The sequence below is a fragment of the Antedon mediterranea genome, chromosome 2 (assembly GCF_964355755.1).
Source record: "Antedon mediterranea chromosome 2, ecAntMedi1.1, whole genome shotgun sequence".
Lineage (NCBI taxonomy): Eukaryota > Metazoa > Echinodermata > Crinoidea > Comatulida > Antedonidae > Antedon > Antedon mediterranea.
The window spans coordinates 33871834-33943922 of record NC_092671.1 but is presented as its reverse complement, the minus strand read 5'-3'; the positions used below and the strand labels follow the sequence as shown (position 1 = coordinate 33943922).

At 32.5% G+C, this 72089-nt stretch overlaps 1 protein-coding gene and 1 non-coding gene across 2 annotated transcripts; one reads left to right on the top strand and one right to left on the bottom strand.

The window, feature by feature from the left end:
* The first annotated feature begins 22999 nt into the window (after positions 1-22999).
* On the top strand, positions 23000-60729 carry LOC140039399 (uncharacterized). Its single transcript, XM_072085001.1, has 36 exons — positions 23000-23077; positions 32107-32137; positions 32393-32626; positions 32943-33185; positions 33636-34040; positions 35889-36146; positions 37996-38256; positions 38494-38736; positions 38872-39117; positions 39339-39584; positions 39689-39934; positions 40092-40340; positions 45438-45683; positions 45981-46226; positions 46479-46721; positions 47158-47403; positions 47594-47865; positions 48069-48242; positions 48625-48666; positions 49055-49166; positions 49494-49649; positions 50224-50320; positions 50772-50886; positions 53002-53069; positions 53789-53906; positions 54420-54523; positions 54865-54973; positions 55526-55749; positions 56717-56783; positions 56910-56992; positions 57228-57387; positions 57859-57924; positions 58092-58128; positions 58441-58503; positions 59316-59360; positions 59805-60729. Exons 1-36 carry the CDS (start codon positions 23060-23062, stop codon positions 59996-59998), a joined length of 5967 nt encoding a protein of 1988 aa, XP_071941102.1. The 5' UTR covers positions 23000-23059; the 3' UTR covers positions 59999-60729.
* Positions 44487-44558, bottom strand: Trnat-ugu (transfer RNA threonine (anticodon UGU)). Its single transcript has one exon. It is a non-coding gene; the product is annotated as a tRNA-Thr (tRNA).
* Positions 60730-72089: the final 11360 nt, after the last annotated feature.

Below are 72089 nucleotides of genomic sequence, written 5' to 3'. Positions count from 1 at the left end.
CTGCGGTACGTGCATTTGAAATCGCCAGATTTTTTACCCTGAAATTACTGTGTATTCGATAACCATCTGTGGGCACGACCTAGATGGTACGCGAGCGAAGCGAGCGTACCATCTAGTAATATATAATTATAATAAATGCAATGGCAATTACTAATATTATGTATACAATATTACATTTAAATTCATATATTATTTTATTATGATAAGGAAATCTGTTTTAGAATGAGAAAAAGCCGCCCCAACCCAGCTATCAATAAAGCTACAGTATAAACAGAATGAATAGACCATTATTGTAACCGGTCTGGGTATAGCATAGACCTACTCTACTCTAGGGGGTGTCACGAAAGCTCAGACCACGAAAGCTCAGACCCCCTAAGACCTAAGATCACGAAAGCTAAGACCCAACACCTAAGATTACAAATATTTATCTTTCGCACCTGCCTTGTATTTTAACTCCCAACATTTATTCTGAATACCACACCTTAGAATTGGCACTTTCATGAAAAAGAATCACATAAAAAGTAACAAATACATTTTTAAATTGATGATTTTACAGACGTTTTTCTCGCACACAAAATGACTAGCCTACAGAACAGTACAGTAGGCCATGGGCCATGTTCAATGTTTTTGTTTCTATGGAACGTCAAAAGAGCAAAAATTATATAGAGGGCTGAAAACTCTGTGGAGTCCATCTACAGTGTGGATGGAACAATGTAAAATTAAAATTGTAATGATAATAGTATAATCATGCAAGTACGAAGAAATCAATACTGGCAAATAAATTTTAATTAAAAAATCATGATAAGTTTTTTTGTTTCGTTTTCTTTCTGTTTTTATACTTGTACTATTATTGTTGCTCTTTTGGCGCTCCATAGAAACAAAAACATTGAGCATGGTGAGCTCGAGGAGTTACATTGTCATTACAGTATACAGTACAAAGAAACACATCTGTAAAATCATCAATTTAAAGGATTTATTTATTTGTTATTATGTGTTTCTCCTTCTGAAAGTACTTATAAGTCCTAATTTTAAAGTGTGGTGTTCAGGATAAAGTTAGTCAACAAATTTGGAGTCAAAATACAAGAAAGGCAGGTGCGTAAGAAAAACATCCTCTGAACCAACACAATGGAGTAAATATATACCAACAAACAACCCGTCAAGTTTGTTTGTTGTAAAGAAAAAATTTACATTTACTCAACGGGCGAAAATAATGTGAGTTTATCTATGTTTTGCGGTAGTATTAAATTATATTTATGGTAATAAATGAAACCTACTGTGTTTAAAATTATGTATGGATAAACAAGTATTGTTTTTAAGCTGTAGTATATCTTAGTATTTGTAATCTTAGGTGTTGGGTCTTAGCTTTCGTGATCTTAGGTCTTAGGGGGTCTGAGCTTTCGTGGTCTGAGGTTTCGTGACACCCCTACTCTAGGCCTAGTAAGATTAGCTAGAAGGATACAGGTCAACACGTACCCATGCCAACAACGTACCCAAATTTTGGTTTACTCATACCCAAAATGTTGGCCCACTCCTGCACATCATGGGCTGGCTCGTACTCATCATGGGCTGGCGCGCCTGTACCCATGTTTAATGCTATTAAAAGTATATTTATATTACATATACGGGTTGGTTTGGGTACGGGTTGACCAGGACACCCTAGCTAGAATACGGGTCAACTCGTACCAATGGCTGCCAACTCGTACCCATCAAGCATCATGGATGGGCTAGAATACTACTTACAGGTTAGGTTAGCCTAGCTGGGCTAACCTACCTCACCTCTCACATGTCCTGAAAAGTAGGCCGAAAATGCGACCGAAATTACTGAAGCCCAGCAACCAAGCAACCAGGCCTAGGCTAGGCCTACTTAATTTAAAATTAACTCTATAGGCCTAGGCTAGCTAGCCCTAGATATATTATTTAGTGATCCGTAGTAGTGGGCTAACACCTTTGGCTCTACTACGAGGCCTTTTTATGCTCATAGGATAGCTTTTTTGCGGCGTACCTAATCTAGGCCTATGCCTATCTAGGCCAGATTTCCCATTCTCACAGGACTATAGCCTATGCTCTAGTAGTAGGACTAGTGGGTGTACCCTGGTCGACTCGTACCCATGCCAACTCGTACCTAACTTCCTACCCACCCCCTCATACCACCCAAATAATTGGTTGATTTCACGCTAGTAGGCCTAGCCTAGCTACGATATTCATTATGCCCTGCTAAAAAGGTAGATGAGCTACTAAACTAATTACGTAATTCGTACAATAATTGACTAGGCCTAGGCCTTTCTTGCATGGCAATACCATAACCTGTGCTACTATTCTGGTTGCCGAGTGGATTTTATATTGAATATAGCCTATAACGTTACAAATTGTCTCCAGATAGGCCCCTAATGAAAGCGATATCGTGTATTAAAAGTACTTAATACAGTCAGATAGGTCTCTGGTAGACTGTCGACAGTCTTCCACGTTGAGTGTATAGCAGGGTAACTTAGCACTTTTTTTGTGCACTTTGTGACAAAAGCACCAAATTTGGCACAAACCTTCTTTAGGGTATATCTAACAATCCTAGAAGGGGTGCCCAAAAATCGGAACAATTTAAAGACGTCATTTGGACCACGCCCTTTTTTTAGTATTACGTAATTAGGTGAAAACTTAAATCTTCGTATATACATACCAAGTTTGGTATCAAATTAAAACTCATGACATGTACATTGCAATACACACATAAAAAATATATGATTTCTCTTCAGACGGAATATATAGGTCAAATAATGTAATTTTCTGTCATATCGAAGGGTATTTCAATCAAAACGTGCCAATATTGTGCTATGTTATGAACATTGTAATTATAAGAACAACAACATTTATTTTTGTAATAGTACTAATATATATTTATCCTGTACCAGTTACTTTTCTTTAGCATAATATTAGGAACCACTGAAAAAAAAGTATATAAAACATATACTGTATCAAACTTGGCTCAATAACCACTGGACTAAGTAAACAGACAAAAGACCATTTGACAGACAATTATGGCGTTAGCATCCATAACAATACATGGAGGTGATAATCAACTTTACTTTTATGAAATTATTTATCTGGAAACAAACACTTATAATGGTACAGAGTTGCTAGATGACGAACAAATTCCACGGCATGGGTAACAAGACCAGTGCACTGCTGAATGGCACTAATTGCAGTTCCCTGAGCAAAAAGGCAACTTTTTGCAGCCACACTTTAGCAATTCCCTTGGATGCTTCAGGTAGTATTGTCCAGACTGGTGTCCATGTACTGCCGGTTTTAGTCCAACCAAAGTCTTCTGGTGATGGAGCATTCTGCTGTGGCTGTAGACTGGTGGTCCAAATGCTTGCTTGGTATAAGGATCTGTTGGAATGCTGTAAAAGTGCATCCTGCAATAAACAATTTAAAGATTGGTGTTACCTTTTAATGAAAGAAAAACATGAACCTGATAATAAATTATTAAACGACAATTGACAATTATATGGAAGCTCCCCTTACCTGTGTAGGAGGAATGTTGTCCATTGTCCGTGCCTTTCTTGAAAAAAGATCTTGTCTTAGCTTAGTAACACTTCTTAAAGTACTTGTCTTGTCGTATAGATGACATGTAAACCCCTCTAGCAACTGGAATTGAGATGAGTTGACTCCTAGAGATTTGAAAGGGTGATGTGCCATGAAAAGAAAGGCTTCTGTGACTGCTGGAAATGAGTTTCACGTCTCCCATGCGGAGTGTTTTGCTTTTCCGAAGAACTGGGATGTAGTATCGGACCCAGTAAATGCATGAAAAACTGGCAGCCCTCTTGACTTATCCTCTCCTAGGTTATTGCAGATTGTATTTATATTAAAATATTGGAAGTGTTTACCCATGCCAAATGCGACCCAGATACACGTACCAGGATAACAGGCTATTAGATTGCAGAAAATACCAACCAGGATAACAATGACATCAGTATCAACTGTACGCACCAAAATAACCCTGCTACCTTTCTTTAAGGCATCATCAATGTGAATGCACATCTTGGAGTCGGCCTCTTCATGGTCGCAGATTGACATAGGTTGAGTAGATGTCAACATACAACAGACTCGCCTACAGGACATTATATCAAGAATTACTTACTAATTTAATATGCCTTTTTAATTAACTATTGGTATGAAACTGTATAAGTAAATTAATCGTTTGGTTACAAACAAAATAAATTAGTATGTATCACAATAAAACTTACCTGATGCAGTCAGAGTAATCATGGGTAGACACCTTTGTAGTTAAAAAGTTAAATAACTCCTCTTTATTTACTGGATCTTTCAGAAAGTCTGAAAAATTCCCTGGAATCTTTGTTTGTCCCCCAACTTTCCTCCTGACCCCTTTTCCTCTTTTTTCTCCTGTAGACTGCTTAAGACTATCTGTTCTGTAAGTGTCCCACACTATATCAATTCTGTTACTATTCTGCAGCTGCTGTCTGGTCCACGGTAGAAAGACCTGCCATACAAATGATACAAGAATAACGATCCGCATATAGAAGTGACTAATTATGTGGTGGTTAAACAATAGATACAATCCTGAATGCAAAGAAATGTACTCACCTTATCACCGTAGTCATCAAATGTAAATGCATGGTTGCTGGAAAGAGCATGGACAATAGCAGCTCCATCAAACACCTTTACGTCAAAATATGTAGGAGGTTCAGGCTGGCCTTCAGTCTCCAAATGCTGTAGCAACTCAGAATTCTTAGTTGGTAGTCGAAGCTTTCCATTTACTGCCAAAGAGGGTGGCCATGGCTGGTTTTCATGCATGAAGAAGTCTTCCAAATCTCCATCACGAGATTGACTTGCAATATACAGTCGACTGAATAGGCTGCAGTCACTTTTTAAACTCTTAACTTGTTGCTTTGTTTTGGACACTGATTTTGATCATGGTGTGTTGAACAACGGCAGCTTATTCTGTTGGATGGCTTGTTGAATTGCAACACTTCTGTCGAGAATAACTTCCTTGAAATATTTTTGGTACTGGGTAGAGTACCTACATCCTGAATTGTACGAACTGTCACTACTGCACTTTCATTGGCACAATCTCGAGCATCCAAGGCCAGACGTTTTGAACAATTATCGAGGAATGGGTTGCCTGCATTGCTCAGGGAACTGCAAGTGCCGTTCAGCAGGTCTTTATTGCACTGGTCTTTGTTACCCATGCCGTGGAACTTGTTCGTCATCTAGCAACTCTGTACCATTTTAAGTGTTTGTTTCCAGATAAATAATTTCATAAAGTAAAGTTGATAATCACCTCCATGTATTGTTATGGATGCTAACGCCATAATTGTCAGTCTGTTTACTTAGTCCAGTGATTATTGAGCCAAGTTTGATACAGTATATGTTTTATATACTTTTTTTCAGTGGTTCCTAATATTATGTTAAAGGAAAGTAACTGATACAGGATAAATATATATTAGTAGTTCTATTACAAAAATGAATGTTGTTGTTCTTATAACTACAATGTTCATAACATAGCTCAATATTTGATTGAAATCCCCTTCAATATGACAGAAAATGACATTATTTGACCTATATATTCCGTCTGAAGAGAAATCATATATTTTTTTATGCGTGTATTGTAATGTACATGTCATGAGTTTTAATTTGATACCAAACTTGGTATGTATATACGAAGAATTAAGTTTTCACCTAATTACGTAATACTAAAAAAAGGGCGTGGTCCAAATGACGTCGTTAAATTGTTCCGATTTGTGGGCACCCCTTCTAGGATTGTTAGATATACCCTAAAGAAGGTTTGTGCCAAATTTGGTGCTTTTGTTACAAAATGCACAATCTTCATAAAAAATGGAAGTTAGCAACCCTGCTAGTACTAACAGCTACAGAATCGGGTGTATTTGTTAACCTGTACTTACCCTATGAATGCGACGACAACTTTGGTGAATATTTACAATATTTAGGTAAAATTGAAAGTATTGTTGAAGAGTTTGACTGAGTATAACTTGGTTATTATCTGATTTGGAATACTTTGGTCAATACTCAGATACGTTTACTTATTTTAGTGATGCTTACAGTACCACAATTTGGTTAGACCATGTTGTGAGCACTCATAGTTCCCATTCTCTGCTGTGTAATTTTATAGTTAATTATGATTGTACTAGATGGTACGCTCGCTTCGCTCGCGTACCATCTAGGTCGTGCCCACAGATGGTTCTCGAATACATAATAATTTCAGCGTTAAAAAACTGACAATTTCAAATGTACGTACAATAATACATGTCGTTTACAGAAACAAATAAATAGACACTGATTTATGTACTCAACTAAAATTAGCACCCTGGGAATTACTTCCGAAAGAGAAACTTGTCACAAAATGAGACCAATTGTTGGTTTTCAATTGTTTCTTAGAGCCAATTCATACTTAAGTTGGTTCCTACCCTACCCACCAAAGTTGTTTTGCGTTTAGGGCATATGATGCACCGTAGGCCTATCAGGCTCTACTATGGCTTTACAACGCTACTCATGCCAGTGAGGGAAGGGTGATGATATGGGTGGTTTAACTGCAATAATAAAGATTTGTACATAATATACGGCGACTGAAAACGCTAGCACCAGCTCATTATCCGTAAAAAAAAAAATTATATCCAACCTCTGCAGCACAGATTGAAAAAAAAATGGATCGAATTTCTGTTATGAGTATACAGTACTTTCCTTTACGACGCCTGAGGGAATAGACACTTGTGGAACAGAGATTGGAATGTTCCATTCATCGCAAATCAATACATTTGTATAAACGTATATTAAATCTATCAAAATAGTATTTTTTTAAGAAAATCGGCCTGTCTTCAACATCATGATACTGTACTCGAGCTGTTCAACCGGTTTTCAGCTATTAAAAACAATTATCGTAGGAGGAGATAGGAAAATGCGAAGCCTCCTCGAATTTTTGTTGCGGGTATTTTTCAAGATTGACATCCATTAGACAGTGTATACCACGATCGGAAAACACCCCTGTTTGCACCCGATTCTGTAGCTGTTAGTACATTCAACGTGGAAGACTATTGACAGTCTACCAGAGACCTATCTGACTGTATTAAGTACTTTTAATACACGATATCGCTGTCATTAGGTTCCTATCTGGAGACAATTTGTAACGTTATAGGCTATATTCAATATAAAATCCACTCGGCAACCAGAATAGTATAGTAGCACAGGTTATGGTATTGCCATGCACGAAAGGCCTAGGCCTAGTCAATTATTGTACGAATTACGTAATTAGTTTAGTAGCTCATCTACCTTTTTAGCAGGGCATAATGAATATCGTAGCTAGGCTAGGCCTACTAGCGTGAAATCAACCAATTATTTGGGTGGTATGAGGGGGTGGGTAGGAAGTTAAGTACGAGTTGGCATGGGTACGAGTCGACCAGGGTACACCCACTAGCCCCACTACTAGAGCATAGGCTATAGTCCTGCGAGAATGGGAAATCTGGCCTAGATAGGCATAGGCCTAGATTAGGTACGCCGCAAAAAAGCTATCCTATGAGCATAAAAAGGCCTCGTAGTAGAGCCAAAGGTGTTAGCCCACTACTACGGATCACTAATTAATCTATCTAGGCCCGGGCGCGATTTTTTTTTTCGTACATAAGTTGGGGACCCCATCATGAAACGTCACAAAATAAACATGAATAATTCATCAGTTAAATTTTCTTGTTCCGTGTGCACCCAAGCGTATAGCAACAAGAAGTGATTACACAAGTGCGGTACGATTCTCTAGGCCTCCTATCTCCGCTGTTGTTGCGGCGTGCGATTTCATAATAGAATAGCGGAGTTTTGTGTGGATTGTCGAAATAATCAGCCTTTAGTTTATGGTGTTTTTAATATAGTTTATTACTAAAGAATTACGTGTTAAAATTATAGTTTCTATTGATACTATTAGGCCTAATTACTAGTCTCTAAACCCCTGTATATTCTAGTAGTAGCTGTGTGGGTACGGTGTGTGTGACTTGTGTCTTTGGGTTAGTTTAATGTTTTGCCTAGCTGTGGATTAGCCTCGACACATTTTGCATAGTGGACGTGTGTGTGAAGAATAGAGTGCGCGAAGGCAATCACGTGAATTGACCTAGAATCCTAGGCCTATTATTGTAGAAAGAATCGTATCGCAGTTGTTGTTCCGTGTGCACCCAAGTGTTCTTGGACATAGCCCAAAGAAAGCTTAGACCCACAAGAATAAAGAGTGTGTATAATTTGTGTACTGTATTTTTTTAATTCTGCTATCAATTATCAAACAATATGCAATGTACTCAAAGGAACTTTAAAAATGCGCGTATATGAACACATGAGATGGGAAGATTTGACCCACGAGAATAAAAAATGTATTTTTGTGTAATGTTTATTGTTTAATTGTGCTGACTTATTACTCGGATTGTGTCATACCAAAGATAGTGTAACTATTACCAAAGATAGTGTAACTATCTTTGGTCATACCTAACACACACACACGTCACACACATCCACACAGCTACTACTATACTAGAATAGACATGGGTTTAGAGACTAATAATTAGGCCTAATAGTATTAATAGAAACTATAATTTTAACATGTAATTCTTTAGTAATAAATTATATTAAAAACACCATAAACTAAAGGCCGATTATTTCGACAATCCACACAAAACGCTATTCTTCAACAGCGGAGATAGGCCTAGAATCGTACCGCACTTGTGTAATCACTTCTTGTTGCTATACGCTTGGGTGCACACGGAACAAGAAAATTTAACTGATGAATTATTCATGTTGATTTTGTGACGTTTCATGAGGGGGTCCCCAACTTATGTACGAAAAAAAAAATCGCGGCCCGGGCTAGCTAGCCTAGGCCTATAGAGTTAATTTTAAATTAAGTAGGCCTGGTTGGTTGGTTGCTGGGCTTCAGTAATTTCGGTCGCATTTTCGGCCTACTTTTCAGGACATGTGAGAGGTGAGGTAGGTTAGCCCAGCTAGGCTAACCTAACCTGTAAGTAGTATTCTAGCCCATCCATGATGCCTGATGGGTACGAGTTGGCAGCCATTGGTACGAGTTGACCCGTATTCTAGCTAGGGTGTCCTGGTCGGTATCGGATCATCTCGGTCGCGTTTCATTTCGGTCGCGCTTCCGGTAAATCGAACTTCCGGCGATTTCTATGGAACGCCGATCAATGCAGTACTGTACACTGTAGCTCTAATTAAAGATCGAAGTGTAGTCTCTATTATTTTTGATGTGTTTATTTAAAAATGATTTTATATAATAATCATTATATTTAAATAAATATTGTAAAAACAGTATGTTATTAATATTAGTTTAACTTTTTTTTAAATGTTTTATAAGCATTATATTTTGATATATTTTGTAAATATTCTATTTGTTTCTGACGGGAAAAATAACATACAAACTCACTTTACACTGTTGTCAATGGGCCTGTTTCTGCTGCAACTGCTCAAAATACGGTATAAAAATACGGTATAAAATACGGTATTTTTTATACCGTATTTTTTAGTACCCCGTTTCTGCTAACAATACTTCTTGGGTGGTCGTGTTAAATTTCATCTTTTTTACCCAAATTGCCATTCATTTATTTGATGATGGAAGTTTTACGTCTCACTTTCAACAGCCTAGCCCTAGTGATAGAGATGTTGTGAGAGCACAGAAAACATCGTAATGGGGACAATTAATTCGTTCCCTCCCCGAGTTATTGTATTTTGCAATGTTGTACTGCTTTCGCAGGCTCTTCAGCTTTGAGTTTACTTGCTTTGGAGACAAGTCTATTCCATACTCCTGCTTTATTTTTTTAGAAATGTCTTTATAAATGTGGTTGTCCCTTTTATTACCTTTTAGTTCGCCAGACATTTTAACTTCCCCACACAAATTTATTTAGTAAAACTGTGACGTCTTCGCTCCTCATTTTCGCCGAATATATATATACACGTGTGTAAAACAGCTGACAGCGACAGAAAATAAAAACACGAATGTTGACCTTTTGTCATGTAAAAAAAAAAAACGGTATTTTTTATTGGCAGCAGAAACGGGTACAAAAAATACGGTATAAATTTGTAAATACCGTATTTTATCCACAAATTTTGTGGGGAAAATACGGTATACAAAATACGGTATATTTTTTAAGAGCGCAGTTTCTGCTGCCAAAAATATACCGTATATATACGGTATTCAAAAAATACCGTATAATATACGGTATTTAGTTGGCAGCAGAAACAGGGCCAATGATCATTCAATCTTTTTATTTTAAAACAAAAACATATACACAAATATTTACATATATTTAAAAACAAAACATAGATACGTTAATGTAATGCAAAACAAACTCGTTTCACACTGTTTTTCAATTCAATCCTTTTATTTTTAAAACAAAAACGCATATACAAATGTTTACATTCATCATTCAAATTGAAACCTTTTTATTTACATCTACAAACGTTATTTAATTTATCTATGTATTAATAATTTATTCATTAACAATGTTTACCTCTATTTACATCTACAGACGTTATTTAATTTATCTATTTATTTAATCTTTTATTTATTAGCAATATTTACATCTATCTCATCTACAAATCGCGAACATCATTTGATATAACGCGCGATCCAGCGTAAGGAGCGATCTCTCTGATCGTTGGCCTGCGCGATACTCGTCCCAGAGGCGTAAGAGCGTTCTAGTTGCACGTCGGTAAGCTTGTCGCTGAAGCCGGTCAACACATCTTCGCGATGAACTAATTCCATTGTGATGTGAACATTCTGACTCTCTTCATGCAGCAGCCCGATTAAGAGGTAGAGTTGAAGTTTTGCTGAAATAACAAAAATAACGATATACTATAATTATCATGAGCAAGTTAACAACATAATACATAATATTATAATTGAAAAGTAATTTTCTTACCACGTCGTCCTTTTCGATTCAGTCTGTTGTGATACGGGTGTCTCGAAAACAGAGACCTCGAAAACAGAGACCAGAGACCCGAGACCCAGGGTCTCTGTTTTCGAGAAAATTTCGAAAACAGAGACCCCCACTAAAACGTCTAAATAATACGTTATATAGGGGGTCTCTGTTTAACAGAGACCCCACTAAAGCGTCTCAATATTACATTATATAGGGGGTCTCTATTTTCGAGAAAAACTCGAAAACAGAGACCCCCCTATAACGTATTATTTAGACGTTTTAGTGGGGGTGGAGTCCCCACTAAAACGTCTCAAGAATGACGTATCAGTAATAAACGGTAACTGATATGCCGATCAAAGAACATGCCGCAACGATAAGAAGAGATTGATGAATTCTTGAACGCGTGTGAAAAGACTGAAGACAAATATATTGTGTTGGGCGAGCCTTAAAAAAGAAATGAATTAAAAAAAAATAAAAAAATTGATAAATAAATAAACATAAATTCACGATTTTTGCGATAAAAGTTGGGTGTTCCCATTTTACTCATTCATAATTATTAACATATTGGAGTCGTCTTCGTAAGCTACTTGTTGTGTCCTTAAATATAGATAAAAATCGTTACAAATGCAAACAGGTTTATAAATTCGAACTGCTACACGTACCGAGTGCTGAAAGAGAGTTAAATCGGACAGTTAAGTCTCAATCCTACAATAGCATCCATTTTCGTATGCTTTATGCATAATTGACGCGCCAGCTGTAGCTTTATTGATAGCTGGGTTGGGGCGGCTTTTTCTCATTCTAAAACAGATTTCCTTATCATAATAAAATAATATATGAATTTAAATGTAATATTGTATACATAATATTAGTAATTGCCATTGCATTTATTATAATTATATATTATACGGTTACCCCTTAATTATACTATAGTATAATTTTCTTGTTATATTTTACAATATTTTCTTCATAGTTCAACAATTTTTTCTTTCACAGGAGAAATTATCATACTGAATCATCACACACCAAGTCTCATAAAGCTCTACTGTATTTCTCCAAGGTACTCCAGCTACATGGTATTGCCTTGAGGCTACTAAACTACAGTAAACGATATACTGGCACTACCATCATTCCTGGCCCGTCAACCTGGACCACATTACAGTATGGTCCAACACATAAGTACAGTAGTCGTACTACTGATTCAAAATAGTGAATTACACCCTGTGGTCAAGGCTTTATTTGCTCTTATGCTTATTTCCTCCAAATACAGAGTACGTAGGGCTTTCAATTTGCTTTTATACCTGTTAATTTAAAAATCGTTTATGCCTATTGTTGCATAAAGTATCAAATTTAGACTGTAAATACTGGGATGATCACCCTAAATTTTCTTTTTCAATTAACAATTTTATATTTCACAGCTGAAAAATGCACTAAAGCATCATATAGAGATTTTTTATTCATAACTGTTAAATTGCATCCCAATACATGGTACCTATATAAAAATACAAAGGCGGCCAACACAGATAGTTTGATATATACAGTACTCTCTTATAAATAGATGTATCTCTCCAAACTACTCCAACTACCTAATTAGCATACTACTGTACACTTTGTAGACAAGAAATAAATTGTATCCACCTAGAGGACTTATGGTAGTACAGTCGATCGTCCTGTCACTGGCCCGGTCAACATAATCTACGCCTAGATTATTACAGTAATTAAAGTACATTATTACAGAGATTTTTTTTTTTTTGCAGAAATCAAAGTTATGTGTATAGAAAGCAGTACTCGTATTAAAAACTAAGCAGGTTATATTCTTGTACGCAAACTGGCAGGATATTTTGAATATTTTTTGTTGTTGAAATGATGGAATCCTAACTTCATTTTCCACGAGCTGGAGAGTGACAAAGACATATTACGACCCTTTTATTTAAATTTATTTGGATAGACCTCCATGTAAATTTATTAAAGGCTATATGATTGTTTTATATTTTAATATGTGATAGTAGATAATCATTGTGCATAATGAAGACTATGAATCTAATATTTACTTGCATTCTCATCTTTTTAAAATTGTATTTATAATGCTGGTAATGAGTTTACTATTGAAAAAGTCATGTTTCCACTTATCTCAAATTGTGGCACACCTCTACCCTTGGTAGAACTGACTGTGTTCTACATGAGTACATTTATTCTGCCATATAGTAGTGTTTCCACCATACTTCAACCTGGTAATTGAATAAATTTCATCGGGGTAAAATTTAAACTAATTATCACCTTTTAACATAAAGTATCCTCCTGAAAAATGTTTGTACTGTACTTCATCTAATATCCATTACTTAATACTAATTTGGGTGATTTATGTCTAACTTCAGGAATGATCTGAGGCTAGAAGAACGAATTTCTGTACATATAATTTATATAAAAAATAAACCAATGTTTTCCTAATAACTTAACCCCTAGGTTGATAACTAACAAAGAAATTAATGAAATTGTGTTCTTACAATATATGTGTACTGTATCTACATGCATACTGCGTTCAAAAGAAGAATGTTTTATAGTTATTATAGGTTATTTCCAAATATTAAAGGTCTGATATCTAACATAAACTAAATGTTATCAAACTATGTTTTTGAAAATCTTTATGATATAATAATTATAATAATATGAACATAATATTAAATTATATTGACTATTTTTGATAATCATCATGTCCTTATAAATTCATTTATATTTATTTTGTGGTAATATAGTTTATATATTATGTATTAAATAAATTGGTAAGGCCCTATACTGTTTATATTTAAGGAAAGTTTATATACACTTTTATTTTATGCCTACCAATATTAGTATTAATTGTTTATGTAACTATTTTGTCTAATTGCATTGGATTTTTGTATAGGCCAATGGCATTAATGTTTTTCTCAAAGCAAATTAGCCTAATAATGCCATATTTAGACACATAATTCATTGATTTCTGATATTCTGTACTTGTGTATGCATTACTAAAATAGTAGTTATTTTATTACTTTTATAATGTATAAACATTTATTCATTTTTTTTTTACATTTTTTAATTTAAAAATTATTAAAATACCTATCTACCTTTCTGTTATTGTTACTATTATAATATTTGTTGAGGCAGATTGATTTCAATAAAAAAAAATTAAAACAATTAATTTGACTTATACTGTACTGTGTTAGTTCAGGAGATGAAGTGTGTGTGGGCAGAATCTGGTGTGTTGGAGGTTGGTGATGCGAGGTGTATAGTTGTCACTTTAAGACCTAAATTAGATGTTTTCTGAAGAAAAGAAGTAAGAGGATAGGCTTTCAAACAACTTCAAGAAGATTCACACAGAAATAATTACTTCCCAATAAAATAGTATGTAACAGTGTATATTACAGTACATTGAATAAACTCGAGCGGAAAAATAACACACATAAAAAAACATTCATTTTCTTGTCGAAAAGCGCCCTCTCTAGTTTTCTATTAATTTATTAATAATTATTATTAATTAATGAGCAATTATAAACATATTTTTAACATTTAATGCTTAAAGCTGATTCTACTCCTAACAAAGTTTCTTACCTCCAAATTTCATCAACGTATTCAAAGCACTTCAATAAATATCACATTGAACATTAAAAATTAGGGTTATGATAGAATTTTGCTTAAAAACAGTATACAAAAAACATCGATAAAAAATACTTTTCGATTTAAAAACATTTGAAACTTTTTTTATATGTTCAATATAGGTTGCTCTATTCACAGAAAAAAAATTTCATTCATGAACGTTTTTTTTTTTGGTTGTTTTTTCAAAATCGTTATTAGGTTTAAAAAATGCGTTGGAGTTGTACGATCTTTCATAAGTGTACATTTTGTAAAAACGTAAATTTAAAAAATCAGTGATATGGCTCGATATTTATTTATTTTTTGCAATATGGATGGAGCAACCTATATTGAACATTTATACCAAGTATCAAATGTTTTTGAATACGAAAAATATTTTTTATCGATGTTTTTTGTATATGTTTTTAAGCAAAATTCTATCATAACCCTAATTTTTAATGTTCAATGTGATATTTATTGAAGTGCTTTGAATACGTTGATGAAATTTGGAGGTAAGAAACTTTGTTAGGAGTAGAATCAGCTTCAAGCATTAAATGTTAAAAATATGTTTATAATTGCTCATTAATTAATAATTATTATTAATAAATTAATAGAAAACTAGAGCTTTTCGACAAGAAAATGAATGTTTTTTTATGTGTGTTATTTTTCCGCTCGAGTTTATTCAATGTACTGTAATATACACTGTTACATACTATTTTATTGGGAAGTAATTATTTCTGTGTGAATCTTCTTGAAGTTGTTTGAAAGCCTATCCTATTACTTCTTTTCTTCAGAAAACATCTAATTTAGGTCTTAAAGTGATAACATACACCTCGCATCACCAACCTCCAACACACCAGATTCTGCCCACACACACTTCATCTCCTGAACTAACATAGTACAGTATAAGTCAAATTAATTGTTTTAATTTTTTTTTTATTGAAATCAATCTGCCTCAAAAAATATTATAATAGTAACAATAACAGAAAGGTAGATAGGTATTTTAATAATTTTTAAATTAAAAAATGTAAAAAAAAAATGAATAAATGTTTATACATTATAAAAGTAATAAAATAACTACTATTTTAGTAATGCATACACAAGTACAGAATATCAGAAATCAATGAATTATGTGTCTAAATATGGCATTATTAGGCTAATTTGCATTTGAGAAAAACATTAATGCCATTGGCCTATACAAAAATCCAATGTAATTAGACAAAATAGTTACATAAACAATTAATACTAATATTGGTAGGCATAAAATAAAAGTGTATATAAACTTTCCTTAAATATAAACAGTACAGGGCCTTACCAATTTATTTAATACATAATATATAAACTATATTACCACAAAATAAATATAAATGAATTTATAAGGACATGATGATTATCAAAAATAGTCAATATAATTTAATATTATGTTCATATTATTATAATTATTATATCATAAAGATTTTCAAAAACATAGTTTGATAACATTTAGTTTATGTTAGATATCAGACCATTAATATTTGGAAATAACCTATAATAACTATAAAACATTCTTCTTTTGAACGCAGTATGCATATGTAGATACAGTACACATATATTGTAAGAACACAATTTCAATAATTTCTTTGTTAGTTATCAACCTAGGGGTTAAGTTATTAGGAAAACATTGGTTTATTTTTTATATAAATTATATGTACAGAAATTCGTTCTTCTAGCCTCAGATCATTCCTGAAGTTAGACATAAATCACCCAAATTAGTATTAAGTAATGGATATTAGATGAAGTACAGTACAAACATTTTTCAGGAGGATACTTTATGTTAAAAGGTGATAATTAGTTTAAATTTTACCCCGATGAAATTTATTCAATTACCAGGTTGAAGTATGGTGGAAACACTACTATATGGCAGAATAAATGTACTCATGTAGAACACAGTCAGTTCTACCAAGGTTAGAGGTGTGCCACAATTTGAGATAAGTGGAAACATGACTTTTTCAATAGTAAACTCATTACCAGCATTATAAATACAATTTTAAAAAGATGAGAATGCAAGTAAATATTAGATTCATAGTCTTCATTATGCACAATGATTATCTACTATCACATATTAAAATATAAAACAATCATATAGCCTTTAATGAATTTACATGGAGGTCTATCCAAATAAATTTAAATAAAAGGGTCGTAATATGTCTTTGTCACTCTCCAGCTCGTGGAAAATGAAGTTAGGATTCCATCATTTCAACAACAAAAAATATTCAAAATATCCTGCCAGTTTGCGTACAAGAATATAACCTGCTTAGTTTTTAATACGAGTACTGCTTTCTATACACATAACTTTGATTTCTGCAAAAAAAAAAAAAATCTCTGTAATAATGTACTTTAATTACTTTAATAATCTAGGCGTAGATTATGTTGACCGGGCCAGTGACAGGACGATCGACTGTACTACCATAAGTCCTCTAGGTGGATACAATTTATTTCTTGTCTACAAAGTGTACAGTAGTATGCTAATTAGGTAGTTGGAGTAGTTTGGAGAGATACATCTATTTATAAGAGAGTACTGTATATATCAAACTATCTGTGTTGGCCGCCTTTGTATTTTTATATAGGTACCATGTATTGGGATGCAATTTAACAGTTATGAATAAAAAATCTCTATATGATGCTTTAGTGCATTTTTCAGCTGTGAAATATAAAATTGTTAATTGAAAAAGAAAATTTAGGGTGATCATCCCAGTATTTACAGTCTAAATTTGATACTTTATGCAACAATAGGCATAAACGATTTTTAAATTAACAGGTATAAAAGCAAATTGAAAGCCCTACGTACTCTGTATTTGGAGGAAATAAGCATAAGAGCAAATAAGGCCTTGACCACAGGGTGTAATTCACTATTTTGAATAAGTAGTACGACTACTGTACTTATGTGTTGGACCATACTGTAATGTGGTCCAGGTTGACGGGCCAGGAATGATGGTAGTGCCAGTATATCGTTTACTGTAGTTTAGCCTCAAGGCAATACCATGTAGCTGGAGTACCTTGGAGAAATACTGTAGAGCTTTATGAGACTTGGTGTGTGATGATTCAGTATGATAATTTCTCCTGTGAAAGAAAAAATTGTTGAACTATGAAGAAAATATTGTAAAATATAACAAGAAAATTATACTATAGTATAATTAAGGGGTAACCGTATAATATATAATTATAATAAATGCAATTGCAATTACTAATATTATGTATACAATATTACATTTAAATTCATATATTATTTTATTATGATAAGGAAATCTGTTTTAGAATGAGAAAAAGCCGCCCCAACCCAGCTATCAATAAAGCTACAGTATAAACAGAATGAATAGACCATTATTGTAACCGGTCTGGGTATAGCATAGACCTACTCTACTCTAGGCCTAGTAAGATTAGCTAGAAGGATACAGGTCAACACGTACCCATGCCAACAACGTACCCAAATTTTGGTTTACTCATACCCAAAATGTTGGCCCACTCCTGCACATCATGGGCTGGCTCGTACTCATCATGGGCTGGCGCGCCTGTACCCATGTTTAATGCTATTAAAAGTATATTTATATTACATACGGGTTGGTTTGGGTACGGGTTGACCAGGACACCCTAGCTAGAATACGGGTCCACTCGTACCAATGGCTGCCAACTCGTACCCATCAGGCATCTTGGATGGGCTAGAATACTACTTACAGGTTAGGTTAGCCTAGCTGGGCTAACCTACCTCACCTCTCACATGTCCTGAAAAGTAGGCCGAAAATGCGACCGAAATTACTGAAGCCCAGCAACCAACCAACCAGGCCTAGGCCTACTTAATTTAAAATTAACTCTATAGGCCTATGCTAGCTAGCCCGGGCCTAGATAGATTAATTAGTGATCCGTAGTAGTGGGCTAACACCTTTGGCTCTACTACGAGGCCTTTTTATGCTCATAGGATAGCTTTTTTGCGGCGTACCTAATCTAGGCCTATGCCAATCTAGGCCAGATTTCCCATTCTCGCAGGACTATAGCCTATGCTCTAGTAGTGGGGCTAGTGGGTGTACCCTGGTCGACTCGTACCCATGGCAACTCGTACTTAACTTTCTACCCACCCCCTCATACCACCCAAATAATTGGTTGATTTCACGCTAGTAGGCCTAGCCTAGCTACGATATTCATTATGCCCTGCTAAAAAGGTAGATGAGCTACTAAACTAATTACGTAATTCGTACAATAATTGACTAGGCCTAGGCCTTTCTTGCATGGCAATACCATAACCTGTGCTACTATACTATTCTGGTTGCCGAGTGGATTTTATATTGGATATAGCCTATAACGTTACAAATTGTCTCCAGATAGGAACCTAATGACAGCGATATCGTGTATTAAAAGTACTTAATACAGTCAGATAGGTCTCTGGTAGACTGTCAATAGTCTTCCACGTTGAATGTACTAACAGCTACAGAATCGGGTGCTATTTGGGGCAAATCGTTGAACCTAAATTCGTTTTAATCGTCAATAACTAATTATCTAACTTAATTTAATTAGTAAACAGGGTTACATCAGGTGGTTAAAATCAGTACCGAAAGTACGAACCAACTTCATATACCATCGAGTAAAAATTCTAAAAGTAAGGCGCGATTTACCGAATTTTGCCCTTACGTAAATTTATATATAGATGTGTTCTGATCACTTTCCTATTTCGTTTGACTATTTAGGCATTGATATTTGTGATGATTGTAATGACAAGGGTGAAAATATGCATGAATCCTCAAAAATTATCAAAGTTAACTGGAATAATGTTAAGAGGGAGGATATAAACAATTTTAATGAGATAACTGAATCCTTACTTAGTAACCTTACTCTCAATTGCGATGGTATACTTTGTAATGATTCCTCATGTAGGCCTAAAGATGAATGCCATTGCAATGATATTAGTGATTTATATGACAATATTATTGAGTGTCTGAAAGCCAGTTCTGAGTGGTGTTTTAAGTCGACTAAAAATCAAAAAGTCAATGTTGTCCCTGGGTGGAATAACCGAGTAGCTAGATTTCATAAACATGCCCGGGAAGCATTTTGAAGTGGCGTGGGTTGGGTAAGATATGGCCACATCTATGAACACATAGAAATCACTAGATCTAATTTCCAAAATGCCCTCAGAAAGTGTAAATCCAACGAAGAAATGCTAAGGGCGGACTCGATGGCCAAGTCTTTTGACGATAAGGACTATAATAGTTTCTGGGGTAAGGTTAAGAAATTCAGCTACGCCAATTCCCAGTCTAACATTATTGGTAGTGCTAAGGGGGAAAATGACATTTGTGACCTATGGCGTCAACATTTCTCCGATTTATTTAATAGTATTGACTCATCTGAGCATAAGACTGTTGTTAATAAAACTCTTGAAAACTGTACAGACGGTGAAATTGATGTTTCACCCCATAATATTAAGCTATTAATTGATAAATTGCCCAATGCTAAAGCTGCGATATTTATGATGGTCTATGCAATGAGCATTTCAAATTCGCTTCTGAGCGACTTAGTATTATTTTAAGTGTATGTTTTAAGGCTATGTTTGTTCACGGGTTTGTTCCAAGTAGTCTCACAAAAGTCACGCTTGTGCCGGTAATTAAATCTAAATCAGGGAATGTCACTGATAAAGGGAATTATCGGCCAATAGCTTTGGCATGTGTAGCTTCTAAACTTCTAGAGTCTGTAATGATACAACATTGTGGTAATTCACTGGACTCCCATGACAACCAGTTGGCCCTCAAATCTGGTCACTCAACCGAATTGTGTATATTTGCTCTTAAACAGATTATCGAGCATTACAACGATCATGGTAGCCCAGTTTATTGCTGTTTCTTGGACGCTAGCAAAGACTTTGATAAAGTAAACCACTGGACACTTTTTAAGACCCTAATTGACAGGGGCACCCCTTCACCTGTAGTTAAGATACTGAGGTCATGGTATAGGAATCAGGAATTTGTTGTCAGGTGTGGAAGTTCCGTTTCCGATTCTTTCACTGTTCGTAATGGGGTTCGCCAGGGAGGCGTTATGTCCCCTCTACTTTACAATGTGTACACTGATCCGTTAACTGTTGAACTGACTAAGTCAAAAGAAGGTTGTGAAATTAACAGTCTTAAACTGAATTGCCTAAGCTTTGCTGATGACTTGGTCCTTTTGGCTCCGTCAGTGACTAGCTTACAAAGCCTAATTGGACTCTGTGAAGGTTTTGCTAGTGACCATGATATTACTTTTAATGAAACCAAATCCAAATGCTTGCTATTTTTCCCGAAAATCCGCAACCTCAAAGGTGTTCCACATATTACCTTAAATGAGGCACCTCTAATCGTTGATAATTCAATAACCTATCTTGGTCATGTGATCAGTAATAACCTGAGTGATGAAAGTGACATCAAACGTCAATATCGATCTATTTGCATTAGGGCCAACTCTCTAAATAGAAAGTTTGGAAATTGTTCTACTAAGACTAAATGTTATCTATTTAAGAGTTACTGTGTCAGCATGTACTGTTCAGGGTAAAGAATCTTGCTCAAGGATCACACGCATTTGCATGATTTCTTTACAAATAACATGAGTTACTGTAGGCGAACGCTAAACGCACTCCAACATTATCATCACTATTTTAACTTATAGGCCTAATCTCAACACATTAAAATGATATCTTGTATTTAAATTTGTTGTTTTGTTTTACAGGGAAGTGAATCAACAATAGGTTTAGATATGACAACAGGTTAGTATAAAAAACAATCAATCATCATCTTCGTCGAACCAATAGACCACAGTTTTGAAAAAAAAAACAGACTACAAATACTATGGTATAATATTGTAGTGATATTTTTTTTTTTAATTATGTTTGTTTCATCCTATTAATTGTGTATTAAACGCTTTCCGTAGGAACATGATTTTTATCGTTATAACACATTGTTCAAATTATGTTTCAACAGATAACTAAAGTTGGTGACGAAAGCGAATCTGATGACGAATCTACCGATAAATATAAGATATTCTTTGGAGCAATATATGAGAATATGATGGGCAGCAATCTTGGTTAGTAGGAGAGAAGAATCAATATAAGAGAATAGAAGAGGTCACTTATATTGATTGATTATCTTATTGGAAGAGTCTCTTGGCCCTTATTTTTATCATATATTGCTCTAAGGGGTTTATTAAATTGCACGAATGTTCACAACCGTGAGATGTTGACGGCGTGGAAAAATGAATAATTATTTATAATTTAATTTTTTATTATTCTGACTTAACGTGTTGGAAATATATTTATGGCGCCTGAGTTTCCATAAACATTGATAAACGTGTAAATTACTCAATAAATGCCATTACTTGCACTCCGTTAAGTTATATAGGTCTACAAACTATGGGCATTGCTCCGGTGGATCGATAAAACAAGATCGATATTATTGTCCAAATTAATCGATCTAACAAGTACTGTCGTAAAGTGAAGGAGTCAATAAACTGTATATTAAAAAAGAGAAAAGAGTTCCATTTATAGTAACCTTTGACCCGGACTCATAAAAACTGCTCTTAAGTAAATAAAAACACACACTGTAGCATCCAGAAGATAACATTTGTTTAAAAAAAATAGTGTCAAACAAACAATGTGCTCGTTTGGATGTTTTAACCAAATTAAAAAAATAGCCCTCCATTGCAAATTGATAATACACGATAATAACATTAGCAAACATTAATTACGCATATATAGCATGCATTAGACCTATAATTGTATGCATATATTTCTCAAACTGTCAAATACGTCCAGTGTAAATTACTATTTATTTGAAGTCTAATTATTCATAAAAATCATTGCAATTTAATAAATGAATTATAAATCTATATATCTACTGTACTTTTTAAAAGTGCAGTACCCGTATGCATTATTCAATATAATTATTGTTCTGTGTATTTATTTTAGTTTTTTTATCATATAATACTTTTATATGAATTTGCCTAAGAAAAACATTTTATTTTGATTGACTCGTTATGTTTCAACAAACCATTTAACTTTAAACAACATGTTGCCCGATTCTAAATGTTTATACATTAGTATATTCTTCATTATAACACGCAGTAACGTTAAAAAGGCCATATAATATACCGTACATGGCTGCATTCGCGTGCACAAAATTGAGTTAGTGTTACCGTACCGACCGAACGACCAACCGAACGACATAGTAAGCTATAAATTCGCGTTTTTACGTGACTAAACATACAGTTTACCATGGTTCATATTTGATATTGAATGAAATTAGTGAATTAATCTATAATTTCTTCAAATGTTTGTGTGTTCTTATAATGGTCACGGGATTTACCATGGAAACAAAACTAATCAAACAGCCAATCAAAGATCTATAACAGTACGTATCTTTATCGATCATTCGATCAATAGAGTACTTAAAATACAATATCTTCGTAATATTAATAATGAGTTACAAGCAATCGCCAGGTCTATATCTATACAAAGTAGCTGCTTATTGAAACTTTGAAAAAATATGGAATTATACTTTAAGGTAGGTGTACAATAGTTAAAACAATTATTGAAAACATTTTATTTAAAGTTTGTTACGGTTTGCAAAAAAGAGATTTTGGCCTTTTTGAAAATTGTCTGAAACAATGAAGTATGTACAAAAAATATTTTTAAAATGTAATATAATATAAAATGTAATGATAGGCCTAGAATGTTCTACCACATTTAACCTAAATGTTACCGTGTTTATAAATGTTCAACTTTCTAACCACCTTGCAAATGTAGTTTTTTTTCACTACATATGGTTTTACAGTTTATAATTTTCCAAAAATCAACATGATACATAGTTTATAGCATATTTCATAGTAATATAATATAACATAATATAATATCATATAACACATATCTTCATTTTGATACAAACATTCTGTGATAAGTGGTTACTTAGATCGTTTGTCTATATATTGGGTTAAACTGCATTTCAAGTACAATCTTGCCAGGAGCAAGCAATATAGGCATAGTCATGTAGCAATGCTAATTAATTTCTGTAATAAATGGAATGATAATACGGCTTAGCACTAAGTCAAAGTATTTCTATTTTACTGCAAGGTACTTCTGTCTACCTCTTAATGTCCACTAACTATCATTTTAAACTAAACCAAAAACAAATAAGCCAGAAGGAGCAAAACGATTCTCATAACTTTAGACGAAAATTGTGCTTGTTGGCATTTTTTACTTTTTTTTATTCAGTATATTAGACAGAGGCCCCTTACAAGGTGGAACCACCTTAGCTTCAAGAGGCCTCATATTAACAAATACAACATTTTAAAAACAAAAACATCAATCAAATCTTCCAGAATTAACAAGAAATGTTTGTACATCTCTTTGTGTATTATATTTAGGGCAGTAACATAAGAAATGAAGCGGATTCTCAAAGTTAAAGCCACAAGTACAATTTGGATTGTCCCAAATTCCATGTAAGAATAAATGCGAATTAAGACAGCTGAAACCAAGTCGGATTCTAGTGTGAATTTGGGTAATCTTCTTATCACCTGTATCATAATAAGAACGTTTTTTTTTGTTTTAAATAAGTTGGTTTTCAGCAATTTTTAAACTCAAGAAGAGATGAGGATTATTTCATTTGTTAATTCGTTCCAATGTGTTATAATAGATGGGACAAAAGATAAACTATATGATGTGGTCTTACAAAATGGAATTATAATATTTCTGACGTTACGCAAGTTATAAACTTCAAAATTAAATAATGAGTAAAGATATACTGGTGTTAACTTATAAATAATTTTACAAAAAAAGTATTAGGTTAAGAAATTGTCTATTTTTTTTTGCAATGACAACCCGCCTAATTCTTGTCTTAATGCATTATGACTTGTATATTTCCATGTTGGCATTTATTATTATTTCTAGTTACTCACTTATTACATGTGGAGTTCCCCAAGGCTCAATCCTAGGCCCACTTTTATTTTCTATTTTTGTTAACGACATACCCTCCAGCTCTAGAATACTCAAATTTATTCTTTTTGCCGATGATACTAACATATTTTATTCACATTCTAATCTTAACACTTTATTTAATATCATGAACAATGAACTTTGTAACATATCAAACTGGTTAAAATGCAACAAATTAATTCTTAACATATCCAAAACCAATTACATTATTTTTTCAAAACCTAAAGCCAAAACAAAAACAGATAAAAATATATACATAGATAAAATGCTAATTAACCATGTTCATGAAATCAAGTTCCTTGGTGTCACTATTGACTCAAATTTGACATGGAAGCAACATATTAATACAACCAGTAGCTTGAAGGCTAGAAACATAGGTATAATTAACAAACTTAAACATCTACTCCATCAACAAATCCTACTCACATTATACAATGTCTTAGTTTTACCTTCTCTTTCATATATTAATTTAAGTTGGGCCGTTACCTTAGATAAGTTCGATACATTGTGCCCATGGCTTAGTAATGAGACTACCCATAATGACTGCTTGTTCAAATTACAGAAACTTGCTTTACGTATTTTGTGCAGGGCAATCTTATAGATCACATTCGAAATTACTTTTTTATAAGCTTAACGTTCTAAACATTTATGATTTGAATAAGCTTCAGATAGCTCTATTTATGTTCCGCTTATCTAAAAATATCTTGCCTTTTCATATAAGTTCTCTATTTTCAAAAACTGCTGAAGTTCATACACATAACACTAGAAGTTCGATAAATAATTTTATTCCTGATAAGTCGTTTTATAAGCCCCGTCGTCACTTTGTTTTTTTATGTTGGACCTAAGCTCTGGAGAGTTATCTCACAAGAGTTAAAAAGAAAATGTACAGTCTCTAGTTTTAAATACAACTACAAAAAGATTTTAGTCTCTGAATATTAATAATTTATTAGTACTTAAATACTACGTAACTTATTATAACTTGTGCAAATGCTAAAGTTTAAAACACTTATGATTCATTTTAATAACTTATACAGTACTACTGTTTTTCTTATTTAGGCTATTTACTTTTTAATTTTTTTATTTTACTTATGTATTTTTACTTCTTATTTTATATTCTTACTATGTATTAATTACTCGTCATACTTGATAATGTTTATTGTATCTTTTCTGGTTGGTAAGCCTTAAAGTTCTTTGAACTTATTTGCCCACCAACCACACATCTTTCTTGTATATATATGTTTATTGTTACTTAATTATCATATTCATTTTGTGTGGAAAATCAATAAAAAACAAACAAACAAAGGCTGATACAAACTAGGACGACAGCAGTAGCTGAAATAGATAAACCCCCATTTAGTCTTACAAATAAAAAAATAAATTAGGAGAGTTATCTTTCTAGAACTATTGGATAACCATTTATGATGTGTTTTTTTGTTGTTGAAAAATCCAATAGTACAAACAAATCCAGTAAGAACATAGCGTTACACCGTCTCTCGGTATTATTGCTCTTACTTATCATGACGTCATTTAATTGGACGTGTATAATATTAGTTTTATGAAAGACATGATGTTAGCTATCTTATATAAAAGTTCTAGGATGAAAACTTGTTATATATAAAAAATGCATACAAATCTATTTTTATCGTCTTTGTGTAAATCGGATGTTAGTCTTAGTTATTACGGAGGTTTCGCAACCTTACGAATACGATAACAAAAACGGATACGTCACACATTTGTGAAACTTTTGAGCTGATCCCCATTTCATATTCGTAAAGCGTATTCGTGTTGACGAATATCACCATATCATCATATTCGTAACTACAAAACGAGTATAGTTTTTGATCTATTTTGCACATTTTGCATTTGAATCAGGAATGATTCCTGCCACTATAATATAATTATACCTTTATTGAAAGTAATTTACTTTTACATGCATTAATATATATGCCCCTAATGCAGATAGCCCTCAGTTTTTTAGAGAAATAGATAAGTTACTAGATGATTTTTGCTGCAATCACATTATTTATGGAGGGGATTTTAATTGTGTTCTAGACTTAACTCTTGATAAAAAAGGTGGTAGAATGCATACCAATTTTAAGGCCCGTGATGAGATAAAAAAATGTATGGAAAAAAGATCTTTAATAGATATATGGCGTAAAATGAATCCGAACTCAAAGAAATTTACTTGGCAATCGAATAATGACCCACCTATATTATGTCGACTGGATTTCTTTTTAATCACTAAATCGCTTAAAACATGTGTGGAAAACAATGTAATAACATCTGGTTATAGGACGGACCATTCAATGATTACTGTCGCTTTTAAAAATAATTATGAAAAACCGGGTAAAGGAACTTGGAAATTAAATGTTTCACTATTAACGGATATAGATTATGTCAATATGATTAAACAAAGCATTACAAATATTAAAAATGAGAATAATGAAGCGACTCCAGATATCCTATGGGAAACAATCAAATGTGTTATTAGGGGTCAAACTATTAACTATTCTGTGAAAAAGGCAAAAAAACGTAATAAACATCAACAAAAGCTTGAAAAAGAAATTAATGAGCTAGAAATATCGTATGCAGAAAATTCAAACCCAGACACCTCCCTCAACCTTGAAACTAAAAAAAGAGAATTGGAATTAATATATAATTATAAAGCTAGAGGGGCAATGATACGTAGTAAATGTAGATGGATAGAAGAGGGTGAAAAGAATTCTAAATACTTTTTAAACCTTGAGAAAATACATCACAATAAAAAATCTATACTAAATTTAAAAAATGATAAAGGAAACATTGTCACTGGGAATAAGAAAGTATTAAAAGAGGAATATCATTTTTATTCTAAGTTATACAGTAGTGATTGTTCTATTAATAATGTTGAAATGCTAGAAAAACTTGGCATTTCTCCTAATAATATACCTAGACTATCCGAAAATGAAATGAAAAATTGTGAAGGTCAAGTTGAATTAGACGAATGTACAATTGCCATGAAATCTATGGCGAATTCAAAAAGTCCAGGATGTGACGGCTATCCAGTGGAATTTTATAAAACTTTCTGGAATCAAATTGGTGACATTCTAGTTGAATCATTTAATTACTGTTTTAAAAATGGTAGATTATCAGATAGTCAACGAAGAGGGGTAATTTCACTAATTCCGAAGGATGGCAAAGATGAATTATTATTAAAAAATTGGAGGCCTATATCCATTTTAAACGTTGATTATAAAATAATTACAAAAGCCATTTCAAACAGAATGAGGAATGTTCTGGGAACAATTATCTCTAATGATCAGACCGGATTTTTGCCAAACAGGTATATAGGAGAAAATATCAGATTAATAATAGACCTGATTGAATTTTCAGATAAAAACGATATTCCAGGAACCTTATTTTTTATCGATTTTGAAAAGGCGTACGATAAAATTGAATGGTCTTATATCGATAAGTGCCTTGATCTCTTTGGTTTTGGAAATGACTTAAAGAATTGGGTCAATTTGTTTTATACAGATATAAGTAGTTGTGTTATCAATAATGGTTACCTATCCAACTATTTCAAAATAACAAGGGGCGTGCGTCAAGGGTGCCCACTAAGTTGTTATATTTTTATTTTGTGTGCTGAAATAATGGGCATTGCAGTACGGGAAAACAACAGAATTAAGGGAATTTGTGTTAATCCTGACAGTCAAATAAAAATCACCCAATTTGCGGATGATACTACTCTAATTTTGGATGGAACTGAAACATCCATTGCTAATGCAATTAAAGTTATAGAAAACTTTGGTAATATTTCCGGGTTGAAATTAAATAAGGCAAAATCCAGCTTTTTAAATATTGGTAGGCTGAAAAATAAAATTAAGAACTTCACTCCTGATTATAGATTGACTAAAGGACCGGTTAAATTTCTGGGAATAAACATATCTTTGGATAAAAGCAAACTCTTTGAATTAAATTATGATGTTCAATTTGAGAAACTAAAGAAAATCCTGAATATTTGGTCCCAAAGAGATTTAACACCAATAGGTAAGGTTACAATTATCAAATCACTGGCTCTTTCTCAATTAACATATTTATTCTCTGTCCTCCCATCCCCTTCAAGTGAATTTATGAAAAAATTGGAGCGAACTCTATTTAAATTTTTTTGGAGCGGGAAGCCTGATAGAGTAAGTAGAGAGACTATGTATAATGATAAAGATAATGGAGGTTTAAAAATGACAAATATTTATAAATTTAATGAAGCCCTAAAAATAACTTGGGTTAAAAGATTTTTAGACACAACCACAAACGGAAAATGGAAACAATTATTTAGGAAACAAATTTTGAGCATCGGTGGGGAATGGATCTGGCTTTGTAAACCAAAACAAGGGATAGGAATTAATTATGAAAAGCTTGGTAACTCCTTTTTACAAGATGTTTTAATAGCCTGGTTTAAACTAAGAAATGATTATGGTGACGATGTATCTGATGAAGTATTGTGGTACAATCAAAACATTAAAATTAATAAGAAAACTATATTTTATAGATCATGGAGCTTAAAAGGTGTAAATTATATTTCAGATGTAAGGCTTAACAACCAACGCTTTATGACATATACTGAATTTAAAAATACCTATGCTATAAATTGCAACTTCATTCTTTTTTTTGGTTTAGTTAATGTTATCTCTCAAAATTACCGAGAAAAATTAGCTAATCCCAACCCTACAAGAAAATCGCCAGTTTTATTACAATTAATGGAAGTTAAAAAAAAAACAACCACCTTTGTGTACAATTTGCTTAATAATATATTTAAGATAACCCCAAAGGCTTATAGAAAATGGAGTAATGAATTTAACCAAGAGCCTAATCTTGTTAAGGTTAATTGGAATTTAATTTATAGGATGCCTTATGAATGTACTCTTGATACCAAAACACAGTACCTGCAATTCAGATTTATACATAGAATTCTTCCTACAAATGAGTTATTGCACAAAATTGGCCTGATTCAAGATAATAAATGTTCTCTTTGTAGTAAGGAAAAAGAATCAGTAATGCATCTAATGTGGTCTTGCGAGAAAACTTCTAAATTGTGGGATGATGTGTTTTATTGGTTCAGGAAATTAGACATCACTATTAGATTAAATTATATAGACATATGTTTTGGTATTTTTGAATATAAATATTCAACTTTTGTTAATATGATTTTACTTCTTGCTAAGAGATATATATATAAATGCAAGATCAATGAAATTCCTCTTAACTTCATTCACTTTAAAAGATGGGTACTCTTTACAGAAACTGTGGAGAATAATATCGCAAAAAATAAAAATAAATATAATGTCCATATTAAAAAATGGGAACCATTATTAGAAAGAGATAACGACAATTGAATGAAATACACCCATAAGCAAATGAAATAATTCATTGTAACGCCTTAGTAAATTTGACAATTTATTTCTCTTATATTGTTTTGGTGAATTATGTATATGGGAGAAAGAATTTGACTTTGTAAGCCAAATCAAGGTATAGGAGTTGATAATGCAAAACTTTGTAACTATTATTGTTAATATGTTATAATAGCCTGGTTTAAATTAAGAAATGATTATGATGAGGTATGGTGATTTAATCAAATATTATAATGTGACGTCCTCACACGTCTTTGATTTTCTTTCTTCTTCTTTTCCTTTTCTGATCTTTTTAATGTTGATTGGAGTTTAATTTATAGGATGCCTTACGAATGTAATCCTGACACTAAAACACGATTCCTGCAGTTCAGATTTATACATATAATTCTTTTCACAAATAAGTTACTGCACAGAATTGGCCTGGTTCAAGATGATAAATGTTCTATTTGTGGTAAGGAAAAAAAAAAACAAAAAACAGTAGAATTTCTAATACGATCTGGCGAGAAAACTTCTAAATTGTGGGATGATGTGTTTTATTGGTTCAGGAAATTAGACATCACTATTAGATTAAATAATATAGACATATGTTTTGGTATTTTTTTAAAAATATAAATATTCAACTTTTGTTAATATGATTTTACTTCTTGCTAAGAGATATATATATAAATGCAAGATAAATGAAATTATTCTTAACTTCATTCACTTTAAAAGATGGGTACTCTTTACAGAAACTGTGGAGAATAATATCGCAAAAATTAAAAATAAATATAATGTCCATATTAAAAAATAGGAACCAGTATTAGAAAGAGATAACGACAATTGAATGAAATACACCCATAAGCAACTGAAATAATTCATTGTAACGCATTAGTAAAATTTGACAATTTATTTCTCTTATATTGTTTTGGTGAATTATGGTTATGGGAAAAAGAATTTGACTTTGTAAACCAAATCAAGGTATAGGAGTAGATAATGCAAAACTTTGTAACTATTATTGTTAATATGTTATAATAGCCTGGTTTAAATTAAGAAATGATTATGATGAGGTATAGTGATTTAATCAAATATTATAATGTGACGTCCTCACTCGTCTTTGATTTTCTTTCTTCTTTTCTGAAACTGTGGAGAATAATATTGCAAAAAATTGAAATAAGTATAATGTCCATATCAAAAACGTATTGTAAACTAAATTAAGGAATAAGAGTTGAAAATGCAAAACTTGGTAATCATTATTGACAAGGGGTTATTATAGCCTGGTTTAACTTAAGAAATGATTATGATGAGGTATTTGTGGTACAGTATATCAAACATTGAAAGAGATAATGAAAAAAGAGAATGACGATTGAGATAATGCGACGTCCTCAAACGTCTTTGGTTTTCCGTTTTGTTACGTTCTGTTGAGTGTAATGTTTTTGATAAAAGGAGAAAATAAAAGTTATTGAAAAAAAAAAAAAAAAAAGAAAGTAATTTACTAAAGTAATTTACTAAAATGCCAGGTCAATTTTGATAAATAGCAGTTTTTAAAGTCTTCACTCGCTTTGATGTTACGCTAGGCCTAGGCAGCCAAGCACCAAGCAACACGTATCTGCACTTCGCTCAAATTTACCGCAGTCATATTTTGGACGGCGCCCTCAATATTTTGTTGCCATGCGAAACAGATTTTTACTGGATTACGAAAAACGAATACCTGTGCGTGACGTATCCGTTGTCGTTATCGTATTCGTAAGATTGCAAAACCTCCCTATTGATAGATCCATGTTGACCTATGATATAGTTTAGTTGACAATGTATGATGAACAATAGACATATAAATGATATTACACAGCAGTCTGTGGTCAATAGGTTAATAGATTATATTGTACAAAATATGTTGATATTGTGTTAAAATCTAAATATAACACAATTAAGTAGTCAGAGAAAATTTATATTACGGAACCTACAACGGTATAAAGATTTACATTTAGTATTACAAATTGAGATTTGGTATAATAATTGTACAATGATATATATTGCATTATAAGATTATAGTGTACTTATCAAATGCTAAATTTTAATGGTTTGAAATTGCTAAATAAAGTGAAATTAATGCAAAATTCGTATAAACGATTAAAAATAAATATTACAAAATATAATTTAAACCTCAGTAAAAGTACAATACAAACATGGATTCAGATCAATTTAGAATGTAATAATCATTTATTTATTTATTACACAGATCTTGTTGCTGTTTAAAACATGTCAGTTATGTAAGTACCTTTTGATATTCTAGGTAAACCATGGGGTTTGCACGTGACTATTATAATAAGAATTATGTTTTATGTTTTTCCAGTATCCAACTTCTCATGCATTAGTTTATTTGGGTTATATTTTATTGCGAAATTCTGTAAAGGCCTACTATAATTGATACTATAAAAAAAGAAGTAAAAATGCTGTTTTAATACAATACACCTTCTTACTTTTGGACAGATGTTACCCTTATACAACTTTACACATTTTTAAAGGTATGGCGGCCGTTCGTTTTACTAATTGTCCTGGTAATCAAAGAGAGCCAGCAGATCTTGGAACAAATCGTAAACGTATCTACTGGCAAGTAACAGTTGCAGACGGATATGAGTCATCCTCTACACATCAGAGTGGAAGTTATTTTGAATTTGGCAAAACTAATGTAGAAGTCATAGCAAGGAGTTATGATGGAAACCAAGAAGCAACATGTAAATTCAAAGTGATAATTTCAGGTACCTTTATTTCATTTGATTTCTCATTTTTCAAACTCTTTTTTATACATAGAGTATAATATAATCAAGCAATTAGATTTATTGGTAGGACATTTCGTCCAAATTTATTTCAATTTATAATGTATAAATCAGTTGTATCTGTAATAGTTAAAGGATTAACCATACCTATAACAGACACACTCTGCAAAAATACAATTACAAACACACAACGTAGGCTGCTATCATTTACAACGTGCTTAAAGAAGGCCTACAGTACATCATATATTTTGTATTGTAACAAACTAAAATCAAGTTATCACAACTGCTTTTTCACCAGATGATGAAATCCCGAACATAACGAATTGCCCTGACGACGTTTATATAACTTTAAATGATGGCGAAGCAAGTAGATCATCAGTATCTATTCCAGATTCAACGGCTTTAGACTATATTGATAACAATCTTGACAAAATTGTCTTGTACGAATCAGACGAGTTCTTTTCAGGAGTTACACGGATTTCACACATTTATACAGACAACTCATGCAACCGAGCAGTTTGCAAGTTTTCAGTAATTTTAAGTTCGTAAAAGTGGTTATATTAATTTTTTAATTTTTATATACTTTTAAAGTTTAAAAGTGAGGGCTTCAAATAAAACAAGTTAACTTGTAACATTTAACACATTTGGTATAATTTAAAATGCTTTTAAACTAGACTATAGAACGTGGTATTATACTTAGGTTGCCATCTGAGGGTGTTTATAAACAGACATAAATATAACAGAAGATATCCGATTTGTGATACATATAGCATCTTCGGCTGAACTGCCTCTTGATTATTGATTATTACGATCTTCGACAAATCAATACCTATAAAGCAAATTCCAATCACTGTATATAATAATCGAATAAATTGATGTATTTGAAAAGTTAAAAAAATATTCATATTGAATCATTTAACTTTTAATTACCTTTGGTACAAGTTTATCGTACAATAAAAACATATGAATCAACTCTTGACTGCTTTTACAGAGTCCCCTGAAGCATGTACCGGAGATACTTATCAAGGCAACTGCTACACAATGGAGTGCAACAACAATGATTATGATGATTACGTCAGCAATTGCCAGGAAATTGGTGCTCAGCCTATATCGATTCATTCTAATGCAGAGAATGAATTTGTAAAAGGACTGTGTGCAGACTCGGGGCACGGTAGTGTTTTTATTGGTCTTGTAGCAGTGGCGCAAACGTTTGGTAGGCTTACTGATGTAGAACTAGATTGGACTGATGGTACTCCAGTTGACTTTATTGATGACGCTGATGACCTGGAAAGTGTTTGGTGGGAATTATGTCACTCAATAGAAAGCCATCTCAGCTATGACTGGGAAGAGGTTGGATGTAGTCATGGACGTTGTGGTCTCTGCAAACAACCCATCAGTAAACACATTTTTTTATTATCAGATCACTCTTTAACTCGTAAAAAAACACCCAGGATCGTGTAAAAAAAAAGATCAGGCCTAATCTTAATTTCCCTGCTCTGATTTGTTATATAACTTTATATTTGCTTAAAGTGGAGCTACACTCAGACTTTCTCAGCTTATATTATGTTTAAGTATGTTTAATTGAAACTGATTACACAAAAAAAAACAGGGAAAACACGGAAATATTTTTCAAAAACCCATTTCTAAAAAATCAGTTAGAAAATAGTGTTTTTTAATACATTACACTTTTTCAGTAACTTAGGGGCTTAGTTTACAATACGTCGCGAAACGCGTTACACTTAGTGACTGACGCGTTTAGTCGCCGGTGAACTGTCTCCCCTTTGGTAAATTATGTGTCGAAAAATGGGGAATAAATTTTATACACACAATTAATACGATTTGTTTAGGCCTAAGTAATATTTACGATAAAAATGTCAGTATAATTTACATGTATAACCTCATTATTTGCAATGTACAACAAAAGCATAATTAATCTTATCATTGCTTATTAACTTTAAGCTAGGCCTAGGCCTAGCTAAGCCGTCTGCTCAGCCTAGCTAGCCTTGAATTTTTGTCTAAGCCTATGGCATTCATGGGTTTGAAAATTCTTGGTCGTTTCGCCCCATTTATCGTTCCTGGGTTTTCTCGCACATTCACAAGAATTGTGAAACACAAAATCCTATACAGAACAAGAGTAGTAAAGCGATCAACTTTTCAGGCACCCTATCATGGCCCATGGGTAGGCCGAAGTTGGGTTTCAACAGAACAAACTTCACTGCTGTCAGCCTAGCTAGAGGCCACGCAGCATCTGGTAGGCCTAGGCCTAGCTTTATTGAATATATAGCCGTCTTTCTCAAATCTCGTTAAATTTGACATTTTAGTAATAGTCTCATAATCACATTATTACACTATGAAACATGATAGGGTCACATTCAGAATGTTTCAATATACTTTTCGCCCGTCAAAAATAATATCGCGACAAAATAACAGATCGCCAGCTGCTAGTGTGATTGTGAAAAATGTCACGTGATCAGACTCCCTAGCAAAATAAAAAACCCAATTGGACCCGAACGGGGAAAGTGTCTATTTACACAAAATTGCGCAATGTATACGCGATAAAAAATACCAGAAATAGAAAGATCTGGAAAAATTACATGAAAAGGCTTTTTAAATTTTTTTTTTTGTGAAGAAATTAATTTTTTAGGATTATTCAAATATACCCCTCTTTTGCATGTAAAAGAATAGGAAATTACAAGGTATCCCCCAAAAACTCAAAAAGGCGTGATTTTCAAGAAAATCGTACTCATTGAAAAAATTTCAAAAAAATATGAAGTATGACGGATGATATTTTTAAATAATAGTTGAAATGTATGAAAAATAGTAATTTTCTGGGTGGAGCTCCACTTTAAGCTTTCTTACGTTTCAATATTATTTTTTATTAATTATGTACATGCTTATACTCTGTCCATATTTTCATTATGTGTTATTTATACGCTGTTGATTAATAAGAATAAATTGGGAAACTGTATACTGAAACAATAGAAAGATGCAGTGCCAAAATGTGTTGACTCAGAGTTAAAATAATGCGAATAGCTCATACACGTTTGTTTACCCATGGATTATAGAATATTCGTAATCCAAGGTTTACCCAATCAATATAATCACCGTCACAAATGCAGTAGTATAATTTGGCGTTTTATGGTTCTAAATTAACTCTGTTCTTGGCAAATTGCGGAAAATTTATTTTCAATTTAAATGCTCATTACAGGCAGCTTATCATATTTTATTTATGGTTTTTTTTAAGGCACTTCTTCCTCCCCTGACTTTGGTAGTGCGTTTGAAAGTTCTTGTCCCGAAAACATTATTACGGAAACAGACAGTGGTGTCAACTACGCAAGTGTAACATGGACTGCACCAGTTGTTCAAATTGATGGTCAAGATATACCGATCACCAGCTCTCATCAACCTGGCGACAACTTTCTTCTTGGTGTAACTCTAGTTGAAATATCAGCGACGCTTAATGGAGCTACAGGCTATTGCAAATTCTCTGTATATGTTGATGGTATGCCTATAAATTATGCACTTTCTGAAACTAACATTTTTTATATGATGGTGGTGTTTACAAAAAGAAATCTCCATTATAATAATCAGTTTTTTGAAAATTATTGATTAAACAACTTGTAATAATTGCAACAGAAAACATACGGTCACGTGTTGTTAATTTACTGAAAATGAAAATAGGCGCGTCTACAATACAAAAAATGATAATATATTATTTCTATTGTATACTTTTCATTCAATTTATTTCTGATTATTAATGCTGAGCGTGCCTTGTCATTTGATCTTATGATTGGCTGTGACAAGTTCTGTACAATATTCTGTGGTTTCTGTTTTTATGAAGCCAATTTGTCAATCAAAATTCAGTCAAAAGTTTAGGGGATATCAACATCCGTGTGTCATCACGCTATTCATTTATCTTTTTATTTCGGAGTATCATAGTGACATAATATTATATCCATAGCAAAAGAGAGAAAAAAAATATTAATCTTACAGCTCATAGAACAAAAACAAAGATATGTAAAGATATAAAGTCAATGCAACAAAGCATTCCATTGTATGTGCATTCTTGATACATTAAGAACGTGGCGATTAATGGTCATGATCAAGGAATTACTACTTGCATTCACACGATTTTTAAAACTAAAAACAGATTTTCTAATGAACTCGTCTAAGGATGGGACGTCATTTAAGACAAACGTCATGCTTGCACTACAATGTCTAGGCTGCTTCAGCAGCAAACGTAAGGCATTGTTATAACATACTTTCAGTAATCTCAGAGTGCTCTTATTATATCTACACCATAAGGTTGAACAGTACATGCTGACACAGTAACTCTTAAATAGTTAACATTTAGTCTTAGTAGAACATTTTCCAAACTTTCTATTTAGAGAGTTGGCCCTAATGCAAATAGATCGATATTGACGTTTGATGTCACTTTCATTACTCAGGTTATTACTGATCACATGACCAAGATAGGTTATTGATTTATCAACGATTAGAGGTGCCCAATTTAAGGTAATATGTAAAACACCTTTGAGGTTGCGGACTTTCGGGCAAAATAGCAATCATTTGGATTTGGTTTCATTAAAAGTAATATCATGGTCACTACCAAAACCTTCACAGAGTCCAATTAGGCTTTGTAAGCCAGTCACTGACGGAGCCAGAAGGACCAAGTCATCGGCAAAGCTTAGGCAATTCAGTTTAAGACTGTTAATTTCACAACCTTCTTTTGACTTAGTCAGCTCAACAGTTAACGGATCAGTGTACACATTGTAAAGTAGAGGGGACATAACGCCTCCCTGGCGAACTCCATTACGAACAGTGAAAGAATCGGAAACGGAACTTCCCCACCTGACAAATTCCTGATTCCTATACCATGACCTCAGTATCTTAACTACAGGTGAAGGGGTACCCCTGTCAATTAGGGTCTTGAAAAGTGTCCAGTGGTTCACCTTATCTAAGGCTTTGCTAGCGTCCAAGAAACAGCAATAAACTGGGCTACCATGATTGTTGTAATGCTCGATAATCTGTTTAAGAGCAAATATACACAATTCGGTTGAGTTACCAGATTTGAAGTCAAACTGTTTGTCATGGGAGTCCAGTGAATTACCACAATGACTCTAGAAGTTTAGAAGCTACACATGCCAAAGCTATTGGCCGATAATTCCCTTTATCAGTGATATTCCCTGATTTAGATTTAATTACCGGCACAAGCGTGACTTTTGTGTGATTACTTGGAACAAACCCGTGAACAAACATAGCCTTAAAACATACACTTAAAATAATACTAAGTCGCTCAGAAGCGTTCATCATATCAAGATTTATGCTTACATATTTACATTATTTTGCAGATTGGGAGGATGTGGTGATATCAAGTCCCGAATGTACGGATGAATCACATAACCTACCGTCAGGTTCAAATACGATGGTATACCAGCCCGAGATTATTATATCAGATAATTCTGGTTTGTTTACGAACTCTTGCAGAATAGCGACTGACTATATATGCCCTGGTGATGTAGTAGGTGTGGGAACGTACACTGTCCAGTTGTACGTTTCCGATGAAGGCTGGTGTACTTATACTGGGTGTCGTTATGATGTCACCGTCATTGGTAAGTTTACACTATATTTACACATAATAATATATTCATATATGTTAAATTTTCGATTACACCCTGTAAGCTACCATTTTTCTTCTGTATTCATTTTTTTTTGTATTTAACAAATATGCTGTTTTTAAAAGCATAAACAAATTAAATGTGTGTATATTTTGGGTGTTTTAAAATGGTATGCAAACGTTACAATCACAGAATGACATTAATCCGTTCACCTATTCGACTTTCTTGCAGATGCAGAACCCCCCGTAATTGCATGCTCAACTGAAATTACTGATTTGTCAACAGACACTGACCAACCTCACGCTGCAATAACGTTAGAAGATCCCCCAGCCTCTGATAACGTTGGAGTTACATCATTTTCATGTGATCAATCTGGTTTAAGGAACATGCCTATTGGAGTGTCAACGATTACTTGCACAGCCACCGATGCCGCTAACAATCAGAATCAGTGTACTTACGATGTCAGCGTAACCGGTAAAAAACGCTTTATGTCGAGGTGTCAAAACATGTTCGTCAAACCAAATCGGTACCTATAGTTATAGAAAAAAAGGTTTTTTTTCAAATATTTTTGTTATAAGGATGTAGCTCAAAATCTGATTTTCTCTTTAGATGACCAGCCACCTACAGTTGGGTTCTGTCCAGACGTTGTAGAAGGTAGTGTATTACCCTCAGACTCGAAGGGATCTGTTTCTTGGCAAAATCCTACTTTCTCTGATAATTCTGGCGTTCCACCAAGTGTTACTAGTACTCATACCAATGGTCAAAGATTTCCTTTGGGTGATACGACTGTCACCGTCACTGCAACAGACGAGGGTGGTCTGGAAATGCAATGCCAATTTATAGTCAGATTAGAAGGTAAGTATGTAATGCTGTGACGTATGTACTGTAGTTGTGTACCGTCAGACTATTGAAAGTGAGTTATTCGTTATCTGGTAAATAAATTGAGACTAAAGTTTATCTTTAAAATAAAATCATTCAATCTGATGGTCATGACGATATTAAAAAAAAAAACTTTGACTGATTATATTTCATAAGAAGTTGACTTTTTCTTTCCATTATTTTCTGTAACGTTACAGATGTAACTCCACCGGTTTTTACCAACTGCCATTCTGATATTGTTGTCAATACACTTCCTGGTGCTGCAATTGGTTCTACGGCGTGGAATGCGATACAAGCCACTGATAATAGTTTAATCGACCCAGTTATCGATAACGCGACTCTTGTTGGTGGAAATTATCCAATCGGTGAGACTTCTATAGAATTTACAGCGACAGACAACTCTGGAAACACAGCAACCTGTGAGTTTAAAGTGACAGTGATAGGTTAGTATTCGATCTAATGTTATTGTATATTCAACAAAGAGTTAGTGAAACACCTTTCAATTAATACTGTACAATTATTAATTACTGTCTTTAATTTATCATAGACAATGAATCTCCTGTATTCTCAAACTGTCCCACCAATATTTCTGTACCGACTGACACTCTTCTGCCAACAACTAACGTTGTCTGGAGCGACCCTACAGCGTCAGACAACTCGGGTGCCAATCCACTGATAAGCCAAACCTATTACTCAAACGACGTATTTCGCCTTGGAATTCACGAAGTATTTTATCTCGCTACGGATTCAAGTGACAATGAGGCACAATGTGGATTTTCAATAACAATTGTTGGTAAGACTTTTTAAACATCATTATCACTAGTAAAATAAGGTGTTGTACTGTCTGCTTTATTTTTACTTATGAAACGGTTGTTTACTGTCAGCAAGGATTTCCAACTGAATTATTAAAGTGCTGACATTTGACCAAAAAGAAATAACATTTTTTTCAGATAATGAGGAACCAATATTCTTCAATGGACCAAGTAACATGATGATCAACACGGATCAAGGTTTACCAACAGCACCTGCATGGTGGTCAGTTATAGATATTGCACGAGACAACTCAGAGGACACTCCAACAATTAACTGCACACACGTCCCAGGACATGTCTTCAGAATTGGAAACCATACTGTAAACTGCGTTGCCGCCGATGGTGCTGGGAATTATGCTGTTACCACATTTTATATTGCAATCATAGGTAATGACATGTAAATGGTATTTAATTTGTTTGATTTTTTTTGGTTTCAACACAAGATTACAAGAAAATATGAATACAAACAATTTGCAAGCAAATACATTCAACAATAAACCAAAAGTATAGCACATAAAGTCGTTGTTTTAAATGTTGTAATTTTGTATTTATTGTTGGAGGATTATGTATTGTTTTGGAGACCCACTTGATAGTTTGATTTAGTTCGCTTTTGGGAATCCTGTCTCTCTCTCTCTATTGTTTGTTATTTTTTGTTATAATGTGAGACTAAATACAAGAAATGAAATGAAATAAAAATCAACCTAATTCCAATGAGGTCCTTTAAACAACTGTTAGACATACAAATGAAACACGTACAACAATCAAATATGGCAGAGCATATACACTTTAAATGCATGATGTACTGTAGTGTATGATATACTGTAAATGCGTAGTATAGGCCCCTATACTCTAAATAAATGATATCTATATATAAATTTACGTAAGGGCAAAATTCAGTAAATCGCGCGTTATTTCTAGAATGTTTACTTGATGGTATATAAAGTTAGTTCGTACTTTCGATACTGATTTTAACCACCTGATGTAACCCTGTTTACTAATTAAATTGAGTTCGATAATTAGTTATTGACGATTAAAACGAATTAAAGTTCAACGATTTGCTCCAAATATGGGTGTTTTCCGATCGTGGTATACACTGTCTAATGCATGTCCTTCTTGAAAAATACCCGCATACAATAATACGAGGATGCTTCGCATTTTCCTATCTCCTCCTACGATAATTGTTTTTAATCGCTGAAAACCAGTTGAACAGCTAGAGTACAGCATCATAATGTTGAAGACAGGCCGATTTTCTTTAAAAAATGCTATTTTGATAGATTTAATATACGTTTATACAAATGTATTAATTTGCGATGAATGGAACATTCCAGTCTCTGTTCCACAAGTGTCTATTCCCTCAGGCGTCGTAAAGGCAAGTACTGTATTGTATACTCATAACAGATATTCGATCAATTTTTTTTTTCAAAAAAGGTTGGATATAGATTTTTTTTTTAACGGATAATGAGCTAGCGTTTTCAGTCGCCCTATATTATGTACAAATCTTAATTATTACAGTTAAACCACCCACATCATCACCCTTCCCTTACTTGCATGAGTAGCGTTGTAAAGCCAGTAGTAGAGGATAGGCCTACGGTGCACCGCATGCCCTAAACGCAGAACAACTTTGGTGGGTAGGGTAGGAACCAACTTAAGTATGAATTGGCTCTAAGAAACAATTTAAAACCATTAGGCCTACTAATTAACTTGAGTTAGATAATTTAATATTTATTGACGATTAAATCGAATTTTTGATTTGTTCCTTTTTGCACCCATCCTTTTCCCCATCCCTCAACCCTATGTTACAAATTAAGTTTGTTTAAATTTGACTTAAACAATTTTTCTCTTTCGGAAGTAATTCCCAGGGTGCTAATTTTAGTTGAGTACATAAATCACAGTGTATATTTATATGTTCTTGTAGGCCTAAACGACATGTATTATTGTCCTGGGGTACGTACATTTGAAATCGCCAGTTTTTTAGCGCTGAAATTATTATGTATTCGAGAACCATCTGTGGGGCACGACCTAGATGGTACGCGAGCAAAGCGAGCGTACCATCTAGTACTTTAAATGCGTGATATACTGTAAATGCAAGGTATACTGCACTGTAATGCATGATATACTGTAAATGCAAGGTATACTGTAAATGCAAGATATACTGTACTGTAATGTATGATACTGTAAATGCATGATATACTGTACTGTAATGTATGATACTGTAAATGCATGATATACTGTACTGTAATGCATGATACTGTAAATACATGATATACTGTAAATGCAAGATATACTGTACTGTAATGTATGATACTGTAAATGCAAGATATACTGTACTGTAATGTATGATACTGTAAATGCATGATATACTGTACTGTAATGCATGATACTGTAAATGCATGATATACTGTAAATGTAAGATATACTGTACTGTAATGCATGATATACTGTAAATGCATGGTATGCATGCATGTAATATCTGGTAACCACCGGTAAACAACGGTAAATAGCCACAACTGTACACATATAAATGTAAAAAGTAAATTTAATAATCTTTGACAAACAATTCTTCCTTTTATAATCCAAACCCCCCAAAAAAAAAACCACAAAAAAAAACCAACCAATTCTCAAACAATGATACAGTATCCCTATTCCCCACACAATTTATACACTTTCCCAAATTCCCAATCCTTCCAGACAAAATATCAACATCATCGTCTTATTGTCAAATAAATCCCAGAGACCCCCCTTCCAAATACAATAATATCACAAGATGAATAATTAAACAATAATCAATGTCCACAATATCGTTCCTTCTGGCCTTTTCTCCTACGCTGACACATAAACAAATTAGAAAGATAACAGTTAAAACGATTCTGCAACTAAACAACTCCCACGCCTCTGCTCCCGTTCTGCTTGTATTCCCAATTATAATTCTTCTCAAACTGCAACTATTTTCTGACATATAAATAAATGAAATAGGCCTATAAAGTTAAAATGTTTCTTGATGTCTTTCTGCACTGCCTTATAGTATTACTTCCAACTCACAAGTTATTAACTTCATGTATATCACTTTATTTCCTTTCTGCTTCAGCTCTATATCACCATAAATATTTCCAACGCACAATTTATTAACTTCATGTATATAACTTTATTTCCTTCCTGCTTCAGCTCTATTTTCTGCTTCAGCTCTGTATCACCATAATTATTTCCAACTCACAATTTATTAACTTCATGTATATCCCTTTATTTCCTTTCTGCTTCAGCTCTATATCACCATAACTATTTCCAACGCACAATTTATTAACTTCATGTATATCACTTTATTTCCTTTCTGCTTCAGCTCTATTTCAGCATAACCATTTCCAACGCACAATTTATTAACTTCATGTATATCACTTTATTTCCTTTCTGGCTTATCATAACCTAACATAGCCCTCCTTCTCTGTCTCCTCTCAATGTCCATCTCCCTCTCAACCTTCCCTCAATTGCACACATACCACCACCTTATCCTTCTCAACCAATCAGCAACTCACACACCAACTCAACTCTTAAACCTCTCCTCCAATCAGCAACCTCCACACACTCCTTCTCTTCACACAAACACTCTGCTCCACTGGCTTCAAACAATAGTTTCCTAAAACAAAAGAAAGGTTTAAATAATGAAAACAAAAGGAAAAGTAAGAATGACTTGCAAAATAAATACAAAACTTATGTCACTTGTGACAGGTATACTGTACTGTAATGTATGATACTGTAAATGCATGATATACTGTAAATGTTAGATATACTGCACTGTAATGCATGATATACTGTAAATGCAAGACTGTACTGTAATGCATGATATACTGTACTGTAATGCATGATACTGTAAATGCAAGATATACTGTACTGTAATGTATGATACTGCAAATGCAAGATATACTGTACTGATGATTCTGTAAATGCATGTTATACTGTACTGCAATGCATGATAATGTTATTGCATGATATACTATACTGCAATGCATGACTGTAAATGAATGATGTACGTTAATTTCAAAATGTTTGGTGTACTTTATGTGCATATTTAAATCCACGCTGTACATTAAATGCACGATATACTGTAGTAGGCCTACATGTTATGTGAATACATCTCATGAAATGTATAATATTAGGCAATGTATTTGCTGGGTTTTTAGATCTGTAGTGACAGAAGTTTCAGTAGTTTCTACTTAAGACATCAGAAACGATTGCTTCTCTAAAAGATTACATCAAAGGATACCTCATAGATAAAAACAAACACAAAAATAAGGCTAAAATACTATAATTTTCAAAAAGTATTTATTCAATTACTATATATAAACCAGACAAATACATACACATTCTGCTTATAATTATATATATATATATATATATATATATATATATATATATATATATATATATATAAATCATACTGTAAATTATAGAAACAGTGCTCATATTCGGAACATGATCTCATAATCGCGTCGAGCATAGCTCATTGGCGAAAGTTCCGTATTTTTTAGTTGTATGGAAAAATGTCTCTGGCGGGATTCGAACCTGCAACCTCTCGCTTACAGGGCGAGTATCATACCACTAGACCACAGAGCCATGTATGGTATTATCACAGGTTTTCACCCACCAGATACATTCTCTCATACAACAAACGCCCTCACAATCAGTGGAGGCTTAACAAGTCAGAATAAATTCCAACTTTAATTCGCAACGGTTTTTTAAATAACATTGTGTATATGTAAATCAATGAAGTTGCGTAGCACTGTGTAAATTATATATAAATCATACTGTAAATTATAGAAACAGTGCTCATATTCGGAACATGATCTCATAATCGCGTCGAGCATAGCTCATTGGCGAAAGTTCCGTATTTTTTAGTTGTATGGAAAAATGTCTCTGGCGGGATTCGAACCTGCAACCTCTCGCTTACAGGGCGAGTATCATACCACTAGACCACAGTGCCATGTATGGTATTATCACAGGTTTTCACCCACCAGATACATTCTCTCATACAACAAACGCCCTCACAATCAGTGGAGGCTTAACAAGTCAGAATAAATTCCAACTTTAATTCGCAACGGTTTTTTAAATAACATTGTGTATATGTAAATCAATGAAGTTGCGTAGCACTGTGTAAATTATATATAAATCATACTGTAAATTATAGAAACAGTGCTCATATTCGGAACATGATCTCTAATCCCGCCAGAGACATTTTTCCATACAACTAAAAAATACGGAACTTTCGCCAATGAGCTATGCTCGACGCGATTATGAGATCATGTTCCGAATATGAGCACTGTTTCTATAATTTACAGTATGATTTATATATAATTTACACAGTGCTACGCAACTTCATTGATTTATATATATATATATATATATATATATATATATATATATATATATATTTTAATTACAGTATCTATTCTTAGTTGGTTATATATATAATATTTAAGTTTATTTATTTCTTAGATGAAGAAATTCCATCGTTCTCCAGTCAACCTGAAGACATTTTGGTCGTGACGGACCCGAATCAACCTTTTGCCACTTTAAATTGGACTCTTCCGACTGTCTTTGATAATTCTATGGAAGAAGTGTTTATCAATTCTACTCATCAACCACAGACCACATTTCACATCGGAAATACAACTGTGACGTATTGGGCGTACGATATATTCAAAAACGCCAATGAGTTTTCATTCAAAATTACTGTATTAGGTAACTTTTTCAATTCATTCTCTTGAATATGACATTTCAAATTAAATCCGACGTTAAAAATTGCATTTTTAAAATGATTTCATTAAAAAAACAATAGGTTTAGGAAATGTTAAGAATGACCAAATTATTGAAACGACTTTACGTATTACAAAAAATTACAATTACCTAAAACTTTTTACTGTAAAACGTATTCCTTTACAATAGAGGTCTATACATTTATATTATGTAGTTTGGTGTTATCGCTCAGCATAGAAACGTAGGGATAATATATGTTTTATTGTACTTATGTGTAATTAGATAGAGAAGACCCAGTTTTCTACAACTTAACCTCGAATATTACTGTTCTAACTGAAACAAGTGTAAACTTTGCGCATGTCAGTTGGACAGTTGTTGATGTAGAAGACAACTCTGGCAAACCTTTAAATATTACGTCGAATCATCGTCCGGGTGATATATTCTATTTTGGAGAAACAGATGTGACGTATACAGCCATCGACCAATCAGGAAACATACAGTGGTATACTTTTAGTATTCTTGTCTTAGGTAAGTAACTTAAAATGGTATTAGGAAAAGAAGTGTGAAGTAGATGTAGTAGAAGCACTAACGATAGTAATGGTGGCAACAATGTTAGTAAAGTAGTATTGTAGCACTGTAATAATCAGAACGACTTACAGTGAGTGCTGTGTTGGATGTAAGAATAGGCCTATTGTCTTGAATAAGGATATGAAATAAATGCAAAATACAGTCGCAGTATTATACAGTAATTGATTTTTTAGTTTGTTTTATGTATTTTAGACAGAGAACCTCCACTCTTCATATACTGCCCTGTTAATATAAAAACTTCAACATGGTACAGATCACCTTATGCTAACGTTACGTGGCAGTTACCGAATGTTACCGATAATGTCGATGTTCTTGGTGTTGTATCGAACCACATTCCGGGTGACGTTTTCCGTCTTGGAGTAACGACAGTGATGTACAAAGCGACCGACAGAGCCACTAATATCCAGGATTGCCAGTTTAATATAACCGTTATAGGTAAGGTGCTTTTATGATAACTTTGGAAGAGTTGCTCTGGTGTAGCCGACCGTACATTCATATTATATTCGAATTATCCTACAAACGGACAGAGACATTTGCATGTTGAGAAATAAGACTTAAGCCTGTTTTCCTGTCGACGTTATTCGATGCTATCGTCGTTGATCGGTAACAGTTCAACGACGATTGTTTGAAAACGCTCAAGTTGAAATGATAACGACAGCGAGTTTCTTTTCCTGTAAATCGTTAACATTTCTATGTTTATGTAGAAGATCGCCGATTATTGTTAACGATAGCGTCGAATAACGTCGACAGGAAAACAGGCTTTAGGCCTATTAACATTTAATTCATGACAACCTCTGATATTTGTGTAGTGTTGAAACGTGATTACACGTTGCGCACATTACTAATAATGCTCTTCTTTCTTTTTATTTAGATGTTGAAAAGCCTTACTTTAAAAACTGTACCTTAGACTTCGAGGTAGATAATGTTCCTGGAAAAGCTTACGCAAATGTGACTTGGGTTGCAACAAGAGCATACGATAATTCTGAAGTGTTCCCACACGTCACGTCAGACGCCAACCCCGGAGACCTGTTTCCGCTGTATGATACCTTAGTTACCTACACCGCAGTTGACAGAGCTGGTAATATTGAGTTATGTCAGTTTACAATTACTGTTAATGGTAAGTTTTGTTACTTTAGGCTTGTTTATAATAATGGTGTTTTTGATAAAGAACATATATTTGGATTTATAAAAGATTTTACATTTTACTATTTTTTAAATACATAATTATGTTTAACTCAGCCAGATTTCCATTTATTCTTGTTTTAAAATATATTTAATAATATAAGCTTATCATTTTTCTGAAATAGACGTAGATGTACCATACTTCACAAATTTTACCGAAGACATACAAGTATTCCTCGATACAGTTCACTCAAACGTAACGGTAAACTGGAATCCACCGTACCCGGATGATAACTCGGGAGTGTTACCCCATGTTGAGTCTACTCACAATCCCGGAGATGTGTTTCCGGTTGGAATCACAGAAGTGACTTACACAGCTACTGATAAAACTGGAAACATGGTGACTTATACGTTTACGGTCAGAATACGGATTGCTTTCACCGACCTACGAGTAATGGTATGGTTCTGCTAATAAAGGAAATAATAAGGAAACTTGTGAATTCTAACTAAACTATAGGTGACTAATCATCTGATTGGATCCCTCCATTAACTGACTTCAGGAAAAAAACCTTATATGTAGCAATTTAATCAAAACATTACATAAGTGGTGGTGTCCATAAACATTCTATCTAATATGTATTGTTGTTATTATTCCAACAGTTATTTAATGGAACGGACAATGTGGACATCTTACAAATATCAGCTATTGCGGCAGAAAAAAAAAAGACCCGAATATTGACTGAAACGGAAATAGATGACTTAGAAATTACTCTATTATTAATGGCAGAGACTACAGAACTGATAGGAAATAGAGAGCCAGACATTATGACAGAGGTAAGAGAAGGGTCAAAACGATTGTTTTATTTCTTACAATTCAAAAGTAGTAACATAGCAAAAACTTTCTAACGGAAAGCAATGCTTAACTTCAACAATTGTTTGACATAATTTGTCCTGGTAAAAACAAGGACTTAACAATTTCTTGCTTTACAACTACAAGTCGTTTTCAGTCATATTCTATATAGCGATAATGAACAGATTATCATCTAAGAAATGTTTAATATTATTCGTTAAAAAACATGTTTTTACATCAATCTTATGAACAGAATACAATTATATATAAGTTAAATAATTTCATCTCTATAGAAATGATTTAATTTTAATCGTGTTATGTTATGCCTTTTTGTTTCGTTTACTTTGTGATTGTCTTATTCTAAAGGAAACAGTTAACGTGACAACTACTGTTATAGAACGCAAGAAGGTAACCCTATCATTATTATAATTTCTAAAATGGTCTTTCACACTTTCTCCTGTTCGAATCCGGCTCAAGTTCAGATTCGCGTATAGCATTAGTGACTTTTCATTTTCCCGAGCCACACATATCGAGTTAAAATAATTGTTTTGTTGAACGTTGTGAAAACAAAACATGGGCATGGAGATCCAATTTTATTTGCCGGAGCCAAACCGAAGCCAAATCGGAACAGGACCAGAGCAAATGTGAAAGAAGCTTAAAATACAACACCTTTAAGCTATTGCCAATGATTAATTGCAATATAGAATGTTTAAACTGTGATGACTTTTTGTATAGACCAAACCCGTCAAACACACTTACATACATTGTGTATTACATACATTAATTTAATTTACAGAACATGGCAAAACAAATTGGTATAATTTTAGCGTCCGAAAAGATATTGACAGAAATTGCGACTAAGGACTCATACTTAAACATAACATGGAAACGATCTTCAAAAATAGTTGGTAAGTTTGGGAAATGCCATTTAAGTATTCAAAGTAGGTAAACATTGAAACGTGTATCAGCCTATAGGCGCCTTGACTAGATCTCCTAAAATTAAACGTTCTTGAAATATTGCATTGCAAATTTGTTGCATATTTTTTCAAATTAACAGACGTATTAAACTAAATGTTCTATCGCTTCCAAATAAAAATAACGTCTGTAAACTAATACAAATAATATACCTTTGTTTGCATTTATGTTAATTATCTACAATAAAAAAGTAATAATTTTAACAAATTAATCTTAATTAAATGCTCTATTAAAATAGTATGTCCTTAATTTGATTACAGCTTCAAACGTCGAATTAGTGAAACAAAAGGTTTGGTCATTTCATTTTCAACCTAAAGGAGATATCCTAGATTCAGAAAAAGACAATGCCAAAAAGATTGATAATAATGATAAAGGATTTCTGAGAGTTGATCCAAGTTCAGTCAAAAACGTTCCAGGTATAATATATTTCTAAATGTATAGAATGAGATTATTATCTTTTACTATTATGATATTTTGTTTACACTGTTCTGTCCCATCCTCCAAATTAACTGGATACTGAGGAAATATCCTCTATTGGGGTAATACGTCTATATTATCCCAGTTAGGTATACGAGTACTCCTAGCAGTCAGCAGTGCAGCGCTTACCCAGATAAGCAAACCGGTAGACGATTCCCATAACACTATGAGACTGGACCAACGGCTTCAGGCCATCCGAAGGACATCATGTATGAAATTTGCCACAATCATGCATTGCTTATAACTAGAAGGAAATTCATTTGCTCGAATATAAATTTAAACATTACAATATCATTAAAATGGATATACACATGCAAAGTGCTAGGAATAAATTTTTAAAGTGGCCTAATTTGCTAAGATATGATATTATTATTTATAATAGTAATTGCACTATTGTATATTATACATTTATATAACAAGGTCAATATATTGTCACTAACATCAACTTCTATCAGCAGTAATTACACAAAGAGAATACAAGTAACACATATAGAGTTTATTCTATATGTTTAGGTACAGCATCTATCATAGTTACCTTTTTTGAAAGAGCAACATTTGAAGAGAGTGAAGGGCACGAAAAATCATTCGTGACCTTTGACCAAAATGATGGGTACGTAACTGTACTTAATATAATAAATAAACAAGACTGGCACCATTTACTTTTATTTTATGTTTCGGGCAATATTTCCAATACAACGAGCATCCCTCATGATGATGTAACGTAAATCCCCTTTTGAGGATTTGGAGGGTTATTCTTCACGGTTCCATACAAATGATTGCGTTTGTTGTTTCTTCTTATATATGTGTGTTATTTATGTATGGTATTGGAATAAATTAAATCAAATCAAATGTTGTGGTAGGCCCTGATAAAACCGAATAAAAAACCATTAGTAGTGAGTCAATGAATTTAGAACTGTACTTTAGGATTTAATCTAAACCATGGAAGAGTGAAATAACTCTTCCCTAAGAGTGAAATAGCTCTTCCCTAGTCTAAACAAAAATTAAGAACTATAAAGTTCAATCATACTTTTCTCATACATATGTTTTCTTTTTCTGAAAAGTGAATACATAGTTCCTGTTCCATACGAACTAGCAAGTGGTCTGATATCGTGCTCGGTCGCTTCAAACACCTCAAAACACTCAGTCGCTATTGACTATTCCATGGAACTATCAATTGTAAGTAAAATGATTTGACTTAACTTGGGTCTCGACCATAAACAATAAATATTTAATTTGGTTCCTACATTTTAAATTAAAATTAAACATCTGACATTAAACCATTACTAATAGTCAATAAACAGCAACTGTATGTTAATACAAAACCGCCAACTACAATCTGAAAATGAAACTGGAGTTAAAAGCCAACGTTTGATAGTTTGGCATTGTTTACTGAAAGTAAGCCTTCACTGTTTTACTAAGCAGCATGCTAAGCGTCCACTAAATGAACTTCCAGCGTTCTATAGTTAATCTCATACATTTTTTTTTGTCTTGTGTGGGTTCGTCCCACTTTTATTATAGTTCTATAAATATAAATAATATATGTGTATATGCACATTTATATAATTCTCTTATTTATAAGGTACATTGTTAAAAAAATACATATCTTTTGAACAGTATATACATAAGACTAAGATTATTTTGATGTTAAGAAGTAACCACATTTACATTCATATACATTTTTAAAAATACAATTAATTAAAATATGTCGATGGCAGTAAACTGACGATAAAAATTGATTTTAAAAAAACGTACTTATGAAAAAGTTATTATTGTTGTTTTATTCTGTTCGTGTCCGTTATCTGGGTAGAGAGGCTATAAACTCAGGGGAAGAATATAAAGAATCTTCCCTTTTCACCAAGAAAAAAATGGATGAGATGAAAACGAAGAATGCAAAAGCTTGAAAAAAGGGTGTTTAGAATGGATAGGATGGAATGATATATATAATGAAAACCGTAAGGTTAGAGTCCATACACAGTGCAAGTCCAAGGTAATATTTTGGCTCTGTGTGTATGTGAGTCGCTTCATACCCGGATGACATTATCTTAAAACTAATATAGTTACTAGGCCTATATACAATGTATTTAAGAGATAAAAATAGCATTTTTTTTTAATTTCATTAATTTAAGGAGATTTTGCTTTATATCTCCCCATTTACATTGAGCTTTAAAGTAGTAGCACTTATACTCACTTTCAATTAAATGCTTTACTTCAGTAATAAAAAGATTCCAGATCTTTTTTTCATAGTTGTTTCCTTTTTTTTCAGGTTTTGTTAATATATGCAACTTATATATAGAGAATACAAATAATGAAATCAATTCATTTACAATTATGTTATTTGATCCAGTAATCACTGTAGTCCAAGTTATTGGGTCTTCGTTTGAAAAGCTCTTAGCTATGACATTTTTAAATTTAAGCCATATCCATTGAATTACACTGCATTTATATAACATGTGTTTTTCAGTTTCAACCTTGTTTATACATTTATCACATAAATCATTACCTGCTAAGTTCCAGATTTTCAATCGTTTTTTACATGGTAGTATTCTATGCAGAAGTTTAAAATTAAATTGAGCAACTTTAGGTATATGTTTTAGTCTATAAACTTTATAGTACCAAACATTACTCCAATCAATGTCTACCTTACCTAGTTCTATTTCCCATTTTGTTTATGAATTTGGTATTTTTGAACATCTATTAATAAAATGATTATAGAAGACGGTTCCTTTATTTTTCATATAAAGTCGTAGACTAGGAATACTATTGTCTTCCTTTTTTGTATTACCTTTTTCAATAATTTCTTTCCACTCTTTTGGTATGGCTTTTAACAATTACATATATTCAATTAAGGCGTTATGCCGTTTATACAGTTTAGGAAATATTTCACAAGGTGAAAGTACTCTATCATTCATGTAAATATCTCCGATTGTTTTAAACCCAGAAGATAACCATACTTTAAAATACATAGATTTATTGTTCAATATGATATGTCTGTTTTCCCACAATTGTTGGCTCTTTATTTCCATGGTAGTTTTTGGTTTTACATGTATGATATTGTTTAATTTTACAACAGACTTCATCATATTTCTATAAAATAAAGGCATACTGCCCAGGTTAGCATGCTCTTCTAAATTCAACTGCGTTATGTTAACTGTATATTCAATAGGTTGAAGGTAAAACTTTGGAATGCATTTCCATTAATCTCATACATTATAAATAATTCATCACTCGTATCAATGCTATCTGATTTGAACAAACACTCTTCAAATAATTGTCTTTGTTAAATGATTTCAGGAAAAACATGAAGACAAATTATACTACAAGGAACATGCTGTATGTAGTTTCTGGGACGAAGGTGACAGGTAAAGTTTTAATAAACACAGATAAAAGTCAGCCAAGTGTTCAAGTGGTCAAATATTCGGGAGTGGCAATCGGCAATTATCACCTACAACATATTTCGCATCCCGTCTAAAGCCAATTTACAAATTCGAGTATTACACAGGCGAGCGGTAATGGTAGGCGGAATCCCGCGTAACTTGTTCCACGTAGAATATGTATCTGTCCTGAGCGTGTTTCCGGTAAACCGCCCGACCGCTCCGCGTTTTGTGTAGATGGTTGTACGAAATAGCCTAGATCAATGCTTTCCGCTTATCCCGTATTGTTACCGCACGTCTGTGTAAATTTACCTTAATGTTTATATTAGTCCAGTTCGTCGTCTTAAATTCAATGTATGAATATTTTATTACTTATAAATTGTATTGCATCTAGTACTATGTTGCCTTTTCTATAAATATCTCTACATACGATCGCATATTTTAAATACAGTATCATGGCAAACACTAAAGTAAAATTAATTTCTTATTCATCCGTCCTCCCGAAAAAAACTCAACTAATCTATTTTTGAAAGAAAGATTTGTATTATTATTATTCTGTCGCTTGTTTATTTATTTGTTTTTTACCATTTTATATGCCGTACTATAAACATTTCTGTAAAGTATCGACGAGCTGAAGTGGATATCTTGTGATATATCCTATAACTGAGGAAACAAATGGGATAATTAGTATATTTTTACATTTTTAGTAAATGGTCTACATTAGGCTGCAGGCGCACTGACGTCATTGAGACCATGTCACCAGTGGAGTGTCGTTGCGAACACACAACCACTTTTGGAATTTTTGTGCCAGCAGAAAAATATAGCGTACGTCTTTTTTTTTTATCAATATTTAAAAATAAAATGTAAATTTACATAAGTTAACTTTTGTCATTAAACTTTTAAGTAGAATTTATCCTATTATCTTGGAAATGAAATGAATAAATCCTTGTCGTCATTTAATTGGATACTTGTGTTATCACGTGTCCTTGTGTTTAATTCTGTACAAGATCTATATAGTTCTATTTAATTCAGCATTTTGTAAAACATGTACAATAATACAAATATTTGGCCAAATCAGTTAGCCCTTGTAGCTTTAACTGTTATTGTTATTATACGAACACAGAACGCCACCACAGAAGCAGCAGATTTATTCAAAATCCGTTGCTACTTTACGACATCAGATTGTTATAAAACAATTTATATAATATAGATTTGTTTTATAACAATTATTATTTAATGATACACCCCAAAAGCATTTTCTCAAAATAATATTAATGTTATATTTCCTCTTGTTTTTGAGTGACTCAGTTGGATTCTATAGTGTTATTTTCTTTGTAGGAATTCGACTTTAAAAGTTTAGCAGAACGTATAGGGATATATATCATATGTCTCATTTCAATAATTGGATGTATATATGTCTTGAAAGTCATAAATTTTATTTGGTAAGAATTACTAAATTATTAAATTAAGTACAGTAATACCATTAGGAGATTGGATTTGAATCAACATTCTGACATGGCAGGGCTGATGTACTCTCTGTCGCCAACAGACGATACAAACACATTTTCTTTCTTTGGACTATTTATCGGCAAAGTTGTTTTTCAAACAGAGTTATGATAATTTTTAGAATGTACTATACTACGTGAAATAATGACTACCACGCGAAGAAAACTGTAATTTTACCCTGATACATTTTATTTAAGAAAAAAAAAATAATATTCTTTATAATTATTATTTATAGCATTCGTTTTTTCACGAATTGATACTCTTTTCTTTTCTTTAGGGGACTTTTCAAAGGACCTGTGTCAGTATTTATATATTGCAACTTGTTGGTTGGTGCGTTGTTATTGATTGTTGCATTTATCATCAGTTCAGAGACTATGGACTACAGCGTACGTACACGATGATAAGGTTTATCCCAAATAGCGTGCGCGACACATGACATGAAGGAAATGGGAGCACATGTCATATACGTATAGGATGTGCGTACTTTTTAGTCGCGTGCAAACGTGACTCTATAGCTCACTATGTTGGTCGGTCGGTAGACACTAATTCATATTTGCGCACTCGACTTCAGCCATGTATATGGCCTTAATTGATCCAATTTTTTTCTTCTTCTTCACCATGCATTTTGCAATGACTTTTTGAAGATTTTGTATAAACCTTATTGAATCATGCTGATAAAGTTGCTTCTCGTTTAGTAAAAATATGTTGTGCAGAGACTTTCCTGAATGTTTAAGACATTTCAGTATCGTTTCCATTTTCGTTTTCGATGTATATTTTCGAAACCCAGTTCGATGTCAAAATGTAGAAATGTTAGTATCACGGGGTAGATAAATAGAGATAAATAACGCTGGCTGACACTAAAAACCAAACTAGGAGCGGCGGTGCGCACACAGGCAACAACACATAACACATCATACGACATCATCTTTTATTTATAGATTCTGTGCACTACGTTTGGAGTTTTGATACATTTCTTCTACATGGCAATCCTGATGTGGTTGATTGTCGAATGCATATATTTCTACATGTTAAAAGCCAAAATTCGATTTGAAGGTTCAAGTATTTCTAAGAAACCAGGCTACCTAATCTGTGGATGGGGTGGAGCGGCATGTCTATCGGCAATATTCTTTGGTATTCATTATGGTTACAACGAAATAAGTGGGTAAAGAATACAAATATTGACGTTTTGTAATATAGGCCTAAATATTATATATGCATACATATCGCACTGATGAACGGCTCTGCTAACTTTTCTGGATGTTTACGTTAACTTTAACGCTATTTTCCAACATACAACGCGCAATCTCCGCCCACTTTGTAAACAAATATATCTGTGCGTGCGCAAGTATTACGAAAACCTTTTAGTTACATGCGTTGAGAAATATTTTGCTCCCGTATTAACTTTATAATAATGTAGTATACCAATAATGAATGTTTATGAGTGCAATGGAACAAATCATTTAATGCGGCGGAAGATATGAAATAGCATTTTACTTTATCGTTTTGATTTATCTTTTCGCATTTTTTTATATCTCCATTGAGATCCAGCCACTGATACCCACAGCATTGTCATTTTTTTTTGTAATTTGCCTTTGGATTTATATATACATATATTTATTATGTTTAGATTCAACCTGTTAGTGGCGGTTTCATCGCTGTTGGTTGACAACTGAATAAAATAAAATAAATAAATAAATAAATATATATTTATTAAACATTAAAACAGGTCATTCTTTGTATTATGGTTTATGATTATTTAGAAAGAGAAAAACAAGGTACTACATATTAAGTAGCTCCCGTCAAACGACCTCTCGTAAACAGGGTTTAGTTTAAGTTTTAGTTTAAGAAACGATTCAATTCATGTCAATGTAAATACTTTTTTTATCTTTACAAATGACAATAAATTTACTTAATTACTTAGGCCTAGTCTATTTAGCGTTATGTTATGTTATGTTATGTTATGTTATGTTAGTAGGCCTAGCTTGTAAACAGCAATAATACAATGCAGGTATTTATAGCGACCCGCTTAAATAATTAGAATCGATTATTTTTCACATTTTCAACCGTTAAGGACGGTTTGGTCGGTTTTACTTAATGTTCATATAATTGACGACATTTACATTTTGTAGATGCTGGTTGAAGTTCGAAACTGGAAGTTTGGTTGCATTTATCTTCCCAGCAATGACGCTGATTCTTGTAAGCAGTTTTATTTAGTTTTGTCTTTATTAATAAATGTTCCAACACTATCAACATTAGAAACACTTATTTCGTATCACAGTGATTTATGTCAAGTTTTTCATGGTAAGTTTTGTTTTATTTCAGATTCGAATAATATTTATCGGAATAATATTTATTACAAAAGTTGATGGAAAGAAGCGAAAAGAATATTTAGTAGCACAAGTACGGTAAGTTTTTAAAATCATGATAATACTGTAAAGCAAATATTACTTTGACGATAACATGCAACGATTGAGCTTGTGTTTGTAGTGATCATTTATATTAATTTAAAAAAGTGTTCTCAGATATAAAAAGATGTTTTTGACTATTCTTGTCTTAAAATGAATCGACTTCTAGAGCAAAGTGATTAAGTTGATGGAAAAAAATGAAATGCTAAATAGCTATTATTTGTTTCTTTTACAGGTGCTGTATAGAATGCAGCTGCTTCTTGTCCCTCTTTTTTATCTTTACGTGGATGTTTGCGGTAATGGCGGATGATAAATACCTATTTTGGTTAATGTTCAGCTTATTATTTGCATCAAATGGTATATTTGTTGCACTATATTGTTACTTTTCTTATGAGGTAGGCCTATGGTTTAAGATACTGCTTGAAATTAGTTGTATATGATTCTTTAAAATTCTTTAAAAGCAGAAGTAAGAACACAAAACACAAAACTTGTTCTTATATTTAGTTAGTGCTACCATTGATGATAGGAATTTCTGTCAAACAATCTCTTTGAACACAATATCACTTTCCACGGCAATGCATCTTTCCCCCCTCTATAGGAAGTCGTGAATCGACTAAACATAGGTAGCTTTCGCACAATCACGGCGCACACTACTTTGTTGATCGAACGTGATCATCATTGTTTAACAAAAAATGAACGTGCAAACAAAAGCAGTACCTACTCACGATACACAATTTGATATTGCACTCTTGATGATGTAATTAAGAGTTCAATAGATTATTTAATTCATGATTAATCCTCCAATAAATGACAATAATCTACTTGGTAGATGTATGTAATTTTGCATGCATATTTTTAAATTTTAGATGCGTGAGGTTAGACGAATAAATCGAAAAATGTTAACTCGGTCTTCACCGTCTGATACCAAACTTGTAAGTTTTTATTTTAGGGTGATGAGAAGCAGGGAGATAATAGAAGCAGGTAGATGATATAGAAGCAGGGTGGTCAGAGAATCTGGGAGTTAATAGAAGCATGTAATCATCAATAACACACGTAGTATAAATGGGGGATTTAATTATTTTTTTTGTTTACTTTACAGGGTAGTGAATCATCAATAGGCATAGATATTGGAACAGGTTAGTATGTTGTAATTTGCGTATTTAAAATATTAAACTTCCTACTCCACCAACCAACAAACCAAGTAAGAAATTTCACAAAGTCCTTATAATTAATTTGTATTTTTCGGAATCGAAATTGTATTGTTCTGAAGGCTTATTTGTAAATACTTTAACAAAATATTGCAACATTTTTGTTCTGTATGATTTTTGTGTTTAGTTGTTTACTATCTGTGTTTAACCGTTTGTATACAGTTCCGTGTTATGGGAAATGTAATACGGTACATTAGTAAAATGACCAGTTTTTTAATTTGTTTTTATTCATTTGAACAGATAATGAAAGTAACACTGAGTTTTTTGAAGAACAAGGACAATCGGTTACTGAGTTAGACAAAGGTAAAATAGCATGAAGTTTGTTTTTTAAAGTGATAACTATTCGTTGTGTGAATAGGCCCTTCGTTAAAAATGTGCCCATATATCAATGAAACATAACTGCAAGTACTGTGATGGCGCTGTTTTATCAAAACGATTTATAATGTGGGTTGGTTATGAATACGGATTAACCCGGTGTACATGCTAAGTAACAAGCCAGAGATGTGTAAACATTTTGTACTTGTAATCACAAGATGACCGACATAACAGTACAAACTGTAGCATCATTTATCTTCAGCATACTCTGTTTTTTGTTCCATTATGTAGATGTAAACACTGTAATTTTGTTCACAGTCATAATAACAAATAATACATTTTTATGACTTAGAAGGTAACAAAATATTTCATGAGTTGAAAGATTGACAGCTCTATTTAACGAGACGGAGAGAAGTTAAATCTTTCAACAAATGAAATATTCTCTCCATTCCAACGAATTCAAATAATAATTTGTGTTATAACACACTTACTGTCCTAAAGTAAACTTTTATTAAAATAATCCGCTGCTTACATTGAAGCATTGTGAAAGGATAGGCCGGAAGCTTGGCTAATTAGAAAGGAAGCGGCGGTTCAATTTCGGACACGGGTTAGTAGTAGGCCGACAGTGTTTTCAAAATGTTTACGGAAAGTTGAACATGCAATATAACCATTAATTATCGTAATTATATATAATTTTTCCGAAAGGTAGAACTAATAACCAAACGGCACGCAAACACAATCACTAATACATTCAGGTGTGTTATAATAATATTTTGTTTTAAAATGTTTTTGAATTGCAGTCATAGAAGATGAAAGTCACGTGGAGTCAGGCAACATGGAAAATGGTAATTAATTCATGACATATAGAGTACTATTGAATTTAATCCATGCAATATAATATGACAAAGCGGTTTTAAACATTAGTATTTACTTCAATTAACTACTGTATGATATAATACACTTTTTTTATATTTGAATAGTCTGTTTTATTATTTATAACATATCTATATGTTTAAATCAGCCGATTCCTATCGCTTTATCTCCAAATAATACAACATTTGCCCAGTATCATAGGAATAATAATAATAGGCCTATGACTGCATCGCATTTGTATAACGCAATGATGTTAAGGATTTGTTTACGTTATTACGATAGGCCAACTAGGAAATACTCGTGAATTACATGTGATGCATGTACTGGGCATCGTGTAGATACAGTACCGATAATCGGTAAAATTACATTCTGATACTGATAAATCCTATTTATATATCTTGAATATAATTTCTTAGAGGAAAGTGAATCAGAAATTGAATCAGAAATTGAATCGAAAAAATCAAGTGATGATGAAATCGAATCTGATGACGAATCTAATGATGAAGAAAGTTCAACTCCATCAGAAGAAGAACAAGATAAAAATGAATATAATAAAAGTGACGAGGAGAGTGATGATTATGACAGTGATGATGCTTGTTTTGAAAAATAATATAATATAGGCCTAGAGATTTCTCATAACTAAGATATTTGAATATAGCATTGAAAGCAATTCTAAAACACCAGTAAGAGACAAACTATTTTGAATGAATGCTTAGAAGGAATATCATTTTTTGCACACAATTCAAATAAGTAAATTGATGTTGGTTATTAAGCAGAAAAGAGGGAAATTGAAAGTGTACTCTTCCCTATTATTAAGTAAGAAATCATGAAAGTGCACTAAAAATAAGTTACGTTTTGATTGGTGATTGAGTCTAACTGTCGCTTCATTAACGTTGTTTTGCGTCCGGCCCGGTGGGTATGATGGTATAAATGACTGTACTTAACTTGTATATGTAAATTGACGAAGTGGAAGGAAAATGTATAATCCTCCAAATTTATATATAAAAAGACGTATTTGTTAAAAGTAGATATGGATTTTAGACCAGTAAAAATCAAAGGTTGTGTACAGTAAACATTAATGTTTGCTATAGTTGTAGTACACTAAACATACTTCAAACTCGAGTGAACATTTAAACTGAATGCACAAAAATAGAAGAAAAAATATTAAAGCATGCATAACGTAGTATGTTGTACACAGTAATTATGTCATTATTATATATTAACGTCTTAGTTTAAAAGAACAAACAACGTATAATTTTCATCACAAAACACATATTATGCTATAACAACCATAGACTCCTAATAAGGCTAACAACAATCAGTTTTATTCAGAAACATTGTTTAAAAAAAAAAAAAATATTTCTTGTACAATACATATCAATTTTAACTGATGTTATTGGTTAATATCCGTCATTAAAAGTTGTCATGTTATTTATATTTGTGTTATATATTATTATTATTTCTTAGTACTGCAATTAAAAATATATGCACATTTTCTTCACAATGAAACAAATTTAAGATACTTTTAAATACAGATCTTAAGACAACCCCATTGCAAAACAAGTTTATTTCTACTTGATTGTGTTTTATCCTGTATAAATATGTTGTTAAATAAATAAATGAATAAATAAACATAGGTTTCGAATAAAAAAAAGCATATTATATCTAAGCTGAAACGGGATTATGGTTATAATATGTAACTACATTGAACGATTTTGTTCTGTCTAACCGTGTGAAGCACGCTTGCTAAAAAAGGTGGCACTAAAAAAATATAACGTCTTTTGAAAGTAGGTGCTACGGCCATATCATGAACATCATTTGGCAAGTCAAACGCTCAAATTAATCTGTCACATCCTTAAGCTCAGTCTAAACTTTAAAATGTTTGTGACAAAAAAATATGAGGTGCCCATAATAGACATGATGATGACATATCACTACCATATTTGGGTATATCACTACCATATTTAGGCACACCACATACGTTTGATAGTGTAAACGGAGCTTTACATGGATTAATCCAAAAACACTGAAAACAAATCGATACTTCGGTCTCGTCACAAGAGGAAGTGCTGGAAGCATAAATGCAAATACAAATTTTGAAAAAACAGATAGTACCGAAGACAGAGGACAACCGCACACTTCTTAGGAATCAAACATCATATCATGAACCGGTTTGAACATCCACACAGCATCAAACATCGCCCAAGACAGACCCAAGTGAAAGAATAAAAATGTACGCATACTGACCAAACCTACCCAATCCGTATCTCAAAAATAGAGAAATGTGATCTTTGAATTTTCCCTCGGCTCAGAATACTGAATCAACGAAGATTCTGTAAAGATACAACAACAAAAAAACAAAAAACAACTAGAATTTAATTCGTCACTTTGACGAATTATAGATGATCATTTTTATCATTTTATTGACATTCATATTTTTTAAACATGCACGTATGTTAACATACGATCGAAAAATGTTGATGTATGCCATCCTATTATACGCTTTTTGTGCTGAGTTGTGCCTATTATATGCCATATACAATAATTATGTACAGTATATACTGTACTGTGTATATCTATATACAGTGTAGCATAGGTGAAATTACAGACACACATCATGTTCAAGTTTTTGGCACTGATGACATTATAAAAAAAACTTGTGGATAACAATATCGAAAGATAATGAATTTAGCAATAAAATATAACAATTGGAAGAAAATTTGGCACGGAGAAGGGCCGTGCGCGCTCTTTAAAAATTGTATAACTTTGATGAAAGAGATGAAAAAACTACCTTTTAACTTCAACTGGCCATATGATAACGTCACAACATCTGATAGGCCTAATTTTTGTATGAATTCATATCTACATTTCACCAGCTATCATACTAAAATATAAACATAGAGGTAAACTTTAAATCAAAAGAGCTGTAGGTATTCAAATATACCTTGTAGGTAAAATTACGTAACCACCGTTATTTAAATTTTAAGACGTGATGACGTCATCCAAAAGAAAATATTGCCAACTCATAAGTAACATAATTCGTTGAGGTAGAATGTATTAAAAATTAAAAGAAAATCGATCACAGATACTCATTGGCTTCCATAATAAGGGGTCACCGTACATTCTGAAGAATTATTTTCATTTCAGAAATGCCTTATTTTTTACCATTTCTAGATCAAGTGACACTCTGATATTCACTCATATTCTTTGCTGATGATACTACAATTTTGTATTCTCATTCTGATATCAATGTCTTATATAACACCGTCAACACTGAACTAAATAAAATGACTGACTGGTTCATCTCAAATAAGCTTATTGTTAATGTACAGAAAACTAATTACATTTTATTTCGTACTCAACAAAGACAAATTGATTTCTCTAATCTTGATATTTACATTAACAATAATATTATTGAACGTAAACCCGAAGTACTATTCCTTGGAGTTTATATACATGAATACTTGAGATGGACCAGTCATCAAGCGTATGTATCTAAAAAGATATCTAAAGTAATTGGCATCCTTTGTAAATTAAGACACTTTTTTCCACAACATATCTTACTCTTGTTATATAACACCCTTATACAACCTCATCTTCTTTATTGCAACATTATTTGGGCAGCCGACTAACCATCAAATTTAGAAAAACTTAATAAACAAATTAAACGTGCTGCCCGTATTATTACTTTCTCTCACTATCTCGCCCCTTCCCAACCTTTACTTAAAAAACTCAATATTTTTAGTCTACATGATCTATTTACAACACAAATTGCTTCCTTTATTTTTCAATTCTTTAATACCAAACTCCCTGTGACAATGTTTAATCTATTAAGTCATCATACAAAATCACACAAGTACAATTTACGTATCGACAATAAATTTCAGCATCTTGATGTACCTTTTAGACTGACAATTTCCGAATATTTTGTTTCTGTTTCAGGACCGCGAATCTGGAATGATCTTGATGATAAACTAAAGCATTTTAAATCTCTTTATACTTTTCGTAAAAATTAAAAAAAATATCTTATTTCTTTATACTAATTTTAATATTATTATGATTGTAGTACACTGAAAGTATCTATTTTTATTTCATCGTTTTTGTTTTTATTTATTATTTTATGTAGTAAATTGTATTAGTTTAAATGTATGTGTATTGTTTCTGGGGTCTTTCTCGAGACAAGAAACTTGTTTTCTTCTAGAGAAGACCCCAAATGATGGCTTAGTATGTTTTCATTTATGTACACACCTATAATTATATTATACTGTATAATGCCATTTTTTGAATAAATAAATGGTTTTTGAACTTGAACTTGAAAGACTGGTATCGTAAAATGTGTACTTATAAACACTGGTAATGTAAATCCAAACTTATCCATAAATATATTGGTTTCTTAATCTAAATATATCATCGACTTATAAATGTCCATACGAATCACATTACAGTACATTAAGTGTTTAACTGTTAAACGTGTTCAAACAATCATTCTTCTTTGACTCATGCTACTGATCTAGGTAGTATGCAATATGTGGATTGCATAGTATTCATGCTTTTTGTATTGTAATTTGTTTCTTTTTTGTCTTTTCCATAATTGTTATTGAGGATCCCATTGGAAATAAGTCCCATAAGCAACTTCCTTTTTTTCATTATAGTGAGACCGAGATTATTTACTGGATACATTTTAGAAGCTCTAGGCAGTTAAAAATACTTACGATATATTAAAAATATAAACGACATAATAGTATAATATAATCTAAAACATCAAGTCGAATCTGAATAACATTCTGAACCAAAAACATAAATACATTTTTGCATAAAAAGCTGTTAATTAATAACTGTAGGCCAAAATACGATATAAAATTACTTCAATTAATTATCTTCACGAACAAGACTGTTTACCTTTTTTAATTCAGCATTGTACATGTGTATGGCGTTATGAATAAATCAATATCTAGTCCTATTTGTATTGCTTCAAATTGCCTTTATTCGTCCACTTCTATTTACAGTTAATTTAGGATTTATTCAATAATAATACCTGTTGATTGTACACAGCTTAATTTTTAAGGAACTCATCCTGATGACATACATTGTACTTGATGATATTTCCATCTATTTTTATAATGATGGATATCTAATTTATACTATTGATATCAAACATAAACGTGCATAAGTAGATAGTTACTAAAAAAAAATACATTATTTAGAATACTGTATGTACCGGTATATGGAAATATACATACAATATTATAAACAATTTATTCTGAAACCAGTTTTAGATGATCCTAACACTTTTATGTGTTCATAAATACATTATGAATAATAATTATGTATAGGAAAAAAAATACATCTAATTAATTATAGAAAATGTATAGGCCTACCAACACCATTTTTAGATAACCCTAACACTTTTATAAAATCTGTTTGAAATTTATACCAGGGACCAAAGCTTAATAGCAGCCAGTCTATGATATTATGCTTACATTGTAGCTATTATAACTATGATTGTATGACAACTATTGATATTAAAAACTGTATAACGCCGATGGTTTCATTTCATGAACCACGAACTGGTCACAAATCAATAACTTTAGTTAGAAATAATGAAAGTTCCCATTTGAACACAGCGCACGGACGTAATGGCAAGTAATGGTTTGTTTAAACAGTCACTTGCCAGTGTTCAATTATTCGGACCTAGCTTAAATAAAAGTTCGACCATTGATGCTACAGCCGGTGTTAAAGGACATCTTGACCGATAACCATATTTTAAAAACGTATTAGGGATGTAAATATCATGATTTCAGAACAATTGCGCGAACATTTTTAGTAAACACACTTTTTAAATAAATCGTAAACAAATATAAATGTTGAATTCAATCAAATTAGCATTTGAAGTGATGGTACCTATCTCTTGTATTTTAACAACAGCGAGGGTAGATTTGCCATGCACTTGTGACGTCGCATCAATTTACGGTGAGCGCGCGCAACGATATCGTAAATATCGCGATTGTTCTGAAATCATAATGTACATCCCTATTGAGGGGTAATCCTAATGAGTCGTATGGTCCTCGGTCAAGTTGTCCTTTAACAAACTGTGCAGAATATTCAACATTATTAGAACCATTAAAAAAAAATGGATAATATCTCGTTTCTGTTTGATAACATTAAAAACGGAATTTACATAAGTAACATAATTAAATCCAAATCAGATTTAGATTTAGATTTAGTTGGTGTTTTTTGGAAATTCTTGACAGGCACAAACGCTCACATAAAAATGCAATGACATACAAAATAAATATAAATACAAATAAAGATAAACAAGTAAAGAATTTTAATAAAGATACACTATACAAAATAAACTACAAGGTGATTCAACAGTATTTTTTCATTGAAAGCACGGATGGAAAAGGAGACGAATTAATTTAGATATGTTAGTTCTACATATAGTGTGGTACGTATAAGTCGCTTTCCTGACCATGAAGAAAATCATACATGGTATGTAAATATAAATATATAACTTTTTTGATGGACTATTTTTTTAAATAACGAAGACACAAACTAAAGGTTTGTTTCTAGAAAAAGGAAATGGGTGAGGTGGAGAATATATCGATGTTCCGGTTGGTGTACGAGTTTTCTATAAGGTTAAAAGTCGAGCTATGGTATCGAGATACATGAGACTTGAACGATAATTTATTATTAAATGATTTTGTGCATGAACTATAGGGACAACTTACCCGAGTGCCAAAATCAATGTGGTTTTCATGTGTTTAATCAAAGAGGACATATCACTACAATACTGTTCACATATACCAACATTGCATTTTATAGGTAGGCCTATATCTGAAGATAACCACTGAATTTTCCACTCGATACTGTTTATGATTCCGACTAATGTGACTGTTAAATGCAGAGTAAGTAGAAAATGTTTTAAAACAGTTTGGAACACCACAGGGAAAGTTGAAATTATGTACATTTCTATGAATTCTATAATGCATGGAATATGATTTGATTGAGTACGTTGAATAGTGTTTAGTATAATAAATAAATGCATTGGTTTGGCGACAATGTAATACAACTTTCTATATACAATTTGCAATACTGTAATATGATTATTTACTGTTTACTTCTTATTATATTATTGCTATTTAATAAGAATATTGTTTCATTATTTTACAATTTTATTTAGGCCTATGTATTTTTATTTCAGCTTAGGTTAAACAAACAATTAGCTAGCCAATATAGTTAGTACTAATATGTTATCAAGTCTAGCTATAGAGGGCCTACATAAATGCCTAATACTAATTACACTAGCCTAGGGCCAGGCCTATATAGGCCTAGGCCTTTCGTTTTTAGGCTACCTAATCTCAACGCAGTGAATATAGATGCAAATAAGTAGGCCTACACATTCACCAACCTTAAAAAGTTCAAATGAAAAAGCTTGTTAGTTCGACCTTATATTACAGTAGCTCCTTCTGGGTCAGATGATCACTCAGATCTCCAGAATCAGCCAGCCATGCGATTCCTCTTTCCTGTCTTTGACTCTTTCCTCCAATTCGTGCTCGAATCAATAGAAGAAGATTCTAGAAGATTTTCGTTTGAATGATCATGAACAGGGAAAACGTATTCTTCCCGATATTCCCATGAATTAATTGAAACAATGTGTCAAAAAAAAATGATGGTTAGTTTAATTTTTTTTTTCAAGAAAATATTATTTATTTCAATAAAAATGAATTTAAATAGTTAATTAAAAATGAATGATTTAGGCCTACTGTAAATTTATAATTATATTTAATTTACGGTATTCTGTAAAAAAAAACAGAAAGTTCTGGTTTACAGCAAAACATTAATTAATTGCCGTAACTAATCTGTAAAACATTCTCTGTAAACTAACAGAAAACAATTAGATAGATCTCCATTGTCCGTATAAAACAGCGAAAATGTAAATTCCAAACAGTTAGGGAATTAATTTTAATAATTAAAATTAATAGTGGATATGTGTAGAATTAAAGAAAAACTGATTGTGTTTTTACAGTAGGCTAAATGTTAATTGAAAATAGAAACTGTTCTGTTATACAGTAGGCCTATTTTTAATTTTCACAGAGAATAATTATTTTACTGTATATTTACAAATAAAAATAGTTAATTTCAGCCTACGGTCCGTAAAATAACAGAACACTTTCAAACATATATTTTTAAAACACATTAGGCCTATGCCGTAATGAATCTGTAAAACATTCTCTGTATTTTTGTCAAATTACAGATTTAGATTAGATATCTTCATTGTCTGTAATAAAACAGTGAAAATGTGTAGAATTAAAAGAGAATTTGATTGTATTTTGGCAGTAAAATAAATGTTAATTGTAAATAGATATTTTGTTCTGTAATTTTATATTATTTATTTTCAAAGAGAATAATTATTTTTTTGTAAATTTTGTAAATATATATACAAATGTGTAGTTAATTTATGGTCTTCTGTAAAATAACACAGACCTTTACAGTAAAAATGTATTTTTAGCATAATTAGTTTGTAAACTGTATCTGTAAAATATTCTCTGTAAAATTACAGATTAATTACCTAAAACATTCAGTAAAAATACAGTATGAATTTAAAATTCCAACAGTTATGTTGTTAAATTATTTTTTCCCGTCAATTTACAGAGATATGTAGTAAGTTTACGGAATTTCGTAATATAACAGAGAATTTCACTGCAAAAATGTATTTTTTAACAAAATTATGCTGTAAAAATAAATAACAAACAAAAAATGTAGAATATTATCTGTAAAATTACAGATTTGTTTTACAGTGTAGATAAGCACCTTGGGTTATGTTAAACAAGCCAATCCATAATTATGTATACGAAACAATATTCCGAAATGTATAATAAATCATAAATAAAGCACCCACTTTAATTAATTATCGGTACTGAAGTCTAGGTTTTTTCAGTAATATGAATAATGGTAATTCAACATCACATTTGTTTCATGTATATAACACTTACATGCTTACAGGCATGTGATACAAATGAGATGCTGCCAAATATTCATATTACACTCGATATATTATAGTAGGAGGAGATACAGCACTAAAAAATCGGGTAAATATAGCAGTGCCATGTGGTAATATAACTTAAAAATAAATATGTGGTCCAATAACTATACGAATAATAACTCTGCGTCTACGGTTATATTAATATTATTTTATTTTTTTATTTATTCTCTATTCTGGTGAGCCTGTTCAGTAGTAAACTACTGTTCATCAACTGTGTCCAGTAGACTGTCGCGTCAATGTAGATGCTTTCAACTTTTCAATGTGAGCCTGTTTCAATTGGCTCAGAGTATTATCGGCCGGGCCCACGTACATACGGTGATAGAGAGTTCACACAACTGGATGTGACACTTACAAACAATGGACATTATGTTTGTTCCAATCAAACTGAAAGGTTGCACTGATGATGTAAACATCAATAATATATCGATGTAAGGTATTGTTTTATATATTTCTATAGCGCGGTATGTCAAGAATATCATGATGAAAATCATAATACGATTGTTCATACAAACTATAATTCATAGATTTATAATGCTATAGATGATTTTTCCAGGTATCCTGTTCTCTATAACCTTCTATCACGACCCAGTCTTGTTTTTTTCATGGAAATAGTTGCTATAACCATAGTTTCTGTATTTCGTGTGAGCGTGGGAATCACTAGGTGAGCACTGGAATTTTAGCCAATCCACACCTAAACTGGAAGGGCAGTGTCAACATTGACACCTACAGTGACCCATCCCATTGTTTGCCTCTAACTCGCGTCCCTTCCAATCTAGTGTAAAGTAATTGACCAATCATATACATTCAAACTGTCCTAATATAACAATCTTCTTCATCCTTCCTTTCATTTAGCATTTAGTATTCAGACTATTTGATGCGTTAGTTCATTTGATATAAATCATTCTTACTCTTCGAGTTGGCGTTATTGTATCACCATGTCAAGTAAAATGTAAGTGTTAGGCTTATGATCACTGATTCGGTAAAGGGGTCTAACTGATTTTAAGGTCTTTCTGAAAAATAACTTTCAGTTGAGTTAAGTATCCGTGATTAAATAAAGCTTATTATTATTATTATTATTATTATTATTATTATTATTATTAGTATTATTGTTAGTGTTATTGTTATTATAATGTTGAAAATATTAAATTTTCCAAAAAAATATAATTTCTTTCAACTCACGTTGTATACATTCATGTATTGTATCACACTAATCTAAGGAGATTTCCAACAGTTTTTAATGTTTAATTTCTTGGTTTTTTTTTAGTGTAAGACTTTAAAATTATTTGAATGCTTTTCTAAATCTGAAGCGAGAGTTTTTATTGTTCAACGAGACAGTACAATTAGGCCTATACCCTGACAGCTTAGCCTCCCAGAAGAAAATCCCTTTTCGCAACATTGGAAAGCTAAATTTGATTTTGCAATGCATTATTGTTTATTTTACATACATTTTGCATATTCAATTCATTCCATATCTTTTTTTTTTGACAATGTTTAACACTATACATGTTATTTTACAGCATGCAATCGTTGGTAGTTATATTTGTTATAGTATTTTTGTTTCATGCTGACTCGGCAATGGGAAGTAAGTCATTGTTTTATCATGTACTATATATGCTTAAATGTATATTATTCAACGATAGAAGTTTTTAATTTGTAGAACATAAATTAATAATGACAAACAAGAAAATACAATACTGAAACTACTATATTAACAAGTTTATTTTATAACACGTATATCCTTGTTATTTTAATCGTTGGTTTTCGTATTACGTGACATTTCTTACGGGTTAGATAAGTTCCAAGAAAAACCATAGTGGTGTTTTAACACCACTATTAAAAATAAATAACTTAAGCTATTGGATAATCAAAACTTAAAAGGTGTGTTTATCCAATTGAATTGCTATCGTTTTCTATTGTTTTGTGAAAACATCATATGTATATAGATATAGGTCCACGATTAAATCACCTGCCCGTTTTGTCCGCGCGTCACCGCAAGTTATAGAGCCATATATAAAGAGTCACGATATTGTGTTAAAGTCACGTGTGATACAAAATAGAATACAGTCATACCTCACTCCATCAAAGCATCAAAGTATAGGACCAACATAATACTTTCAAGTTTTTCATTATATATTTTTCCAATTTAATCGATTTGTAAAGATGTACTTGCGGCAAACAGCAATTGCCCGCGCCTGCACACGTACATTAAAAAGTTCGATTTATTGTCTCGCAAAGCGCAAACATTTCTAGTAAACACACTTTTTAAATAAATCGTAAAAAAATATAAATGTTGAATGTTTTTGTTGTTACATTTGCCTAATCTGGATATTGAAGTGTTTCTTCAAAATACCAGACTAAACATTTTGGCAAATTTAGGCAATTGAAATTAGCAATTGAAGTGACGGTACCTTTCTCTTGTATGTTAACAACAGTGAAAATTCATGAGGCAGATTTTGCCATTTACTTGTGACGTCACAGCAACTTACGTGGATGGCTGCGCGGCGATATCGTCAATCTCGCGATTGTTCTGAAATTATATTTATATTCCTGATACGTTGTTAAAATATGGTTTTCGGTCAAGTTTTTCTACTCAATTTAAACAATCATATTTTTTTTCTTTGTTTCAGGACCTCCTCATGGATTAAACGCTGGAGGTAAGTTACAAAAACATGTACACAGTTTTTAATAATTGATAGGCCTGAAATTTGAGAGAAAGACGACGTCACAGCCATAAACACTATACTTTGTCTAACAAAAGTAAACATTTCCAACAATCTCACTGTGATGGAGACAATATTAGTCAATATATAACGTAAAGCCCCCATCATAACACTCCAAAGTAATTCGATACTCAAAAGAATAATATTTTAAAGTGTTCATGATTTTTGTCTGATCTTTGTTTCAGCACCCCCTAGTGGATTAAACGGTGAAAGTAAGTTACAATGCATACCGGTACATTCATATTACCAAATGTTCATGTATTTTCGATAATTTCACGTTGAATTCAATTTAAAAGATAATAAGCCTAAATACTAAAATATGTACATGATATGTGTGACCTACGTTTTTTTAATAATCAAACATTGGCAATAAAAGCCTATTTGTAATTGCCTACATTTCCGTTGAAGCTATGTCAGAAATATCAATACTATGCAAATCATGTGATATCTAATTCTTTTATTTTCAAAGTAATGTAGTCATTAATGTAATACAAAAAAAGGCAAAGAATAGGACCGACCAAATATTAGAGTCTCAGCTACCAGTTGGCCTAAAACATGTATCACTAAGACCCTATGTTAACTACAATATACCCTTCTTATTCAACATAAATTATATAGAACTAAACTCCAAGTATAATTTTACCGGAGCAACAAATAACCTACCTCATCACCTTCATCCATCCCCAAACAATCACAATAGCTTCGATTTGAAAGTAACTTGTTTCCATTAATTCATATGCGCTTCTGATACAACCAGTTATTATTTTTTTAAAATAATGTGTTTCAGATCATAAAAGAGTCCGTCGAGATGAAGGTGAGTACTTGATATAGATATTTCGAACTTACATGTGTTGAAATAAATATACAATTAAAAGTTCTTATTGTTTTCTTCTGCTTTAAATACAAATGATATAAAATTGAAGAAATATTGTTCC

Excerpts from the sequence above, each read along its gene's own strand:
- LOC140039399 (XM_072085001.1), top strand. Across the intron at positions 45,684-45,980 it reads ATTCAAAATTACTGTATTAG|ATAGAGAAGACCCAGTTTTC; the intron begins GTAACTTTTTCA and ends ATGTGTAATTAG. Across the intron at positions 49,650-50,223 it reads TTCAGTCAAAAACGTTCCAG|GTACAGCATCTATCATAGTT; the intron begins GTATAATATATT and ends CTATATGTTTAG.